Source organism: Cydia strobilella, chromosome 8 (assembly GCF_947568885.1).
Source record: "Cydia strobilella chromosome 8, ilCydStro3.1, whole genome shotgun sequence".
Classification (NCBI taxonomy): Eukaryota; Metazoa; Arthropoda; class Insecta; order Lepidoptera; family Tortricidae; genus Cydia; species Cydia strobilella.
Window position 1 is genome coordinate 13,131,610 of NC_086048.1, and position 70,567 is coordinate 13,202,176.

The 70,567-nt window shown below is 37.2% G+C and overlaps 2 protein-coding genes and 1 non-coding gene across 4 annotated transcripts; 2 read left to right on the forward strand and 1 right to left on the reverse strand.

Moving 5' to 3' along the window:
• Positions 1 to 1,990: 1,990 nt before the first annotated feature.
• On the forward strand, positions 1,991 to 52,528 carry LOC134743727 (uncharacterized). 2 transcript variants are annotated; one of them, XM_063677340.1, is made up of 22 exons: positions 1,991 to 2,217; positions 4,383 to 4,519; positions 4,632 to 4,899; positions 5,131 to 5,187; positions 6,224 to 6,363; positions 6,741 to 7,008; positions 7,356 to 7,388; positions 7,769 to 7,905; positions 8,327 to 8,591; positions 9,384 to 9,413; positions 9,547 to 9,686; positions 11,561 to 11,831; positions 13,302 to 13,328; positions 13,528 to 13,664; positions 15,655 to 15,952; positions 16,458 to 16,639; positions 16,905 to 17,041; positions 17,311 to 17,477; positions 18,361 to 18,485; positions 50,538 to 50,655; positions 50,909 to 51,039; positions 52,274 to 52,528. In XM_063677340.1, the coding sequence occupies exons 1-22, from the start codon at positions 2,154 to 2,156 to the stop codon at positions 52,469 to 52,471; spliced, it is 3,330 nt and encodes a 1,109-aa protein (XP_063533410.1). In that variant the 5' UTR covers positions 1,991 to 2,153; the 3' UTR covers positions 52,472 to 52,528. The 2 variants fall into 2 exon arrangements, with proteins under 2 accessions (XP_063533410.1, XP_063533409.1); XM_063677339.1 differs by lacking the exons at positions 50,538 to 50,655; positions 50,909 to 51,039; positions 52,274 to 52,528 and adding exons at positions 18,940 to 19,057; positions 19,301 to 19,431; positions 20,298 to 20,618 and having other exon boundaries at positions 1,998 to 2,217.
• Positions 33,344 to 33,416, forward strand: Trnak-cuu (transfer RNA lysine (anticodon CUU)). The gene has a single exon. It is a non-coding gene; the product is annotated as a tRNA-Lys (tRNA).
• Positions 39,949 to 40,834, reverse strand: LOC134743781 (uncharacterized). The gene has a single exon (XM_063677436.1). It carries the CDS (start codon positions 40,680 to 40,682, stop codon positions 39,969 to 39,971), a length of 714 nt encoding a protein of 237 aa, XP_063533506.1. The 5' UTR covers positions 40,683 to 40,834; the 3' UTR covers positions 39,949 to 39,968.
• Positions 52,529 to 70,567: the final 18,039 nt, after the last annotated feature.

The window sequence follows — 70,567 nt, forward strand, 5'->3', positions numbered from 1 at the left end:
TGGTTTTCATCTTATTTTCATACAACCTTGAATCATGTTATCAGGCTTATCAGGCATCTTAGGCCCTCAGCACACGGAGCGTATCGTAAAAACGTTACGAGTACGAGACGCGTAGTTCTAGGCACCCAGCGTCGCGTAAGCGTAATCGTTTCATAAACTCTAATCATGATACCATAAAACTGAAATCATGGCGTCACTAGCGTCAGATGTCTTCGGCGGATGTATCGACGATCTTACTTTCTCATCAGATGAAGAAGATTTTTTATTGTTTGATTATGTCATTATGTATTACGCTACGCCTGTCGTAATGACGACAGCAATCTCATACATTACGCTACGACATCGCTTCGTGTGCGGACTTGTTTGAACTTCTTCGTGCTCGTAGCGCTCTAGTTCTACGCGCGTAATAACGTGCCACGAACCACGATACGCTCATGCGTCTCTTACGCTAACGCTCCGTGTGTTGAGGGCCTTACGCGCACCCACACGATTAAGTGCGAGCGACTTGCCTTATGCGATGACTTCTGGTTACATTTTGGTGGTGAAGACCAATCAGCGTGAGCCGCTATATGCTGATTAGCACTCACGGCCAAGGTCGTATCAAAATAACAACAAAACCATACAAAAATTAAAACATCGGCCTCCTGTATAACAAATGTCAGCTTAATTGAAGCGTTATAAAGTTGAATTTCAATTACAGTTTTGAATGATTAATGGATGTTTAACGAGACAACAACACACAACACACCTTTGACACCCACCCGCTATCTTCAGTTACCCATGAACAAGATGCATGTAAATGCGTGATTCCACCAGTGTGCGGCACTGCAGTGTGTGTTATGTTCTCGCAGTCCTGATTATGATGACAATTGAAATTTACTAGACATATTGACCGGGTACTTTTGTATTGTTTTTGAGCTCCCGATATTTCGACGCAGTTAAGGCGGAATTCCACCAGTGCGTGTGCGGCACTGTGCGGCACAAGCAAATTCAGTACAAAAATGCTTGTGCCGCACAGTGCCGCACACTGGTGGAATCCCGCCTTAACTGCGTGGAAATATCAGGAGCTCGAAAACAATACAAAAGTACCCGGTCAATATAAGTCTAGTGAATTTCAATTGTCATCATAATCAGGACTGCGAGAACATAACAGGAAAAATATTAATTAAATGTCTTCTACTCGTGTACATAAATATTTGTGTGATGACTGATGGATGAGTATGAATATGCTAGCTGTTGCCCGCGACTTCGTACGCGTGGATTTGTATGTTTGTGATGATGGTGATTATATTATATTCTACATGTGCATAGCTGCATAGAACGTTATGCAGCAGAAAATAGCATTGTTAATAATTACACATCGCATGAGATTTGTGTGTAACCTACGAAGTGTCAAGCTCCTAACTGAAAAAAATGTTCTCAATATAATTACAAGATTTTGAAGTCCACTATTTAAAAAATAATTCGCTTCCGATGCAAACTTTCAAGTTTCAACCCTTTTTACCAACTTAGGTGATTAATACAAACTTTCAATATAATAAATTTCTAAAAACGCTGAAATCACTTTTCTTGTTTTCAATTATTGTGTGTTCCTCGATTTTTATTTATTGCCAGCAATTTTTTTGTATGCTGTCCAAATGATTTAATAGCTTTTTGTTTGCATTGTTTTAATTACTTCCCAAACGATTTTGCCTACAATTAGATAAAGTGCGTTTAACCGAAAGGAGGAAAAAAACCTTTTAGACCGAGCGGGCGTATTGAACGAAAGTTTAGAAAGGAGTCCAGGGCAATCAATTGCCAATGGTGATATTAACTACTTATATGTATAAGTTGTGTCCGCGATTTCACGACGTTTTTGTAATGGAATTAGATGATGTTTTTTGCAAGTGCTTAAATAATCCTTATACATCGGTATAACGTCATCTGAGACCCCCTCCCCGCAGCCGCTCGCAAAAATGTCTTATTAATGGTTTAAACGCTAAGGCACGATGACCACAACGTTGAATCTGCCTCTTTCCTCGTTTACTTGAGTATATTTTGATTTAACGTTTAACTAATCGTTTAACTTGGTTTAGTCTTACGCTTTAGTGGTCACTCTACTTGTCAATGTTGTCGAGTTCAGATCAGAGTTGCTTAAAGTGATAGAAGTGAAGATGCGTGCGGTGGAGTGTGTCGTATTACTTGTTGTTGTTTTAAACTTTGTTTGTGGACAAGAAGGTAACTAATTGGTTGTTTTTAATTTTAAGTAGTATTACGGTTTTTGAGAATGAAGATAGTTGAGAATTTATCAAAAGAAATCTCACTAAAACATTTTTAATAGGTATCTTAGAATACTTTCGGTTCGATCGCCAATTTGATAGTCACCCCTATTAATTCCTTTGTTTTTTGCTCAGTAATATTGTTTAAAGTGTAATATCAAAGAGGATATAATAGAATAGAGCGGTACTGTCATAGTAAAATTTGTAGCCACAGTAAATTCACTGCCATCTATCGACACACGATTAAAACCAAAAGATAAAAATATCCAAAAATGTATTTACCTATATATATGGATAAATGTTTTTTTTTTTATTTGCAATATTTGCATTAATTATTTTATATTATTTAGATCCATGTTCTTTCACTAATATGCGTTAAAATTGTTAAATAACAAACGAAACCGTCAACGCCATACTAGAGTAGGCCAAAGGTAGTGGCACCATCTGATCGAGAATCAAATTTTCTTGATTTTCGAGGCACGTTTTTTCCTTAGACTGTATCCATCTATTACGCAGTTATATCTATCTTTGGTAATATCGATAGCTTATTTATACAGTAAACTAATGGGGTAGTGTGCGGTGAATGGAGAATTAATCTTGAAACGCGTTTAGCCACCATTTTGGAGTCAGCAGCCGGTAGTCCACGTCATCCACGTGCTACTTACTTGTAAAGTCCAGCTATCGCTCTACACGAGCTAATAAAATCGACGTGCACTCTCTAGTACTAACCGTACAATTTTAGTCGTATTTAAATCTCCTAATACTTTGACACTCTCCTAATACTTTGACACTGGTACGTAGTACCTTACACTGGTAAATAGTCCCACTGGACTGAACCTATTCATTTTAAAAGAAAGAATGAATGAATATTATAGCTTAAATTATTGACAGTATTGGAGTTATTTAGGTTAAAAGTGGAATTTTGTTTAATACTTTAACTAAAAGTAAACTGTATTAATTATAATATTGTCTTCGGTTACCGGTTTGGTCAGTTCGGTGTATTAATTATGTTAAATTGCTACAAAACTTGCTTATTTAAGAAATATATAAATATCAAAATACCAGCCCTTTACATATTTGAAGTCAGTCTGTTTGTAAAAAATAACCCAATTATGTTTGAAAGTAGAAATCCAAGACCACGTCTTCAGTCAAAATATGGTTATGATATTGGATATCCTACATCCACTTCGGCATTTTTTTCAAAGAGTGTTATGGTTATGTGTCCAAAAATATATAATAAATTACCAATCCACCTAAAGAAGTTGATGCCTATGGAGTTCAAAAGAAAACTTTTTCAATGGCTTGTGGAGAAATGTTTTTACAGCATCTCCGATTTTTTAACAGAATAATATAAAACGCTATGTTAACCAATTTTGTAATGTGTAGCTTAAGCTAATATATTTACATAAATGATCTCATTTAGAATTAAGTTTCCATATTGTACGCCTCTCTGAGGCAGGACATGAAGACCATTGTACATTAGAATAACATCCCTGTAACTCATGACCAACAATAAATATTTTGATTGATTGATTGATTGAATAAAAAGTTACCTAATAATAATGTTGCTTAACAACTTTAGGCAAAACGGATGCCCATCAGACCACCGAACATAGTATTAATAATAACTATGTGCGGTAGACCAGCTTGCACTGTGCAACTGAGTTGCACACGATCGAAATTGCACCGCATCGCACCAAGGCCGCGCCTCGGTCCGGTGAGGTCATCTGTAAACACTTTTAGGCGGTCTTCATATTGGATGCGAGACTGCGAATACGCATGCCGTTCCGGTCCGGTAAATACGTGCATAGCACTGCACTATCTCGCTCAGTCAAGTGTAAAAATATGGGTGGAGACAACTTACTCAAAAATATGTCCCATAGTTCTTTTAATTTGCTTTGCTTTTAATTTCTTTGTTTTGCTATGGTCCTTATTTTTGAGTATGATTATTTTATTTTATTTTATAGATATAACATGACTATGAGTATGTCGAAAATTTAAAGGCCCATATTTATTATACATATAGTATATTAGGTACTGTAAAACGGTCGTGTTTTAATCGTCACTCGTTACCAATTTCCTATTATTCGCACTTGTATCGTAATATACTATTATGAATTTCAGATGTAGAAACAGGAGACAACCTTCAGTACCAGTTCTACCCGGTGGTGGGGAGCTCGTTGCAGTTCAAAGTGCGCGCGCACAATGATGCCCACATCGCGCTTTCCTTGCACCCAACGGAGACGGATCCTCTGTATGAGGTACACAAAGATAAAACTAAATAATAATTTGGTATTTACTTAGTAGAAGCGACGTTTGTACTTTATTGATCATGATATTCATGACTATATAAGTATACGACTCAATTTTCAGATTGTCATCGGAGGCTGGGCCAACTCAAAAAGCGTGATCAGAAAGAGGGCTTGCTCATTTCACAGAAAAGATGAAAAGCCGACACCTCAATACCTCAGCGAGGATGTGTTTCGCGGTTTCTGGGTGCATTGGGACAATGGGATAGTGTCAGCTGGGCGCGAGGGCGAGACAAACGCGTTCCTTTCATGGCGTGATAATGAGCCGTTCTCTATTGCCGCTGCAGGAGTGCACACTGGATTTGGGTCAAAGGGTGCCTGGAAGTTACAAAGTATGTGTTTGTTTATACCAATAAAATATGGTTTTTGCTTTGAAATAATAAGAACTAGTATTTAATAGGTACTTTAGGTTAAAGTTATCCTTCAAGTACCTACTGAAATTGCGTTAAAATCAGTGTGTACATTAGCTAACTTTTGTGCCCTTTTCTATTTTGTTAATAAAGTAGCTATGTTTATGTTTGATTGTGTGCATTATCTATAATAATTATTTTCTAAACTCGCAGATGCGACTTTTGAAGACATTGACGTAAGAAATAAAGACGAGCATGAATATTTAGAAGGTACGTATTATAATTTTCTACGAATACGAGAAATTTCGACCAGTACCGCCGACATCTTGTGGCCTAGTGGTTATGGCGTCTGGTTTGATCCCAGTCATGGGCACTGGAGGCCTTGGTCACTTTTTCTTTTGTAGGTATATGACATCTATTTCAATTTAAAGAAGTAAGATATCCATAATATTGGCACATGTAAAACTAACTACCTACGACGGGATCACTCGGTACATTGAAAATAAAGTTTATGGGAGCAAGACACCCATGACATTGGCACATTAGGCTCAAGTAAAACTTATTACGACGCGACGGGAGCACTCAGTACCTACAATACCTACATTTAATAAAGTATCCTTCGGAAACTGGAGGGATTATTGTACATTTGCAGTTTAATAATAAGTAATATTTATTTACATACAAGATATATAAACGAAAGTAATAACTAGCTTAAATCAAAAATAGGTCCTTGAGACATTGTACCAAGGATGCTGGCGGTATTTCCTCGCTGTATCGCAATGCTGATACGTTGTGCGAGGAAGCCGCCAGCCCTTCGGTCACCGACGCTTCGCAATTTCTGCAAACAACAGCTATGGACCTAGAGTTTAATGTTTTAGTTTTTTACCTCCTTATCACGCAGTTGAAATCAGAAAGGCTACTTCATTTGATTACCTTATTACTTAGCGTATATGCTTATTTCATATTATTATTATTTGACGACCGGTCTGGCCTAGTGGGTAGTGAGTGACCCTGCATATCCACAACACAAGCCTTATTGAGCTTACTGTGGGGCTTAGTCAATTTGTGTAATAATGCCCTATAATATTTATTTATTTATTCATATTAGGAGCACAAGCAAGCAAGTAATAATACTGTTTTAATCCTAAATAATTAGTATTTTCACAAAATCTTCAAGATATAAACTGAAATAGATGTCATATACGAAGGAAGGAATATTTTCATAGAAAATAATTTAATTGGTTCTTAGAATCTTCAAGATATGAAAGAAATGCTGCAAAGTAATTAGGATGTAATTGGATTCCAGTGAAAACGGACGAAAATAATAATCATAAGTACCAGTTCTTCCCCGTGTCGGGCAATATGCTGCGCTTCAATGTGCGCGCGGCCAACGATGCTCATGTTGCGCTCTCCAGCCACCCGTGGGAGTCTGGCCCAATGTATGAGGTAAGTTTTATAAACCAATAAGTACTAGAGGACACAGATTAAATTACTTTCATGAAAATATTTTATCGTTGATATATGAAGCGTTTCGTCAGTAAAGTGCGGGTGCCAGATTTTGACCATCGATATTGCTTTAAGAACAATAGGTCACATACAGACATTTGATCCTAAAAAAACCAGCCAAGTGCGAGTCGGACTCGTGCACCGAGGGTTCCGTACTTTTTAGTATTTGTTGTTATAGCGGCAACAGAAATACATCATCTGTGAAAATTTAAACTGTCAAGCTATCACGGTTTATGAGGTACAGCCTGGTGACAGCGGACAGCGGAGTCTTACGGAACCCTAAAAACAAACCTGATCGACTAACATATAATTTTCAGATCGTTATTGGCGGTTGGGCAAACTCTAAAAGCGCAATCCGACGAAGATATTGCAAGCAGCAAGAGAAGATCGGTCTTACGACGCCTCAGTTCTTGAGCAAAGATGAATACCGTGGGTTCTGGATGAAATGGGACACTGGCATCGTTCAGGTCGGGAAAACAGAGGAAGCCAGTCCATTCTTATTGTGGCACGACCCTGATCCTTTCAAGGTCGCTTTCGTGGGAGTTCACACTGGTTTCGGGTCAACTGGCACATGGAAGATCGATAGTAAATATAGTTTTGGTCTAATAGTTTTTATTATTTCTAGTATTTCTTTCTTTGCATGGGCAATATGCCTTTGGCATAAGATTAACCGGCAGCTAGAGGTATAGTTACCTACTGTTAGAAAAACCGATCTCGAGTTCCTTCACCATTACCTGTTGCTACGGTTTAAATAAATTAATTTAAACAGTTAAACTTTTTGTTATGTTTTTGTAATAATTCTAATCATATGGTTCTCTTCACTCTAAGAACAAATTAAATTATTTTCTATGAAAATATTTTAATTTGTAATATTTATTTCAGCATATGGTTCTCTTCTTATAAAACTACATATTTCTAAAATTATTTTTCAGATGTCCCTTCTGACCCCAAGAATATCGATAATGGTAAGTCTGGTATCCCGAGGCCGCGAGTTCGAGTCACGCCAGAAGCAGTTGATTTTCCTATTTTTACTTTATTTCTAATATTGCTTTGATTTTAGATACACAGAAAGAGTTGGAAATTGTACAATTTTCTGTAACAAACACGCATGCATGTCTTAGGTCTTAATTCCTGAAGCTAAAGTAGTTAGTATAAACTTGAATTATGAAATCAAAAACAATCATTTTATGTCCAAATCTCAGCTGAAACGTCGGAATTTAAGGTAAAAACAATGAAATTAAATCGCGGTAGACCCTTTCGTATAATTAAGTATGTGTTCAAAACGCGAAAGCTTAAAGTGTTAAATCTCTTTAGCTCATACCTAGGTACATGAATTTGATTTCAGATGTGTTTACGGGAGATAACGTGCAATACCAATTCTTTCCTGTGTACGGCACCTCGACAAAGTTCAGAGTGCACGCGCGGAACGACGCCCACATCGCTCTCGCCTCCATACCTCGGGAATCTGGACCCATGTATGAGGTAGGTAAGGTACCTATGCTAGCATTAGGTATTACATGTGTTAATTGTCGCCTTAGGGCATCTAATACTCCAAACAAGTTGAATCCGTCGATTTAATACGAAACGTTACTTAGTTATTATTATTATGCACGTCATTAGAACATAACTAACAGATACGAGTATACATATTGCACAATTTTGGAAAAATCTATAAAACAGGTTTCTTATACTTAAAAACGGCGCTATATTTCTTAGGCAATGTGAATTACCTACTTACCAATTATACCTACTACATAATATTGTACGAGATTGTCTGACACTGCGACGTCGGTTTGATTGACGCAGTCTTCATGGCTGAAGGCATTCAAATTGCATTTAGCGATCCTTTGCAAGAAGAGGTTTATTAATTAAGTTTGTCAACTATTACTTATTCTATTTTTAGATCGTTATCGGAGGATGGTCGAACACAAAAAGCGCAATAAGAAGGAGAACCTGCTTCCCATGGGAGAGAGAAGAAGTCCAAACCCCAAATATTTTAGGCGGCAGCGAATACCGCGGCTTCTGGGTCAGGTGGGAGAGTTCCACGATCCTGGTGGGACGCCAAGGCGAAGCCAAGCCCTTTATGACTTGGCTTGATCTGGAGCCTATACCGGTATCCTATTTTGGCGTGCATACAGGCTTTGGAGCTACTGGCTTGTGGGAGATTGGTAAGCTTCCAATATCTGTCATAAGTAATTTCAAAATTTTACCAGGTCGTTTTGACATAGTTTCCAAGTTAAGTTAGTAAGTTCTAATGCCTCTTGGTTTATCAATCAGTTTAGTAATTAAATCCATTTGATAACACGGCTCAAGAAATGATAATACTAATAGAGCTAATGCATTTCGATTAGCAATTATTAGACTATTTATAAATAAGAATGACATATCTCTATATTTCTTGCAATTTAAAGCTAAATCAAGACTGTATGTAGGTATATGATTATATATAAAAGTTCTAGTTCTAATGCCTCTTGGTTTTTAGGGTTCCGTACCCAAAGGGTAAAATAAAAACGGGACCCTATTACTAAGACTTCGCTGTCCGTCTGTCTGTCTGTCACCAGGCTGTATCTCATGAACCGTGATAGCTATAGGCAGTTGAAATTTTCACAGATAATATATTTCTGTTGCCGCTATAACAACAAATACTAAAAAGTACGGAACCCTCGGTGCGCGAGTCCGACTCGCACTTGGCCGGTTTTTTATTAAAAAATAGCAGTTTAGTAATAAAATTCATTTCATAACACAGCTCAGGAAGCGATAATCTTGCGATGTGGTTGTCAAATATAGTCAACTTTACTTTTGTAATACTAAACTATGACTAATGCATTTTGATTAGTAACATTTATAAATAAGAATGACATATGATCTCTATAATTCTTGCAATATAAAACGGAATCAAGAATATGTATATATAATGATTTTTATATATTTATGGTTGATAGTATGTTTTTATTTTACAGATAATGTACAAAGCGGCGAAGGAAACAAATGTGAGTTCTGAAGCCCTGTACTTATTAGGGTTGTAAACGAAATCGTTAGTTGCTTTCGAAAATCGTACTTACGTCCTATCTAAACATAAATACATGTTTTATCATATAATGCGTTAATGTTATGTCATTTCAGCTGTGTTACCTACGGGAGACAACACAGAGTATCAGTTTTTCCAAATATCGGGTCGCACAGTGACCTTCAAGGTGCGGGCAAATAACGATGCCCATGTCGGTCTTTTCTCGGAATCCCGCGAAACAGACCCCATGTATGAGGTAGGTACGGAAGTTTATGGAACGTGTGTCAAAATCAAGCGTCTAGTCAGGCGTATTTGCGATATGAACCTTGCTTAACTTTACCTCACATTTAGGTATATGTTGTGTAATTTCACCTTACTTCAGTTTAGAAACAACTTTCGGTGGCATGATACTTTAGTGTCAGACTTATAAAGTTCCCTGGAGCTCTAAGATTAGTTTTGAGTTTAGATATAGTACCTATACAAAATTATTTATTTATTTAGTACCAAGTTTACACGTAAAAGGGAAAGAAGAAAAAATACAATGTAAATATCCTAAGAACTAAGAAATTAACTATACGTAAATAAAACTACACCTAAATAAACCTGTAAAATAGATAAAATATAACCTAAGTTAGGTATTTAGGGATAAGTTCGGCTTTGTACATTCTAATAGTTGTTTGTTATTTTTAATGTCTTTTTGTACAATAAATAGTTTACTACTATTACTACTAATTGAAGTGTGGCAAAAACTGTAAACCCAGCTGCAAAATTGTATGGGCACTTTATAATGTGTCCAGGCAATTCTGTAGCTCACTGCACATTGGTGATTGTAACACGGAGCGGAATGTAAAATAGTACATTATGATACAAGTGTGCTAAGTTGGTCATTATACACGAGGCGATATTGTGCGCGCGAGCTGTAAGCGAGCGCGCAATAAGGAAGCCGATGTGTGTAATGATCAATGCACACGCGTTTCATACGACGTTTTTCAACACACTTGCGAGAAAAAAAAGAAACTCATAATAATCAAATTTTAATAGTTAAAACAGTTAGTATTGTGTGTTGCATCTGTCATACTGCCGGCCGCCCCTCGCCCCGGCCGCGGGCGGCGCGGCGGGCGGGCCGGCCGGGCTGCGCACCGCGCAGGCGGTCGGGCGCGCCGGTGCCCGCCAGTCTGACCAATTAAAGAAGGCTCCCTTTCCATGCATATTATTAGCAATCAGTTACCTTCTTAACTCAGTCGGATAATATAATGAAAAAGCACGAGTGGAATAATACACTGAAAGAGCACGCGTGTTTAATATCTAGGATTATGAGCCAAAAATCGGTGGAATAAAAACGTCGTTTTAAGCAAGTGTGTTGAAAATATATTTACATAAATATATAATAAATATAAATATAATTACATGCAAACTCAAATCAATATAGATAAAATGTATTTTTCAACACACTTGCTCAAAACGACGTTTTTATTCCACCGATTTTTGGCTCATAATCCTAGATATTAAACACGAGTGCTCTTTCAGTGTATTATTCCACTCGTGCTTTTTCATTATATTATCCGACTGAGTTAAGAAGGTAACTGATTGCTAATAATATGCATGGAAAGGGAGCCTTCTTTAATTGGTCAGACTGGCGGGCACCGGCGCGCCCGATCGCCTGCGCGGTGCGCGGCCCGGCCGGCCCGCCCGCCGCGCCGGCCGCGGCCGGGGCGAGGGGCGGCCGGCAGTATAACAGATGCAACACACAATACTAACTGTTTTAACTATTAAAATTTGATTAATATGAGTTTCTTTTTTTTCTCGCAAGTGTGTTGAAAAACGTCGTATGAAACGCGTGTGCATTGGTCATTACACACATCGGCTTTCTTATTGCGCGCTCGCTTACAGCTCGCGCGCACAATATCGCCTCGTGTGTAGTAACCAACTTAGCACACTTGTATCAAAATGTATTACAGTACATATGGTGGTACTTTACCGCACTAGTGCGATAATTAGCACATTACGTAACTATGTCGACAATTTATAGGGCCATATGTACTGTTCGCAACTCGTGTCGATTTAAAACACTCCTTTCACTCGTTTCGAATTTCCTATTTTTCGCACTTGTATCGTAATGTACTATTACAGATTGTTATTGGAGGTTGGGGAAACACAAAGAGCGCAATCAGAAAAAAATATTGCCACCAAAAAGTTGATAAAGTCGAAGTTTCAACACCAAATTACTTGAATGAGAATCAGTACCGCGGTTTCTGGGTGCGCTGGAAGAATGGTAAAATCTCTGTCGGACAGGAAGGTTTGAATAGACCGTTTATGTCATGGGACGATTTCAAGCCCGTACCTGTGACCCATATGGGTTTACACACTGGATTTGGGTCTACTGGCACTTGGAAGATCACAAGTAAGTTTCCACTTGCAAGTATATTGCTGGACACTTAAGGGTCTCCGGCAAGCTCGGTTCTCCATACAAACGTAGTTCCGCTCTCATTTTAAAATGAGTAGCTAATGTGCTATGAAACTTTGTACTTACAATAGGATAAGGTATATCTATGTCTGTAATTAGTTTATGTAGCTTCAGATACCACTGTAAAAAAAAATACAGCGAATTAAATTTTTGATACAAAACTTAGTTTTGCTCTATTTCGTTTGTTTTATAAACTGGAGCTATATAAACTTATTACAGACCTAGATATACCCTCAAGTCATTGTATGTGCGAAGTTTCATTACAATCCAACACGTAGTGAAGAAAAATGAGAGCGGAACTACGTTTGTATGAGAAGGTGCAATTCGACCGAGCTTGCCGGGGACTCTTAACTTTAGATCGATAAAAACAACGGAGATATAGTCTATAAACTGAAATAGATGATAACATACTGAGATGGTATTGGGGTTGATTGATTATACCATCCACCACTTTCATATAAAAGACGCCTGGACTACTTTGGGGTGTCTGTAATAAAGAAAATGCGCATGGCGATTTAAGTTAGACCGGGCCGGGTCCGGGCCGGAGCTTCCGGCGCTTCGTTTTTTATGGAAAGCACCACGTGATCACCTGGCATGTCACAGAAAAGTAAGCGCCGGAAGCTCCGGCCCGGACACGGCCCGGTCTAACGTGAGTCATTCCTTATATAATTTATGTTTATTATCGCAAAGTTGTTTAGTATGGTGCGTTTCTAAGAACAATCTATAAGGCATTAGTTAATTATTTGAGTTTATATAATCTCGAATATAATCTCGATTAGAAATCTTTACACTGCGGAAATACAAATATGAAATGCAAATTACCCCTTTTTATTGCTTGAAACATAATCAGTATTTGATGAAGTCTTTATAGAATACCAACTAACGCACATACACTTCTGGAAAAAAACACTATTTCTAATCTACCTACTCGTCGAACCAAGGAAAACCCTTGATTCGACCCTTAATAATCTAAATGGTCACTTTGAAATATCGGTGCATCGGTGCTTACGCGTATCAGTTTGTCTCTTTTATACCACGTCGGTGGCAATCAAGCATACGGCCCGCCTGACAATAAAACAATTTAATCGTAATTTTACTAACTGAAATTTCCAAGACAGTAAATACACAACATATTTAAGAATGACAGTTTAACATGCACATGTTAAAATTAAATAGTCTGTATTCTGTAATATATACCTATAGTAGTGTGACTACTTAAAAAACACTAAACAAAAATTCTTTCATAAAATAATTTGATTTGGAGCAAGGTTGAAATTAATAATTTAAATGTTTTTCGGATCACTCGGAAAGTCTTATTTTTAGGAACATATTTGTTAAACAATTAAACATTAGAGTATTTCAAAAACTCTAAATCCAAGGAGATAATTTTTTTTAATTATTTTTCAGATGAATCTCGTAACAATGCTGAGGAACGTAAGTACTGAATACTCATTCGATTATTACGAGTATAATCATCTACTCGTAATGGTTATTTCTGGTGTAGTATTTCCCCTTTTGACATTATAATAATATAACTGATTCATAAAAGTACCTATAGAACAACCTGTTGATTAAGCACACAAATTGAGCCCTAATAGTCACATATTACTAGGCGTTTAATGACAAATTCCAGGTATTGTAACTGGTGACAACGTCCAGTACCAGTACTTCCCGATTTCAAGTACATCGCTGCATTTCAAAGTGCGGGCCCGCAACGACGCCCATGTTGGTCTTACATCAGGGCCCCAGGACACTGACCCTATGTATGAGGTAAGTAAATATCTCACCAAAAACTTTCATGTAGTGTTGCCAAGACTAGGCGCATAAAGCTTTTACACTAAAAAGTTATCGGATTCCGTAGTAGGTACCAAGACTTTTACTCTGTAAGTGCTAATTTTATAAGCTTTAACTGTATAAAGCCAACATCTTAGTCAAACAATACGACTTGGCCCGTTTCGTTGCTGTCATATGGATAATACTAAAAATTTCAGCTCTCTAGTTCTCTCAGCTCCAAGCCGAAACTACGAGAAAAGATGGTGTGCACTGCCTTTTGCCACAGATTAATAAATAGTTACTACGTAACAGATACATCATTCCCATACAAAAGCGAAAATACCTACTCTATAATAGCCTACAAAATCTTAATAATAATACCTGCTGCTCAGGACGAGAAGAAATGTACCATAAGTATGCGCACAAAGAGTCGAGACTGCCTTGCTCGCCGTGCGAGCCACGTGCCAACGCGTCATCGTAAGAATGCGCTAGGGTTGTACTGTTACTTATGTTATTATTGTAATAAAACGAATGTTGCGAATCAACCATATTTTATATTAGTCAATCAAATATTTAAAAACAACACTCATAATACCTGACTCAAAAAACTCCTTAATTTACGATTTATCTACTTATGTTCAAAGAAATAAATAGTGACAAAATTCATAAAGATAGATTTAAAATACTACTCACCTTTCTTCGTCTCTCGGAAATGAAAAAACCGGCCAAGTGCGAGTCGGACTCGCCCACCGAGGGTTCCGTACTTTTTAGTATTTGTTGTTATAGCGGCAACAGAAATACATCATCTGTGAAAATTTCAACTGTCTAGCTATCACGGTTCATGAGATACAGCCTGGTGACAGACGGACAGCGGCAGCGGAGTCTTAGTAATAGCATAGAGTAACTTATACTAGAGCGGTACTGTCATAGTAAATTTTGTAACCCCAGTAAATTCACTGCCATCTGTCGACACACTTTAAAACTAAAAATGAAGATTTATAAAAATACGATAGAATGTATTTAAATATAGATAAATGATCTTTTTTATTTGCATTAATTATTTTTATTATTTTGACCCATGTTCTTTCACTGATATGCGTTAAAATTGTTAAATAACAACAAACGAAACCGTCAACGCCATCTATACGACTGTAGGCCAAAACTAGTAGCGCCCTCTGAACGAGAATCAAATTTTCTTGATTTTCGAGGCACGTTTTTTCCTTAGACTGTATCCATCTATTACGGAGTTATATCTATCTTTGGTAATAGGGTGCCGTTTTTACCCTTTGGGTAAGGAACCCTAAAAAAACGACAAATTTTCTTTTGTTTTTTGACTTTTACACCCATCTACTGCACAATAATTACGTGGTTTCGGCATTTCGAAGCGTAAGCGCGGGAAACGTGTGGTGCGAGCGCTCAGGCGGGCGTTCGGCGGCCCTCTGTCGATTATATCGTCGACGATACGCCGAGCGGTAGGCATATAGCGCGTGGCTTTGAGCGAGTGAAGGAGGCCTGCTTTTGCCCTTTGTCTCGTCTTGGCCATTTTAAAAAATCTGACTAGCTGCAAAAAAATTTGCTACGTTACTAAGAATTGTCACCGAGAAATATTTAAAGGTTAAAGGTTGACTGGAAGAGATCCCTTACAGGGATAAGTCGCCTTTGTACATTGTATACTTTCTGTTTAATTGTATATCTTAACCTGTCTTATGTGCAATAAAGTGTTTACATACATACATACATATTTTGCAACAGCTAAAAGTGATTCACGTATAATATAATAGAATAGAGAGCGTTTATTCGAGGCAAAAAAAAAGAAGGAAGCAAGACGTAATAAAACATAATAATATTCAATGATGTAATGTCTTGATCGAAATCAAAGTTCATAGACAATGTAGGTTGAAGATACGACACCGAAAAGACAGTCGTGCATTGCACTTTGCGTGCGTTTCATCAGTTCAGTTAGGTAATTTTGTTAGTGACATTGCAGATCGTCATTGGTGGTTGGGCGAACTCAAAGAGCGCGATTAGAAAAAGATGCTGCCTTCCACCTGAGAGAGATGAAGTTCAGACACCAGAAATCTTAGACAACGCCGGTTTCCGTACTTTCTGGATGAGTTGGGACAAGGGAAACGTTATGGCTGGGCGGGAGGGAGAAACGAGCCCCTTTTTGAAGTGGCAAGACCCTGATCCTTTCCCTGTTAGCTACTTGGGCGTGCACACCGGTTTCGGGTCTAGCGGGACTTGGAAACTCGGATCTTCTACTATTGATGATCGAGTTAGCCACAGTAAGTCTTAATACAACTAAAATGTACAGAATCAATAGCTTAAATCACATTTTAATATTCAGGTTTTACATCAAAATAATAGACAGAAAATGTATTGCTTCAGACATTGAACCTGCGAATGCTCCATTCTGCTACTACTCTTCTTCTTCTTCTTCTTTTTCTAGGGGCTATGTAAGGCTCCAGAGCCTATGTATCACTGCGACCATCTCTGATCTATTGTGATCGCCACCTACTACAACTCTCGATCCAAACCTGCAACTTCAAACAGCTGCAGGATCTTTTTGGTTTCGAGAGACTTTAACTCCTCCGGGCGCAATATATGTCCACCCAGGATCAAGTCACGAGTGCGCGCTACTACTCTTACCAACCGACGTAGCTATTTTCGATTAACCGCCCTCCAGTTTGGAATGCCTTAGATTGGCTAACACCAGGAGCTTGCCTTCTCAAAACAGACCGAATGCAAAGCTGATATGTCTAATAAAATTTGCCTAAATTTATCTTCTAGAGCCGGTAGTAATCCCGCTTGTGCTGACAGCGGAAACTCCGGCGCTGGCAGTGTGCGCGCCGACGCTGACCCGCCTATTCACGGGCACCGCCTGTGCAGGGAAGGTCGTCTTCGAGGAGAACTTCGACGCTCTGCGTGAAGATGTGTGGCAGGTCCAGCAGTACGTACCAATTGACCACCCTGTGAGTACTAACTGACATCTTCGAGAGCCCTAATACACTTTGTTCATAACATAGAGTATTAGGACTCCTGACTTCCATCGTTCTATTATATTATATGGTAGCTACCGTAACGTTCTGGATATCCTGATCAAAATTTATCTCCTTATGCATTAAAATGACTGGCAAAAAAAATTGTTTCCTTTGACAAATCAGGCAGGAAAACCCCAAAAACTTTTCTTGTCCATGGTATTCGGGTCCACCGTGTATACAAACCTTTTGTTTTTAGGAACTTCCATTCGTGTCCTACCAACGCTTCACCGTTTCCGTGAAAAATGGGTACCTCCGCATTACACCTGCATTGCAGCAGGTCCAGCCTGGTTTCACTTACTATAGTTTATATGACTCCTTGGACCTATATAATGGGTAAGAATTTTAACATCTATGAGTTTAAAACGAGTTAAAAAACGAGTAATCACTTGAACGTTTGTTTCAAATCACATTCTTGTACGCATTGTTGTAAAAGCAACAGTGAAGGAAAACTTTAAATGACTGTGGTTCCGGCTAAACTAACTGGAAATGCCATCTAAATTTAAAGGAAGTTGGCCAAATATGTGACCTCAAAATGGTTGAACGCTTATACCCAACGTGTTTTTGCCTTAAACTCTTTACTTTAACAACACTTATGTTTTAAGATGTACATCGGGACAGTCTTCTTCGTGCCATATAGAAGCTAGCGATGGCGCGTCCATCATACCACCGGTGGTGGGAGGTCGTGTCACTAGCAAATCTAGTTTTGCTTTTACGTATGGTATCATCAGTGTTCGAGCCAAATTACCTCAAGGCGATTGGATTTACCCAGGTAGGCTAGCATTACTATAAATAAAGGTAGCATATTTTTTATGTAATAGGAAGCAAAAGAGCAGAAAAGCCGCCTGATGGGAAACAGTCATCGCCGCCCATGAACATAAGCAACATCAGAGGAGCCACTTATATTTACCTAATATGAAATATAATAATTTTAAATAATGAATAAAATAATAGTAAGTTAGAAATAATAACTTATACAAAAAAAAAACAGTTTTAAAAGTCATCAGTACATACTCGTACATATTCAAAGTAGGTGTTTTGTAATAGTCTAGCGGAAAAAATTGCCTTCGAAAGTACATCACAATAACTATTAAATTCATAATTTTAAAATACTACGCTAGTTTTATATTCCAAACAATCAGTTTTATGCCAAAAATGACTTACATCATTTTGGAACAAAACTGATACTCTTCAAACAGCTGCATCTATTTCTATCAAAAATATCTAAGAACCACCACATGGAACCTCGTTTTCAATGTAAAAAAAAACCGCAACGTAATTCATCCGTTGGATAACTACGATGCCACAGACAAACAGGACTGGATGTCATTTGATATATCCCTGACAGGAGGTATGAGAGGCCGTGTCCGCCTGCTGGCTGGCTGTTGCGGGTCGCTCCCCACCGATGTGGGGAGGTCAGTCGTCTGTTTGAGGACGAACTGGCTGCTGCTGTAGCCCAGCTCTTCGCTACCGATCGTTACAGACAACCAGACAGACATTGGCGTCAAACATATAACACCCCCCTTTTTGCGACGGGGGTTAAAAACTTAAAGACAGTAATTAATTTGTCTACCAATGCTTCAGTGACAGCGTCACTGGCACAAACGGTAGTACGGGAATATTGAGACATCGTTTTGAATGTTTCCTTTTTCCAGAGATTCTGCTAGAGCCGCTAATAAATAAATATGTCTATGGAACTAAGAACTCGGGGATGCTGAAGATAGCGTGTGCACGTGGAAACTTAGATCTCACAAAAGGCTCTACTCAGTTTGGAAATAAGGTATGCAATAGGAAAGTAGGGCAAGAATCATTACCTCTATTTATAAGTTTTTAATAAACCTGACACAAGCTGAAATAATAGTTATAAAATAATATTAGGAGGGCCATTTAAACTTAAATTTGGGCATCAAAATTATATCAAAATGATTATTTTGTTTTCATTCGCCCGTGCGCCTCCCTTGCGCCAAAATAATACACGCACGGGCAAGTACGAGATAGATAACAATGACATCAAGGTCAAAGATAAATAATGTAACAATGGTATTAATAATCGTAATCGCTTATATTATGAATATAGTATATTGTGTGTTCTGTGTCTAAGTCTGGTCGTCCCACAGATCTAGAATGTACAAATGTACAACATACGTAAGCGTCATCTGTGGGTCGTTAATAGTAGAACTAGGTATATTTGTTTTGACTAGTGGACAGATATAAATAATTTTATTTTATTTCAGGTACTATATAGTGGCCCCGTAGTAGATACAACGTGTCACAACGCATTATTTGTCACTAAAGCATCTAATAAATATTGGGGCGACGATTTCCACGTTTACTCCGTCAAATGGACCCCGGGTGAGGGAGGAAATATATTATTTTTACCCAAAATTAATTGTCGAGACGAATTACGACAGTTGTGACTCATTTTAAAACACAACAAAGACGAGGATGAGGATACCTTGTCATTTCATTAGCTTCCATACATACCTACAGTAAAAGCAAACATACTTCTACAGCGGAATATGTACTTATTTTAAAGAAACAGGCCATGCTTTTCTTGATTCATTCAGTGATCGTTGATATATCTTATGTTTGCAGAGAGTTTGATCATGTCGGTGGATGGTGAGGAGTACGGTCGCATCGAGCCAGGGGGAGATGGTCTGCGCGCGAGTCTGCCAAAGACCTGCGCTGGTCCGCAACAATCGGGCATGGCGCCATTTGACGACCACGTAAGTCAATAATCCCGATTAGGGCAAAATGAAGGCTTTTGAAATAGTCTCTTTGTCCTTGGGAAGCAACTTTACCTTACAACAAATTGACAATAACATTATATACCGTCGAATCTACTTAGATCCGGTTCGTCCGAATTTTATATAATGTGATAATTGAAGCAAATATAAACGAATACTGTCAAAAGAAATTAGGTCGTCAAGGGATACATGAGCACTCAGAGGGATTAGTCTTGACCTCTTGCTTCTTTATGTGAAATTAATGGTTCAAAACATGATGAATCAGTTTGATCAATCTTCAATTTGTACTTCTATGTTCTGAAGTTTATTTCAGTCACTTTCGTACACAACTGTATTACTTAGATAGTTTAATAAATGTATTCATTAATTGCACGTGTATAACTTGTACAAGGCACAAACAATAGATAAAAGACCCGAACTTTTGTTTTTGATTTTATTGCTGAGTTCCAGGAGTTCCAAGTAAGACATTATAAATTTTGCTAATTAGGTACGACTTACGGAGTTTGTTGTTTGAAATTTGAGTTATAGAGTACACATTTGTACTATCATTACCTCGCAGGGATATAACATTTTGTTCGAGTTACGCAGTCAAAATAATTCGAGATATCGCGTATTTAGGGGTTTAGCGGAAGGGAATTGCATTTATTTCGACTTACTGAGGATTACAACTTAACGAGGTTCGAGTTATCGAGATTCCACTAGTAGATATTGGGGTTGTACTGTACGTTATTGCTATCGTCCAATGATTTGAAGCCGAAATGGAAATCTTAAATGGCAAATTTTCTTGCCTAGAAAACAACTGTTGCGAACAAATATAACACAACAATATTCTCGTTTGGTTTCAGTTTTATATAACCCTAGGGTTGGCAGTCGGAGGCCACACGGAGTTCCCTGACGCTTGCTTGTCAAAGGACCACAAGAAACCGTGGAAGGACCGCGCGTCCAAGGCAACCCTGAACTTCTGGAACGATATTGACACCTGGCACGATACGTGGGAACTGCCAAAGCTATTGGTTGACTACGTGAAAGTTGTCGCGTTGTGATTCTTTAGAACTTTAGAACAGGTTGATCTACTGCAGTAGTACACTTTGAAGAGATGTTAAATTATAAATTCGTAATAAAATGTTTATCAACTTTGCTATGTTCGACATGACAATAATTACGCTGCGTAAGTTTCATACAGTTATTGCCAGCCATGTTACTAGTAGTGCACAACGTAGTGAATTTATGCCTTAGGCCTCGTATTAAAATAATAGAAAATAGAATTGCCCCACTGCTGGACAAACACCAGCCACCCGAACAAGCCGGATATCGACCTAGCTTCTCCACCACTGACCATCTCCACACTCTTAATCAAATAATAGAAAAATCCAACGAGTTCAGTGTCCCTCTGTACCTTGCTTTTGTTGATTATAGCAAAGCATTCGACAGCGTCAAACATTCCGCTATATTTTCCGCCATGCAGAATCAAGGTATAGATCCGGCATATGTTGAGCTCGTTGGAACTATTTACAATAATAGCACAGCTAGCATTAAATTGCACGCACCCGGTCCCGTATTCAGCATAGCGAAAGGCGTCAAACAGGGCGACCCGCTATCTCCAAAATTGTTCACCAGTTGTCTCCAAGAGATATTTCAAAAGCTGGCGGTCTCATGGGAGACGATGGGCATTGTAGTTGGCGGCAAGAGGTTAACAAACCTGCGCTTTGCTGACGACATAGTCCTCTTCTCCCACACGTCATCACATCTGCAACAAATGCTGCAAGACCTCAGCACGGCGAGCCTTGAGGTTGGACTTACAATGAATAGAGCGAAAACTCAGTTGATGACCAATCAAGCTAAACATAGCATAGTAGTAGATGGGCAGGATGTACAATATGTCGACGAGTACGTTTACTTGGGCCAGATAGCATCCTTCGAGAACAGGCGGTCTATCGAAATCGATAGACGTATCGAGAACGCCTGGAAGAGCTTCTGGTCCATGAAAGCGCTAATGAAGGGTGACCTTCCCTTGTGTCTTAAGCGCAAACTCCTTGACATGTGCATCCTGCCCATCCTAACTTACGGTGCACAAACTTGGTCATTAACTGAGGCCCTAAAATCGAAACTCAAGGTTTGCCAGCGAGCTATGGAGCGTAGTATATTAGGTGTTCGTAGAACTGATCGAATCAGAAACACGGAACTACGCTCCAGAACTAGAGTTGCAGATGTAGGCGTCAAGACCGCTAAGCTTAAGTGGGACTGGGCGGGACATGTCTGTCGCATGCACCCGGAAAGATGGGCCAAAATGGTTACTGAGTGGGACCCACGGAGCACCATAGACGGTGCAGGCCGGGGTTCAGGCAGACCAAAAAGGAGATGGCGGGACGACTTGGACGCATTCTACCCCAAATGGTGGGAAAATGGCGATGACAGGGTCGAGTGGAGAAAACGAGGGGAGGCCTTTGCCCAGCAGTGGGACACCAAAATTGGCTAATAAAAAAAAAAAAAAAAAGAAAAAAAAAAAAAAAAAAGGCCTCGTATTTATTAAGTTATTTTGAAAATATATGGACCTGTAAAATTAATTAAGTGTATTTTATTGTATATTAAGTTAACCTCAATTAATTTAAAATCGTGTAATCTAAATATTATAGCGGTAATCCAGCAAGTTGAACAAACAAGATTCCACGTTGCATGAAGGGATCGCATTATTAGCCAATTATTATTTGTATCATATAAATATCCTAATCAAAATATTTAGATATTAAATAAGTAATATGATTCAAATATCATTCAAATTGGCAGTGTACGTTCGAATTGGCCTGTCAAACTATTAAGTATTAAGTTTTGGTAGTCTGTATTTTTTAATGCATTTGTATCATTTGTACAGTCACCTACATGTTATAATATGTTACTATTCGAAGGCCGCAAAAGTACATGACACGCTCTTATGGCTCTACAAATAAGATAGTGTCAGATATTTTTGCGATCTTCGTTGTGTGTTATTGCAGGTACTGTACAGCAGTTATCACGCGAATTTGTACATAATATACGCCGGTGATCTGAGACACCCTCCCCTCAGCCGCTCGCAAACAGGTCTTATTAATGGTTTAAGCGCTAAGGCACGAAGACCACTAAGTTGAATCTTCCTCTTTCCTCATTTACTTGAGTATATTTTGATTGAACGTTAAACCAATAGTTTAACTTGGTTTAGTCTTAAACTTTAGTGGTCACTCTGGTTGTCAATGTTGCCGAGTTCAGAGTCGCCAAAAGTGATAAGTGAAGATGCGTGCGGTGGAGTGTGTCGTGCTTGTTGTTGTTGTTTTTAACTTTGTTTGTGGACAAGCAGGTAACTAGTTTGTTGTTTTATTTTATTTTATTTATAACTAGCTGTTGCCCGCGACTTCGTACGCGTGGATTTGTATGTTGGTGGTTATATATTCTACATGAATTATCTACTTATTAAATTGGGTAGCTTGTTATACAATTTGGGTGCCCGCACTTAAACTATCGTGAGACATATTTCAAAATATTTATCAGTACGGTTTTTACTCACTATTATTTTTAGTTGCTTTTGGCGACATGTTTCGGATTCTTTGGGAATCCATCCTCAGGCACGAGTGTCCGCGGCGGTTGTACGTCGCGGGCGGCGCGGGCAGTGCACGACGTACAACCGCCGCGGACACTCGTGCCTGAGGATGGATTTCCAAAGAATCCGAAACATGTCGCCAAAAGCGACTAAAAATAATAGTGAGTAAAAACCGTACTGATAAATATTTTGAATTTGGGTGCCATTGACTGCCATGCCATAAACACTTTTTGCACGCAAGGCTGTTTTTGATTGCTGATATGAGATTTTCTGTCCCTGTCGCGCACTATTATAAGCAGGAAATAGATTAATATTTAATTTGACATACATAGCAATTTCATAAATATATAAACATGGCACAGTTAAAATTTTCAAATTAATAAAAAGGGGTATCTTTAGTCCACAAGCAGAACGCAGACACTTCTTTTGAGCCATAAACACCAATTCTCGATCAGTTACTCCAGAACATGATACTATAACGCAATGTAGCTGTTACATACGCGTGATAGGCAGTAAGTACCTCAGTCCGACTTGCAACTTTATTTAAATTATACAATGCATATGAAAAACTATTTAACTTCTTACATATAGTGTCATCTGGGTTTTCCACGTCAGTTTATTATCTAAATTTAATCCTAAAAATTTCGTATTATCAGTATCCTCAATTATATAATTATTATATGTCACAGTTATATTATAATCATGTTGTTCGTTCTTTGGCAAAAATTCATAATTTTTGTTTTTTCTAAATTTATATGTAGATTATTGCAATTTAACCAGTTTATTATAAAAACTGTAATAGATGTCATATATTAAAGAAAAAGTGACGAAGCCCTCCAGTGGTGAAGGCCGGATTCGAACCGGCGTCTTTAGCTATCGCGGCTAACGCCATGAACCCCTAGGCCAACCCGCCACAAACACAAATCAAAATATTTAATAAAATAATTTGATTTGTTCCCAAACTTGTTCAGTTCATTATAAATTCCAAAGTATTATTTATATTGACTTCTACTGTCTGTGGATCTTCTCCAGTCAATATAACCGTGCTGTCGTCAGCAAAGATAACCATTGGGTAGTCAACAGCCTGTGGGAGATCATTTATATAAATGAGGAATAATAATGGGCCCAATACGCTGCCCTGCGGAACGCCACGACTAATTTCTCTGTATTTTGATGAAAGAGTAACTTCGCATCTCGTTTTTAAACTCAAGTAGTCTAATTGTACTACTTGTTGCTACCAGATAAGTACGACATTAGCAAATCATGGATGTTGCCGCGTATTCCATAGCTATAATATATAACTTATGCATTAAAATATTGTGGTCAATTAAGTCGAAGGCCTTGGTTAAATCCATGTATAGAGCGCAAACTGGTTGTCTTTTATCCATATTTGTCACTATTACTTGTAATAAATCAAAAATAGCCATATTTATTGACTTCTACTGTCTGTGGATCTTCTCCAGTCAATATAACCGTGCTGTCGTCAGCAAAGATAACCATTGGGTAGTCAACAGCCTGTGGGAGATCATTTATATAAATGAGGAATAATAATGGGCCCAATACGCTGCCCTGCGGAACGCCACGACTAATTTCTCTGTATTTTGATGAAAGAGTAACTTCGCATCTCGTTTTTAAACTCAAGTAGTCTAATTGTACTACTTGTTGCTACCAGATAAGTACGACATTAGCAAATCATGGATGTTGCCGCGTATTCCATAGCTATAATATATAACTTATGCATTAAAATATTGTGGTCAATTAAGTCGAAGGCCTTGGTTAAATCCATGTATAGAGCGCAAACTGGTTGTCTTTTATCCATATTTGTCACTATTACTTGTAATAAATCAAAAATAGCCATATTTATTGACTTATTTTTGCGGAATCCCTTCTGTTCTTGCGCAAATAGGTTATTAAATTCAAAATATAAGCTAATTCGATTGCAAATTACTTTTTCAATAATTTTAGAAAAAATTGGTGGAAGTGCAATTGGCCTGTAGTTGTCCATATTTTCTTTATCCCCTTTTTTAAAGTGCGGTCGCACAATTGCGACTTTCAACTTTTCAGGAAAGATATCCTGTTCTATACACAAATTTATAATAAAACTAATAGGGGATGCTATTATATGTGCAACTCATTTTATGATTTTGGTGCATATTCCATCATAGCCAGTACTGTTACTATTTTTTAAGGAATATATTATATTTAAAACTTCTTGCGGACTTGTTGATTGCATAAATAAGGAACGAGATGAATTAAATGTCAATGTACTGTGATGTAGATTTGTCTATTTTTACTTTATTTCTAATATTGCTTTGATTTTAGGTACATCTTTTAGCTCATACATTAATTTGATTTCAGATGTGTTTACGGGAGATGACGTGCAATACCAATTCTTTCCTGTGTACGGCACCTCGACAAAGTTCAGAGTCCACACGCGGAACGACGCCCACATTGCTCTCGCCTCCATACCTCGGGAATCTGGACCCATGTATGAGGTACCTAAGCTATCATGACGTATTATTACAAGTGTTAATAGTCCCTTTAGGACACACTCACTGGGTCATATCACTATTCGTTAGCATCTAATACTCCAAACAAGTCGTTCGTCCGTCTCCGTCGATTTAATACGAAACATTAGGTACATAGTTATTACGCACGTGCCTACTTAATTGCACAATTTAGGCAGATCTAGAAAACCGATTTCTTATAATTAAAACCGACGCTATATTTCTTAAGCAATACAAATTACTATAACAGCTATGTACATAAGAAGTCGTTTTGAACTTGCGTGTGCTGTTTGGAAGCCATTTCATGCTGTCCATATTGACAGAATCGAAAGGCTACAAAAGAAGTTTGTGAAAACGTTAGATTTTAGAACTGGACAAAACCACGTTGATTATCCCTCATTGTAATACCATAATTTACTTTATAAAATCTTACTCTAAATCGGAGATTCCCTCACTACTTCAAACAATAAATATAAGTTCCTCGTGCGCATCAACTTAAACATCGCTAAAAGGAATTATCTGCTGTCCCGTTTAGCAGAACTTGTTATGCGCGAAATACGTTTACCTACAAGGCGCGCCTGTACACTTTATATTGAATATGTAAATCCTTCTAATATTGATGTTTTTCATTGTGATGTAGTCTCCTTAAAAGAAGCATTTGTTTATGAAAAAAATCGCTCGTAAAATAAATGAATTTCACAAATTCTGATCCGTCGGTAATTAGATCGTATGCCTATGAGTGTAAGATCATTATATGTCATCAGTGAAACACTTACGTCGTTATGAGCCCGTTATCAGTTTTAGTCGCAAAAATGTAAAATTTATAGCCTTAGTCGCAGAAATTGTACACTTTTTGATACGTTATAGAAATAACAAGTACTGGTTTCTATTAGCACGTCATCTTGCCGTTTTAAAGATAATTTTTTTGCAAACAGACTCACTAAATTAGTAATGATTTTTTTTCTGGTAGACGTTTAGCTAAACGCGGAAAGCTCTAATTTTGTCGCTCTTTTTCGTAAATTTCGTAAAGTTTGGACGGCTAAAAATGGTAATTTTGTATTACAAATATCCTGTACTCCACCTTTTACAGACTACATTTTTATTATTATGACTTTAAAGTAGTGTAAATGAAAATTAGACGAAATCAATTCTCTCCAGAAATTACTTCAAAACAAGTGACAATTTCTCTGAAAATCGACTTAATTTCAACTTAATTTTTATACTTATACAATCTGCAACATTTGCTGAAACTGTTCTTATACATAAATTTGTATAATTTACCACCATAATTTTTTGATGAATTTTTAAAAACTGCCCCTTCTCTTCATATATTACCGGTGACGCACGCTCGCGACCCCATTAATAAAAGGCAAGATAAGAAGACGTGCTAATAAAAACCAATACTTGTTATTAAGATATTACGTAACTAAAGTTGCATAATGTGTGTGTGTTTAACGATTTTTTTTAATAATTTCAACGACTAAATCTATCAATTTTAAATTTTTGCTCCAAAATCTGATCCGTCGTCCGTCTTATCGTGCGTGCGTTTATATTTTATTTTATTTTTTATCTACTGTGGCAGCATTATTCACCTTGAGCCGCATCGACTTCAAGCAAAAAGCGAATCTCGTGCCCGTGAACATGGCCGATAATCCTAAATGCAACACGGAAAAATTCAGTGCAGGTAATCTGGCATGTAGCACAGGCTCGCAGCCGGATTTAGACAAATTAAAGGATACCTACCTCAGCGATCCTCAAATCACCTCTTTTATATAATACTAGCTGTTGCCCGCGACTTCGCACGCGTGGATTTGTATGTTGGTGGTTATATAAGTCTTATACATGAGCATAGAACATTATGCAGCAAAAGATATCAGTAGGGACGGTTAATCATTGGTTAATAATTATACAATGCATGAAATTTGTCTTTCACAAACTACGAAGTTTCAAGCCCCTAACTAAAAAAAATGTTCAAGATACCCACTCAACCCACTTAGAAGATTTTCAAGTCCACTACTTATTAAAAAAAAATGTTCGCTCCCGATGCAAACTTTATTACTTAATACAAACTTCAAAAACGGTGAAATCAGCTTTCGTCTATTTTAATGTAATGCCCTTTTACCAAGTTTCAAGCTCCTACCTTAAAAGAAAACTTGTACCACATATAAACTTACATCCCCTTTTTAACCCCCTTAGGGGTTGAATTTCTAAGAACGTTGAAATAACTTTTTTTGTTATCTTATACAATGCTTTTCTAAGAAGTTTCAAAGCATTTGTAATAGATTTAAACTTTCAACCCCTTTATATTTAAAAACGCTTATATTACTTTTCTTGTATTCTAATAATATGCCTTTATACAAAGATTGAAGTGCCGCACTAAAACAAAGGTTTGATTTCCATACAAATTTTCAACCCATTTTTTACCACCTTGGGGGATGAATTTTCAAAAATGCTGAAATTAGTTATCTTCTCTTTTCATTAAATATCTTTCTACGAAGTTTCAAGTATCTAGCTTTAAATAAAATTAGGACCCCCAAACTTTCAACCCCTTTTTAACCACTTTAGGGGATGAATTTTTAAAAACGCTGAAATTACTTTTCTTGTATTCTAATAAATATTCAAGTCCCGGTACTAAAAAAAAAGTCTGACCTTCATATAAATTTTTAACCCCTTTGCACCACCTTAAGGGATTATATTTACACCACCGACCACACTAATGCATACCCCTGGTACCCATTGGCCATTACACGGGCATCTGTTTATATTCATACATTCATTTCATTTATTCATAAACAATACAATTGTGTCTGAATATTACTAAGTTTCCTTATCGCTCATTTTTTAATTTATTCCACATTGTTAATTCGAGTCAACCCATTATCACATTATTCGTTAAATATAATTTTAAATTCATTATGATTACGACTTAATATTTTAAGCCGAGACTTGGTTGCAGAGTGATATTTTGGACTCGGAACTTACAGTAATAACATAATTATACTAATCTATGCTCAGAACTTTGTGATTTCCGATACGATGTATTCCGGTGTGACAGGAATCTTCACATAAACAAGTGTACGGGCGGCGGAGTTATGGTGTGTGCCCGTCGCGTCGCAACGCATTATTTGTGCCGCGGTCTACCGTGAGTGGACATGCGCCCAACCGATTTAATTGCTGCATTAGCATATTTACCACCTGTTGAGGAAAATTTGCCTTTAAACTTAGATGACATAAAGATAATATGACGCGTGTGATCGAAATATTTCCCTCTTGTAACTATCTATTATTAGGAGACTTTAATTTACCTTATATGTCATGGAGTAATAAAGTAGGTTTATCTTTGTTAAATCAGGGCAGGTTAGATTATCAAAGCGCGGCGTTATGAGACATGCAATATTTTATCAACTCAGTACAATTTTATTACGAACTCATGTGGCTTGACCTTAGATCTGTGTTTTAGTAATCTGCCTATGCTCATGTCCCAATGTCAACCAATTTCTAAGTTAGATGTTTATCACCCACCACTCTAAATTGATATCTTAGATCTGTTTATAATACCTTTAAAACATAACACGACACCTCGCTTTAACTTTTTCAAACGTGATTATGTTAAAATATATGCACACTTAAGTAGTACAGACTGGAATACAATTTTAAACACAAGCGACGTAAACGAAGCTAACATTTTTTATAACACGCTAAAGTCGCTAAACGATTGTTTTCTTAAATTCGTACCTGTATCATACCCAAAAAACGACGCATAACCCTATTTGGTACAGCTTCTCGCTCATAAAGATAAGTAATTAAAGAAAAAACTAAAGTCCATCGAAGGTGGAGAAAGTTTTTAAACACGTGATTACGACAAATTTTCTATGCTTAGAGCTAGGCAGAAACGTGTACAGTGAATGCTTTATAGCGTTTTAAGAACAACTGCAGTTCTTGGCTTTCAGGTCAGATTACATCGATATTCCCTCCGGCGTGCCCCAAGGCTCCCATCTCGGTCCTCTCTTTTATAATGCTTATATAGGGTATGAATACGTGTTTTGTCACCGCACGCCAATAGTATTTTATACAACCGTGATATAATAGAGAGCTTTTCAGTCGAGTACCGTGTTTAAGCAACGAAGCTTGCTGAGTTGCTTAACTAAGGTACGAGATTGAAAAGCTTGATTATATCACTATTGTATACGATACTTTTTCTAAGAGACAAAAAATTGTAATTCTAGATTCTAAAATGACAATGAGAAATCACGTTGACTCCATTGATAACAGATCATATCGCAGTTTAGGCTTCGTCATGAGGACCTGTAAACCTTTCCAAAGTTTGTCATGTCTAAAAGTCGTATATTACGCATATGTGAGATCCATCCTTGAATATGATCACCTATCTGGTCAGTTTGTTACGCTGTTCGTAAAGACCGCATCGAAAAAATAAAAAAATAAAATTGTAGCCCATTTAAATTTTAAATTTAAGAAAACATCTGTTGGGTACATAGGTAATTGCCGGGAATAAACCTCATTACACTTGAGGATAGGCGCAAATTGGCTGATATGAGTCTACTTTTCGATATAATTAGAAATCGTTTAGACTGTCCTTATCCTTAGCTATTATCTGGCCTATCGTTTCGGGTTCCAAGCACACAACTCTGTTTCATGTTCCCTTCCACTCCACTAACTATGGTTCTAACGCCGTGTTATCACGGATACCTCACTTGTATAACACTGAATTCTGCACTGCTGATCCTTTTGTAGGGTGTAAATATAAATATAATATATATATTCCGTTTTGATGAGAGAAAACGAAATTTAATACTAAATCAGTTTCTGTCTTAATTATTCTCGTCATTCGTTAAATAGGTACCTAAATATACTTGTACATCTTATTACAATTTATCTAAGTATTTATATCATAACTTTTTTAAGCCATGTGTTCCTGCCAGGGAAATGTAATTAGTTGAACGTTATAAGAAGATACCTTTCTAAATTCGAATTCCTACTTATTCTACTAATTATAAAACTTCAGTTCGAATACTAGGTCCAGGTGTTTATTTTGTGGATTTTGGGCTGGTGTCTGATTTGCATCTAATGCAATATGTTATGGTTTTGTATCAGGAGTAAATTAAATTAAATTAAAATAGTTTTGAAGTAAATTAAACTAGATTACTTAAACATTTTACAACCAGTATCCGGTATGTAGTGTACTTCTAGCGTATAGAGCATTTGTGTGTATTGTTTATTCTCGTTGTTTTCTTATTTTTGTTATTTTTAATTTTTTAATCGTTACGTAATGTAATTGAATGGATGACTGTTATTGGCCTTATTTTATGTAAGCATTAACTCCACGGGTTAAGGAAACTATCTAACTTTAAAATGCAATGTTTTATTGTCATGGTACATTATAAATGACCGTTTGTTTCTTGTTTCTTAATAAATAAATATTTATTTACATATTAAATATTGTACGAGATTGTCTGACACTATACGACGTCAGTTTGCAGCAGCCTGTATCATGCTATCTTCGTGGCTTTGAAGTCATTCAAACTGCATATCGCGATCCTCAGCAATGACGGAAGAACAAAGAAAAAAAGGTGTAGGTACTAATTAAGTTTGTCAACTATTAGTTATTCTGTTTTTAGATTGTTATCGGAGGATGGTCGAACACAAAAAGCGTAATAAGAAGGAGAATCTGCTTCCCATGGGAGAGAGAAGAAGTCCAAACTCCGAATATATTGGGCGGGAGCGAATACCGCGGCTTCTGGGTCAGGTGGGAGAGTTCCACGATCCTGGTGGGGCGCCAGGGCGAGGCCAAGCCTTTTTTGACTTGGCTTGATCTCGAGCCTATGCCGGTATCATATTTCGGTGTGCATACAGGCTTTGGAGCTACTGGCTTGTGGGAGATTGGTAAGCTTCCAATATATCACAAGAAACTTCAAAATGTAACCAGCTCGTTCTGACATATTAGTGTCCAAGCTAGATTAGATAGTTCTAATGCAACTTGGAAATTTAGTATGAAAAAAAAACAGCCACAACCGAATACAGAACCTGTCTTCTGGGAAAGAAGTTGGTTAAAAATAGCAGTTTACTCGTAGTATTAGGTATAAAATTCATTTCATAACACAGCTCAAGAAGCGATAATCTTGTGATGTGGTTGTTAAATAGAGTCAACTTCACTTTATACTATAACGAATGCGTTTTAATTAGTAACATTAGACTATTGATAGAAAATAATGACATATCTCTATAATTCTTGCAATATAAAGCGGAATCAAGACTGTATGTATTTGATTTACTTAAAATTGATAGTATGTTTTTAATTTACAGATAATTTACAAAACGGTGAAGGAAATAAATGTGAGTTCTGAACACCTATACTTATTGGAGTTATAACCGAAATCGTTAGTTGCTTTCGAGAATCGTGCTTACGTCCTATCTACGATACACATAAATACACGTTTTATCATAAATGTGTTAATGTTATCTCATTTCAGCTGTGTTACCTACGGGAGACAATACAGAGTATCAGTTTTTCCAAATATCGGGTCGCTCAGTGAACTTCAAGGTGCGAGCAAATAACGATGTCCATGTCGGTCTTTTCTCAGAACCCCGCGAAACAGACCCCATGTATGAGGTAGGTACGCAGCGTGCGTCAAAATCAGGCGTGTTTGCGATATGAATCTTACTCTACACCTCACTTGTAAATATATGTACTCCAATGTTATAATATTAATGGAGTCTGCGCTTTTGATCTGCATAGGTCTTCCTGCGTTCCTGTTGTTGGAGATTATGTTCTTGAGCTTTGGCGAGATTATCGCTGAGTCTCAACAGGTAGGGTACGTGTTATCTGGGGTATAAAGTTATCTGCTTGGATAACTGCCCGCAAGTCATGTCTATTCTCTACCGGTGATCGCATCTCTCTCCCGAAAGAGAGGTAAGTAGGCGACTTCGCGGTGCTTTGGGTGAAAGCGCTGTTCATGGCGAAGCGTATAGCAGGAAGGGCGCTTGGCCAGTTAGTGTGGTTCTCTTCAACTATGATGGCGAGTTGGCTCTTGAGGTCTCTATTTTTTCTCTCTACTGGGTTTGATTCTGGATGATAAATAAGTCTTAGATTCTGTTATACTCCTAGGGTGTGCATGACTTTCTGCATGACTTGGGACACGAATGAATGAATGAAATGTATTTATTTGTCAGAATAAACCACACCATTGTCAGATATTACTCTTCTAGGAAATCCGTATCTGAGGAAAACTTCTTCAACTAGGGTTTATGGCGCAAGCTTCTGCTGTTGCTGTAGCTAATGAGAATAATTTGGCGCACTTAGTGGCAGTATCCTCTAAAATAAAAATCCATCGTTCGTCTTTCTTTATAGTAGGTAAAGGTCCAAATAGATCTATTGCTATAACAGTACCTCAAATCTCTGAGCTGCATGGTATTGAGGTCTGCAGTAAACCTCCAGGTTTCAAGTTGGATGGTTTGTAACGCTGGCACTCATTACAATCTCGTATGTATACTGTTATATATCTCTTCATACCAAGGAAATTATACCTTTGGCTCACTCGTTGGTATGTTCTTTCAACTCGGTTATGTCCAGCTTTAGGAGCATCATGTATCATGTAGTTTCTTTAAAATCTCCTTTCTCATGGACTGTGGTACGACAAGCTGAGGGTCGTTGCTCTCGACGTCAGGATTGTACGTGAGAGAGATTAGAGAGAGATAGATATAGATTTTGAGATTATGTTCTGGAGCTTTGGCGATTTTATCGCTAAATCTCAACAGGTAGGGTGTTATCTGGGGTATAAAGTTATCTACTTGGATAACTGCCCAGCTAGCTCAGTCGGTAGATCATGGGACTCTTAATCTCAGGGTCGTGGGTTCCAGCTCCACGTTGGGCGCCACGTATAACTGGGGATGGTCAAAAGGGTCCTTTGACTTGCACAAAATAACTATAAGAAGGGAACAATCGCGGAATATCATAAGGTCACGTACAATGCATCTCGAAAGGCAAACAGAATCGGACTGCTGGCAGTATGATTTTTGCCGTACTGGTATGGCGCACGCGAGGTGATTGAGTGATTGGTTTAGAGTGAATGTGATGTATGGTAAGTGTATGGAGATTAGCGGATTCACAGACGTGTGTATTTGGGTGTGGAACTAAGGGCTGTGCTACAATGTTATATAAATAATTTTACAGTACATATGGTGCTACTTTCTCGCACTAGTGCGTAATAGAGCACTTTTCGTGCATATGTCGAATGTTTAAAGGGCCATATGTACTGTAAAACGTTGTACGATACACGTGCGAATAGGTAATTCGCAACTTGTGTCGATTTAAAACACTCCCTGCGGTCGTGTTTTAATTTATCGCCACTTGTTTCGAATTTCCTCTTTTCCGCACTTGTATCGTAAATAACTATAACCTTAGTTCAATTTAGAACCAACTTCTGGGGGCTTTTACTTTAGTTTCATACTTATAAAGTTCGCTCGAGCCGTAAGCTTACATTTGATTTTAGATACAATAATTATAACCTGTAATATAAGAATCTGATATTAGTTAAATTCAAATATTCAAGTTAATTTTGTTTCTAAGTATAATTGAAGTGTGGCAAAGCACAAAAACTGTACACACAGCTGAAAAATCGCATGGGCACTTTATAAGCGAATTAATTTATAATGTGTCCACTCAATATTGTAGCTCAATGCACATCGAGAGGTGATTGTAAAAAATATTTTCAGATTGTTATTGGAGGTTGGGGAAATACAAAGAGCGTAATCAGAAAGAAATATTGCCATCAAAAAGTCGAAAAAGTCGAAGTTTCGACACCAAATTACTTGAATGAGTATCATTTACCGAGGTTTCTGGGTGCGCTGGAAGAATGGTAAAATCTCTGTGGGACAGGAAGGATCTAATAGGTCGTTTATGTCATGGGACGATTTCAACCCCATACGTGTGACCCATATGGGTTTACACACTGGATTTGGGTCTACTGGCACTTGGAAGATCACAAGTAAGTTTCCCCTTGCCAGTACATTTTAGATTCATAAAAACAACAGGGAGATAACCAAATTTGTTGAAAATAATTATATTTAAATGCTTTTCGGATCACGCTCCTCTTCAGCTATTTGAAAGTCTTATTTTTACGAAACGTATTTGTTAAACAATGGAATTCCTTGGATTATTTTTCAGATGAATCTCGTAACAACGCTGAAGACCGTAAGTATTGAATACTCATTCGATTATTAAGAGTATAATCATCTATAGTTTGACAAAGGACTGTCTCATTTCAAACATAGACAGAGATAATCATACCATCTTTGTCTTGCACAAGTACTAGCAACCAAAAGAAAAGGATGAGTATAGTTTTTTGTTCTTATTTACTGACAATTTGGTTCGACCAACTATACGCTTATTTCTAGTGTAGTAGGTAAGGTAAACGTACTAGTAGTGCTCGAAATGTTGATGCGCAATGGATAACACCCTGCGACATGTACTGGGACCGTGACGAGCACTAGTACGTTTGCCTTATGTATTTCTTATTTTGACTTTAAATATACCCGATTACTAAAAGTACATACGTATAGAGAAATCTATTATAATAAAAAGTTCCAGATATTGTGACTGGTGACAACATCCAGTACCAGTACTTACCGATTTCAAGTACATCGCTGCATTTCAAAGTGCGGGCTCGTAACGACGCCCATGTTGGTCTTACATCAGGACCCCAGGACACTGACCCTATGTATGAGGTAAGTTCTTATTCAGATTCAGTAGGTAATGGGTTCGGGTTATTTAGGTGACAAGTAATTTTCAACAATCTGGCTAACTGCAAAAAATTAGCTACAGTCCGTTAACTCTCAGAATGACATTCGTTTTTCGGGTAAAATCGGACGTAATCGCGTAATAGAAAATGACAGTGTCTTACTGATTTAGTTTCAAATGTTGCAATCCAACACCCAAAGAGTGCAGTCGCCTTTTCAGCCTTAAACTATATAGAGTAGTTAATACCACCATAACTAGTAGATAAATATGTAATTTCATATTTTTGGCAATTAATTTAAAGGGGACTCATCTCAAAAAGGGTATTTCTGTAAATGGTCAATCACGAAAAATCATATATAAAGTATAATAAATATTTTTGAAAAGAAGCGGAAACTTTTAAGTAAAGTGATAATTGTAAATATTTTAATAAAATTCAAGACTGGGATAGAAGTAACAGGAATTTCAAAAAATACATTAAGAAAAATATTAAGCGAAGCCGACCGAAAGCCTCCATCCATTCCCATTGCCCCATTGAAACGCCAAAGAAAAAGAGACCGAAAAAGGACTTTGTGTTAAATCTGGAAAGTTTTGATTACGATGTAATCTGGAATTTGAAAAATTGTATAATTTTACCATATGAATTAAAATATAACAAATACAAAACTGCCGTCTCAAGGAAAAAAACCATAACTGACAAAAAGTAAGTTTCGAGAAAAAGCCAAAAAACTTTGCGCTCCTGTTCAAATAGGTTAAATTCTAAGTACAAAGTTGAAACTTTTGTTAATGAACAAAGTAATAGTGTAGATTTTTTATGGATTATAAATTATTCGATTATCTATTTATTTAAATAAGTTATTTAGAAAAAATAGTTACTACCTCGTAAAACAAATAGAATAAAAATATCTTTACTAAGATTAAATGACATAAGTGCGTACTTATGTTTTTTGTGTTAGTTTTGCACTACGATGTCTAAGAAATAAAAGCACAAGTACACAGTTGTGCTTATGTTACTAATCGATCTAGAAGCTGAAAAAGCACAATTGGGTATGATAGATACGGAAAGGAGCGAGTAAAACCACAGACGGCCGTTAGCGCACTGACATATATTTCAACGAGTAACAGCGTGTGGACGCAGCCTCACGCACACATATGCAACACTTCCTCCCCCTAGTTACATAACTAACCTAAAACAATTCTTAAAAATATTTCTTAAAACTAATATTGGAACGCTTCCGTAATATTCTTTTGGGGACTATTGGCGCATTGCTCGCCATGTCTGGCTTCTGGCCTCCTGCTTCCGCCTCATGGAATTCATCCTCATCATCTGAGCTTGTCACCTCTTTCCTTACTTCGCTCTTTGCCTTACTTTCCCCCTCTGCGGGGTCGTCCGATGATGGGGCTAAAGTCCCCGTGAGTGAGGGACCCGGCGGTAGTTCATGGGTTGACATCGGCAATGGTGACGGCAGTGGAGTTGGTGGCGATGGCGTTTGCGGCAGCGGCGGTGGTGGCGGCGGTGTTTGCGGCGGCGACGGTGGCGGCGGCGGCGTTTGCGGCGGCGGCGGCGTTTGCAGTGCAGAGGGTAAGGATGTCTCAGGTAAGTCACAATCCAGTGCGTCACAATAGTCCCAGTTACTTTCAGTACCTTTGTACTTAAGTATATGATTTTTATGTTTTTTAATCAACGCTGAAGTAGTAATGTATTTTATTAAGTATAAAACTTTGCCTAGTCTTCTGTTAACCACGCCTTTAGACCAAGTGAACTTATTTTTATTAGTAAATTTTTTGTATAGTACGCGCTCGTCGGTTGTAAAAGTTTCATTGTTCTTCCTATTTAACTTGTTATTCTGCGAACACTGTTTATTTTTGATAACATTAGCAAGGGTGACCGATGAGGATGAAGGCGTTGGCGTAACCGGGTGCAGTAAATCTAAACGCGATCTTAGTTTGCGTCCATACACTAGTTCAGTTGGCGAAGAGCCCGTGGTAGAATGAACGGAGTTCCTGTAATTGAACAAGTACTGTAATAGTTTAACCTTACTATCCCGTACATTAAGCCCTGTTATTAAACTAGATTTGATCCCTTTTTTGATCACTTTGACCATACTTTCCGCCTGGCCATTACTAGCCGGATGGTATGGTGGTGACGTCACGTGTTGTATCCCGTTTAAGTTACAAAAAGTGGTAAACTCGTGCGAACAAAAGGATGCACCGTTATCACTTACGATTACCGTAGGTAACCCGAACCTTGAAAAAAAATCACATAATTTATCTATGACCGCCATTGATGATGTCGAGTTTCCCATATCATAGACCTCCACCCATTTGGAATATGCATCCACAGCGATTAAATATGTGTGGTTATTTATAGGACCCAGGAAATCAATGTGGAGCCTAAAAAAAACCGTGGGGGGTAGGTCCCAATGTGCCAATGGAACCCGCGCCGGAGATGGGCGTAATTGAATGCAAACGTCGCACGAACCTATCATTTTTTCTATCGCCTCGTCTATACCGGGAAACCATAACCTTGAACGTGCCTCCGCTTTAGTTTTAACGATACCTAAGTGTGAGGTATGTAATTCAGACAACACTTTCCCCTGCAATCTTTTCGGTATCACGGCTTTATGGCCCCGCATAATACACCCGTTTTCAATTGATAGTTGTGTACGACATAAAAAGAATGGTTTTATTTTTATATCGTTAACTTTATGAGGCCAGCCATTCACGGTATACTTAATTACCTGTTGGAGAACAATGTCTTTACTAGTTTCATTACGAAGCTCATTAACAGAAATTGGCAAATTACCATCCGTGACAAAACAAATGTATGCAGCTCGATCCCAATCATCGCGCGGGTCGACCCGAGTTTTATCCTCCCCGCCCCCTCGCGGCGGCAGACAAGCCCGCGACAAGTAGTCCGCGCTGTTATCAGCGCTGCGTACGTATTCTATGACGTAATTATACCCACTTAGAAACATTGCGTATCTCTGTAATCTATTCGCAGATACTTCGGGAATGCCACGCTCGGGATGGAAAATGCTGGTTAAGGGCTTATGATCTGTACGTAAAACGAAGGGTACCGACCTTCCGTACAGGTACTGGTGAAATCGACGTATACCAAACACGATACTAGTGGCTTCCTTCTGTAACTGCGAGTAACGTTTTTCGGCCGCGTTAAGACTGCGCGAGGCAAAGGAAACCGGTCTTTCGGTGCCATCTGATTCGATCTGTGATAAAATGGCAGATAGCCCGGTGGGGGATGCATCAACTGTCAAGATGACCTTCGCGTTAGGATTGAAATGCGCAAGTACCTGATCCGACGCTAAGACACTTTTAATCTTTTCAAACGCAGTGTCATGCTCGCTAGACCAATGCCACTTTATTTATTTTTTTTAATAGGTCATACAATGGGCTCAAGATTGTTGATGCTTCCGGTACAAAACTCCGGTAATAGTTTATGAGTCCCAAAAAAGACTGTAATTCGTTAACATTTTTAGGTTTTGGTGCATTTACCATCGCTACTATTTTATCCGATGATTTTTTTAAACCGTTTTTACTTATGACGTACCCTAAATATGAAACTTCGTCCTGGAAAAACACGCACTTTTCCTTTTGTAGGGTTAACCCCGCTGATTGTAATCGCTTAAGGACTGCGTGCAACCGGTCTATGTGCTGTTTTTCCTCACTGCCCGTGATGAGCACGTCGTCCAACAAACACAACACGCCATCCATGCCCGCTAGTAGCCCCTCCATAGCACGCTGAAAAATCCCTGGTGCCGAGGATAACCCGAACACTAACCTTGTATATTTACAAAGGCCTCGGTGTGTATTAATACACGTTATATTTTGTGAGGCCTCGTCGAGCATAAACTGATTATATGCCATCGATAAATCGAGTTTTGAAAATTGTTTGCCACCACATAGTTTAGAAAATAACTCATTTGCAGTAGGTAGCGGGTATTGCTCAACGACTAGTTGTTTATTAATACTCACCGAGTAATCTGCGCATAGTCTAACGGTTCCGTTTCGTTTTAATACGGGGACAATTGGGGAGGCATATTCAGAGTGTTCGACCGGAACGAGAACGCCTAGATTGACTAGCCTATCTATCTCCTTATCGATTTTATCTCGCAATGCGAACGCGATCGGCCGGGCTTTAATAAAAACCGGTTTAGAGTGTTCTTTTAAAGTTAATTTAATTTTAGTTTTATTGTAACACCCGAGTTCATCCGAGAAAAGCTGAGGGTATCCCTTTTGTAACCGTTTAACTATAGTTTCATCACTACAATAATGCACAGGGGTTAATTGTAAATTAAATGTAGAAGTGAAATCTCTTCCTAGTAGTGCGGGGCCCTCATCACAGACTACATATGCGTTTATCGAATGCGTGCTCCCCGCATATGAAATGGGTAGTGGAATCATTCCTATACACTGAATACGTTCCCCAGAATACCCGTGCAACCTTTTGCTCGTGGATCGTAAGGGAATGTCACTAAAACTCTTATTGTATGTATTTTGCGGTACAACCGTGACGGCACTGCCCGTATCAATTTCAAATTTAAATTGTTTTTTACGAATAGTGACGGTTTCGACCATAGGCTCTCCGCGAAATGAACGAATAAAATAAATCTTACCGTCGTCATCGCCCTCATCCTCTGGTCCCAAATTAACGTATTTCACTTTACACATTCTACGCAAATGTCCCTTTACATGACACTTTTTGCACACGAAATTTGTAAATCGACACTGCAGTCTTATGATTTGTGTAACCGCAAACCGTACACGGAACCTTCGCGCCGACACCTGTTTTCTTCGGAATCTTTGATATCTTCAACAGCTGATCAGTGCCGGGTTCGGAACCCGACGCCGTAGCTCCCGCGCTGGCGCACCGAATAGTTTCTGCCAACTCGACAGCTTTAGCCAGCGTCAAATCCTTCAACTCCCGAGCATAAAGTTTCTCCTTCTCCCGGCCTGGCAACATGCCTATCAGGAACCGGTCACGCAGTGCCTCTTCTACATTAGCAAATTCACAGTGTGCAGTCAGACCACGGAGCCTCGCCGCCCATTGCGTGTGAGACTCGCCTACCTGCTGTGACGCGGAGTAGAACTTATGACGCTCCCCGAAGCCCACCCGTGTCGGTGTAAAATGTCCGTCCAAAAGCGTCAAAATGTCCTCGAATGGCACGCTTTCCAATTGCTTTGGCAACGCTAAATCCTCAACTAATTTATACGTGCCTTCGCTGAGTGCGCTTAAAAGAATGGCTTTCCTCTTCTTCCCCGTAGCATCTGTCGTCCCGTCCACATCATTAGCCAAAAAAAATTGTAGAATCCTGCCTTTGTAACTCTTCCAACTTTGGCCATCGTGATCAAAAATAGTTAAAATCCCGAGATTAGCACTTGCCATGATTTTTTTTTTTGCGGAACGGGTAGATTACGCACGCGAGTCGCCACTGATAGATACGGAAAGGAGCGAGTAAAACCACAGACGGCCGTTAGCGCACTGACATATATTTCAACGAGTAACAGCGTGTGGACGCAGCCTCACGCACACATATGCAACAGGGTACTTTGTGGTTTTTTTGCTTAGTTAAAGTTATCAAATTATGATTTATCTCGTTAAAGGAATTCATAAAAATACGATGAGGAATCAAAATTATTTATTAAAAGAAAACAAATAAGATACTTTTAGAGATCTTTGAGTAATAATGTAACACAAAACTAAAATTAACCACAATTTGATTGCACTAAGTAATTACTAATTCTTTGAGATACCCTTAATAATCGCAACTCATAAAACAATTACGATCATCGCCAGGCTCAAATCCGAGTATCGTCGACTTACGAAAATTGCTTCCAGAATAAGAAAAAACCAAAAACATTAAGATGTCACACCAGTCATGCTCCCTATTACGAGTTAAGAAAATTTTTGTGGTGGAAATTGGAAGAGTTACGAGGAACAACTGAATTGTTATAATTACAAGTTATTACATGACATTTCGGAAGAAAAAAAGGTCTCTCTCTTGATAACAAAATTAAATAGTAAGGTTTCATATTTCATATTTCATATATCTTTATTGCGTCCATGTTCATTTTACATAGGATGGTATTGAAACATTATAAAGTCGGTACATGGTACCCTGTTAGGGCATGGCAATATAATCTTAATACTAATGGTGACTATTTACAAATAATACTAGACTTGATGTAACATAATTTCAGAATACATTGCAAAATTTCATTGTAATAAATTATATAAATCCTGTATAAATCTTAATTTAATGGGATAGGGATTTATGCGGCATTACTTATTTTATAATTGTACAATTCATCATTATAAAATAATTACAAATTAAATGAAAAAATTAAAATTACATGTATAATAAAAAATAACAATAATAATATATAATTTAAATGTTTGCGAAGGATTATGTCCTATTGATACCAATTTGGCAAAGCGTCATCATTTAAATATTCTTGAATAGTATAATAACATTTCTCTTGAAGTAGTTTAATTAAATTACCTTTAAATGCTTTGTCGTTTGTTTCATGTAAAAGTTGTTGGGGCAGCTTGTTTGCTATTGTAACGCATCTATAATAGGGGCCGTTTCTGTACATAGCTAATTTTGAAATCGGTAATTGGTACTGAATTTTGTTTCGTCTATTTGAGGTGATTTTTTGTAAGGGGAATAAGTTTGTGTTATTTCTGACAAACATCGCCGCTTCCATAATATATATACATGCTAACGTTAGAATTTTATGCCTTATAAAGTGAGGACGGCAGCTATTAGGTATTCGCGTGTTGGTAAGGATGCGTATACAATTTTTCTGTAAGATAAAAAGTTGGTGTACCTCTGTGCTGTCACCCCACAGTATTATACCGTATTTAAGCCAGGAATTCGCATACGCGTAATATGCTGACAAAGCAGTTTTAAAGTTTGTGTTTATTTTAAGCACACTAAGAGCGTATATAAATCGGGACAGCTTTGTGTTAATTTTTCCGATATGGGATTTCCAATTTAGATTTGAGTCTATATTTATTCCTAATAAGTTAAATTCCATTACTTCCTCTATAGGCGTATCTTCAATTTTAAGCGTTATTTGTAGTGATTGCTTCTGTACCGGTTTGAACTGGATAATTTTAGTTTTCTTCAAATTTATTTCAAGATTATGGTCATCGAGCCATTTTTGAGTTTTTGTAAATATGTCTTGTAATTGATTATTGCAATATTCACTACTCGTACAACTAAATAATAAAGAAACGTCATCCGCAAACATTATACATGTTGTGTCTAATATTTCAGGCAAGTCGTTCACATATGCTAAAAATAATATACATCCGGCCACGCTTCCTTGGGGTATTGAGCACGAAGTGTATCGCGTTTCTGATACTATGTCCTTTATTTCCCTAGAATCTTTGCAAAAGTGGTTAATTTGTACGTACTGACTGCGGTTTTCAAGATACGACTTAAACCATAGATAGGCGTTTCCGCGAATACCCATGCCGTTTAACTTTGACATCAGGATTTTATGGGAAACTCGATCGTAAGCCTTTGTCATATCGAGCAGTAAACCTACGCCATACTGCTTTTGATCTATAGTACCGAGGATTTCTTGGACGTAATTGTAGACTGCAAGTGTAGTAGAGTGGCGTTTTCTGAAGCCAAATTGATTTTTGTTCAGTACGTTAAATTTTTCAAAGAAACTATATACTCTATTTATCATTGCTTTTTCAAAAAATTTTGAGACGGCCGGTAAAAGAGCGATAGGTCTATAATGGTTTGGGTCTTTGCTGTTGCCTCCTGGTTTTAAAAGGGGCTTAATTTTGGCGATTTTTAACCGGTCCGGAAATACGCCTTCATTTAGCGATTGGTTGATAAGTATGTGCAAGGGTGTGACTAATTCCGCTGCACACATTTTTATTAGTATTATGACACATTGCCATTAGGTGCTCTAAATATACCCAACCCAAATTTTTAATTCTAGACAAGCTAAGGGGCTTGAATAAATGTGCCAATTTTCATATGTGCAGGTTATATAAAGGTTTCAAGTTATGAAGGGGTCAAAAGTAGCTCGAAATGGTTCGTGTAATATTACACACGGTTGCTGCTTTTTCTTTTAACTTGGCTGGACACGCTGCGTATGCTCGTAGGCGTATCTAGAGAAAAAAAAAAGAGCTCTTGTATTTGAACCAGGCTGGGGTAGTTTTAAAAAGGCAAATATAACCCTGAAACTGAAACCAAATGCCAAGCCAAAATTTTTCCTGCAAAAATGTCCTTTTGTATTAAAATCTAAGGTTGAAGTAGAATGCGGTACACCAATATACGTTAACACCTCATGTTTTTCAAAATAGGCAGGAGTTAATACGTGCGTACTGCGTTGTACTCGCAACCTCTTCCAAAGGAAAAAACCGATCAAGCCGCACGCGCCAAGTGAACCGCCCGAAATCTGTCTTTGAGGAGACCGGAGGGGGACTACCTACTAGCCTGATAAAGCATAACTGACAACAATGTTTAAGAAATAAACCACAAGTTCACTGTTTTTGAAACCGACACTAAGCAGAAAAAGCATAAGGAAGAGTCATACGAGACAGAAAAAACATAACGTGCAACTTATGTGTTTTTAGGTTCCAAGAGTTATGACTAATAATATTTTTTTACTAACAAAAATGAACATTTTTGTCAACTTAAGGGTTTTTTACATAGAAATTTTATGTAATACTAAACTATGGTTTTTCTTCTTATGAAATAGATGTTGGGCTTAAATTCAACACAAAAGGGAAAAAAAACACAAGTTGTCACTTTAGTACTTTTCTGTCTATGAATATATACTTATGCTTTTTCTTTCTCAAAAAGGAACTAACTTTACCAAAATGGCGTGTAGTTATGCTTGTCTAAATCTTGACCTGTTAGAGATAAAGAAATAACTGCTAGATAGAAAAATCACATTTTTCTTCCTGATTTCGAGGGTGTCAATAACTCAATTTCGCAAAAATTGACACTTATGGTTTTTCTCCTTAAGGCGGCAGAAAATACAAATAGTTTATTTCCAGAAACATTAGAGCATTTACAATTTATACTGACCCCCACACTAGGCAAAGCCTGTCATATCTATCATACGATTTACTTAAAGATATACATAAGCGGCTATAGCAGCCATGTAGAAAAGAAAAATTAAAAGTAGAATAAGGTAATTCAAATTAGTAAAGCTTAGTAATAAATAATACAACTATATGTAACATAAAAGATAAACATATACTTAAAGCCTAATTCTGATTGAGTGTCAATGCGTTGTGTGTGTGTGTGTGTGTGTGTGTGTGTGTGTGTGTGTGTGTGTGTGTGTGTGTGTGTGTGTGTGTGTGTGTGTGTGTGTGTGTGTGTGTGTGTGTGTGTGTGTGTGTGTGTGTGTGTGTGTGTGTGTGTGTGTGTGTGTGTGTGTGTGTGTGTGTGTGTGTGTGTGTGTGTGTGTGTGTGTGTGTGTGTGTGTGTGTGTGTGTGTGTGTGTGTGTGTGTGTGTGTGTGTGTGTGTGTGTGTGTGTGTGTGTGTGTGTGTGTGTGTGTGTGTGTGTGTGTGTGTGTGTGTGTGTGTGTGTGTGTGTGTGTGTGTGTGTGTGTGTGTGTGTGTGTGTGTGTGTGTGTGTGTGTGTGTGTGTGTGTGTGTGTGTGTGTGTGTGTGTGTGTGTGTGTGTGTGTGTGTGTGTGTGTGTGTGTGTGTGTGTGTGTGTGTGTGTGTGTGTGTGTGTGTGTGTGTGTGTGTGTGTGTGTGTGTGTGTGTGTGTGTGTGTGTGTGTGTGTGTGTGTGTGTGTGTGTGTGTGTGTGTGTGTGTGTGTGTGTGTGTGTGTGTGTGTGTGTGTGTGTGTGTGTGTGTGTTATGTTTGGATATTATCCTATATTCATAAACCGAATATTAAGCATAATGTCATTAAATTAGAGCTTATTTTACATTGAGACAAGAGGTATCCTTAACTTTTTGCGGTTACTTTAACTTTTTGTGAGTTAATAAGAAAGCAGAACAGAGCAGTATCACCTTCGCGTGTTACCGCCGATACCCGATGTCTTTCTAAAATCCCAAGGTCATTCTCAGAGTTAACGGACCTGAACCTGTCACCGAGAAAAATTATTTCATGTACAATAATATTCAATGATGTAGTCATGGTCGAAATCAAAGTTCATAGTCAATGGCGTAGGTAGGTTGAAGATACGATACCGAAAAGACAGTTCGTGCGTTGCACTTTGCGTGCGTTTCATCAGTTCAGTTAGGTGATTTTTTTCATCGGTCACATTGCAGATCGTCATTGGTGGTTGGGCGAACTCAAAGAGCACAATTAGAAAAAGATGCTGCCTTCCACCTGAGAGAGATGAAGTTCAGACACCAGAAATCTTAGACAACGCCGGTTTCCGTACTTTCTGGATGAGTTGGGACAAGGGAAATGTTATGGCTGGGCGGGAGGGAGAAATGAGCCCCTTTTTGAAGTGGCAAGACCCTGATCCTTTCCCTGTGAGCTATTTTGGCGTGCACACCGGTTTCGGGTCTAGCGGGACTTGGAAAATTGGATCTTCTACTATTGATGATCGAGTTAGCCACAGTAAGTCTTAATACCCAATAAATCCAGACCCAATAAAGCTATTGGTTTTTAATTATTTATTTAAATTTAAATTAAAATGATATTGGAAGACATGAGTGGATGAATATGTTATGTAAAATTGTTCATAATTTGTTTTTATGCAATAAATGTGGATTTGAAAATTTCACATTTAATACTTTGGGCCATAAAAGCCCTAAAGTAATTGATGAACGTAGTATTATGTATACAAAAAAGTTAATTTCTCCGTGGATCAAGGCGGTAAGTGCGCATATATAGCATGTCCGTTCAATTTCACTCTGTTGACGACATGGAAGAGAAGAACGTGTCATGTTTGAATCATAGCATCTTCATCCATGTCAGGGGGTATTTATTTTCACATAAAGGAGTAAAATATTCAGATGAGGTTCTTCTCCTCTTAAAATCACTTTTTTTGCTGAACTGGATTTAGATTTAGCAGTATTATTGTAAAATGTTTCGGAGTAATGGATTCCGATTCTGAATTGAAAACAAAAGGATAAAAAAATAAATTAATTTTATTAATGTGTGATTTTTTAACGTGAATGTAGGTGTTATGTGACCTTTATTCATTAAAGTATAATAAATTCAAATTCAAATTCAAAATTGTTTATTGCAATACCATACCACCACCATATCATACCACCATATATTATGTTGAGGCCTAGGCTTCTTTCTAAGTACTGCAGGGATGCCTGTTGGAACTTCAATGAAGACTTGTTATTGTGTAAATTATTTACAAAGATTTATTTTATAACTTAGGACAACTTTATCGCTCAATGTAGTTTCGAAGATTACTTAAATATTTATCTTATTTATTTATCTTTTCGATTTTTAAACATTTTCTACAGCTTATCAGCTTATTATTTATCATCTTTACCTGCGATTTACTCAAAAGTTAAGTTTTTGTAGGTAACATAACATGTTCATCCACTCACGTTTTCAATTAGAAAATTAATTGCTTTTAACAACTAATAAATGGAAGCTTAAATAATAAGTAGTACAATTTTCGACTAACAGCCCTCTAGTTTGGAATGCCTTAGATTGGCTTATAGCAAGTTTTAAAACCAAGAATGTGCCTTATCAAATTCTGCCGAATGCATAGTTAGGAGGTATGTTTAATAAAGTCTGCCTAAATACTTCTTCCAGAGCCGGTAGTAATCCCGCTGGTACTGCCAGCGGAAACTCCGGCGCCGACAGTTTGCGCGCCGACGCAGACGCGCCTATTCATGGGCACAGCCTGTGCAGGGCAGGTCTTTTTCGAGGAGAACTTCGACGCTCTGCGTGAAGATGTGTGGCAGGTCCAGCATTACGTGCCCATTGACCACCCTGTGAGTTATTAATTGACATCTTCGAGAGCCCTAATACAGTATTGGTCATGAATCTCTTGACTTCTATCGTTCCATCATATTATGGTACCTACCTTACCGTTCTGGATATCCTGAACAATCTTTTATGAGCTTAATTTATCTCCTTACGCATTAAAATGACTGGCAAAATTATTTATTTCAATTGACCAATCAAGCAGTAAAAACCCAGAAACTTTTCTTGACTATCTTATTCCGGACCACTGAATAATCTCTTATGAGCTTTTATCTCCTTACGCATTAAAATGACTGTCAAAATTATTTATTTCAATTGACAAATCAGGCAGTAAAAACCAAGAAACTTTTGTTGACTATGTTATTCCGGACCACTGAACAATCTCTTATGAACTTTTATCTCCTTACGCATTAAAATGACTGTCAAAATTATTTATTTCAATTGACAAATCAGACAGTAAAAACCCAGAAACTTTTCTCGACTATGTTATTCCGGACCACCCTGTATACAAACCTTTTGTTTTTAGGAGCTTCCATTCGTGTCATACCAACGCTTCACCGTTTCCGTAAAAAATGGGTACCTCCGCATTACACCTGCATTGCAGCAGGTCCAGCCTGGTTTCACTTACTACAGTTTATATGGCTCTTTGGACCTATATAATGGGTAAGAATTGTAACATCTATGTGTTTAAAACAAGTTAATGTATTTTTATGTGAAACGTGAGTGAAAGGTAAATTGCGGTTTACGATTTATGACGTATTAAAAAAAAACTACTTACTAGATCTCGTTCAAACCAATTTTTGGTGGAAGTTTACATGGTAGTTTTATCGTTCTCTTATTTTAGAAGTTATAGGGGGGGGGGGGGGGGTCACGCACACATTTTACCACTTTGGAAGGACATCTCGCGTAAAATATTGAGTTTAGAAAAAAATTATATTAGAAACCTAATTATCATTAAACCTATCCATAGATACCCCACACGTATGGGTTTAATGAAAAAAAATTTTTTTTGAGTTTTAGTTCTAAGTATGGGGAGCCCTAAAATTTTTTGTTTTTTTCTATTTTTGAGTGAAAATCTTAATGCGGTTCACATAATATATCTACTTACCAAGTTTCAACAGTATAGTTCTTATAGTTTCGGAAAAAAGTGGCTGTGACATACGGACGGACGGACAGACAGACAGACAGACAGACAGAAATGACGAATCCATAAGGGTTAAAATTAAAAAATCATTCATGGGTAACTGTGTAAGATTTTATAATAAACTTCCAAATATCATTACTGAATTATCTGTTAAGAAATTTAAAAAATATGTAAAACGTAAACTATCTCTAAAGCCTATTATAGCACACAAGACTACATGAATGATGAAACACCGTGGGATTGTGATTGAAAATAATTAATTATTTATTATTGTGTTAATAATGATGAAATTGATAATTCAATGAATACCTATATTAGGTAATCCGTATTTTTTGACATTTAGATTTTTATTCTAGAAAGTTTCTAGACTAGTATTTTTTATACAATTTCGGTGTTTGACGATCCTTTTGTGAATTCTTATTATTAAGTTTGACATATCTACCTATATAATAATTTAATGTTTTTAAGAATAATAATAACTGCATCAATAAATTGCTCTGATATTTAGATTAAGGTAATATTTAAAACTTGACAATTTAAAAGTGCTTGTTGCTAGGCCTATTTGAATAAAGATGATATTGACTTTGACTTTGACTTTGGTTCCGTTTTTTGCCATTTGGCTACGGAACCCTAAAAACGAGTAATTAGTTGAACGTTTGTTTCAAATCACATTCTTGAACGCATTGTTGTAAAAGCAACAGTGAAGGAAAAATTTAATGACAGTGGTTCGGGCTAAACTAACTGGAAATGCCATCCAAATTGAAAGGAAGTTGGCCAAATATGTGACCTCAAAATGGAGGTGGCTGAACGCTTGATTAATCAGTTATACCCAACGTGTTTTTGCCTTAAACTCTTTACTTTAACAACACTTATGTTTTAAGATGTACATCGGGACAGTCTTCTTCGTGCCATATAGAAGCTAGCGATGGCGCGTCCATCATACCACCGGTGGTGGGAGGTCGTGTCACTAGCAAATCTAGTTTTGCTTTTACGTATGGTATCATCAGTGTTAGAGCCAAATTACCTCAAGGCGATTGGATTTACCCAGGTAGGCTACAACCATTCCTATAAATAAAGGTAGCATATTTTTTATGTATTTAATACGAAGCAAAAGAGCAGACGAGCCGCCTGTTGCGGGTCGCTCCCCACCGATGTGGAGTGTTTGAGGACGAACTGGCTGTTGGTGTAGGCCAGCTCTTCGCTACCGATCGTTACAGACAAACAGACGGACATTGGCGTCAAACATAATAAATATAACACCCCTCTTTTTGCGACGGGGATTAACAACTAAGATAAAGACAGCAACTTGTCTACCAATGCTTCAGTGACAGCGTCACTGGGACATTTACGGGAATGTTGAGAAATCGTTTTGAATGTTTCCTTTTTCCAGAGATTCTGCTAGAGCCGCTGATAAATAAATATGTCTATGGAACTAAGAACTCGGGGATGCTGAAGATAGCGTGTGCACGTGGAAACTTAGATCTCACAAAAGGCTCGACTCAGTTTGGAAATAAGGTATGCAGTAGGAAAGTAGGACAAGAATCATCACTTCTATTTATAAGTTTTTAATAAACCCAACACAAGCTGAAATAATAGTTACTAAATAAGATAATATTAAGTCCATTCAAACTTAAACTTTGGCAGCAAAATGATTATTTTGTTTTCATTCGCCCGTGCGCCTCGCTCGCGTCAAAATAATACACGCACAGGCGAGTACGAGAGAGATAACAATGACATCATTTGTATATCAAAGTGTACGTTTGAAATAGCCTCTAGTTCAAATATAAAAAAATATAAAAATGGTATTTATTTATTTATACAAGGAATTCCAACAGCTATGAAATATTAGTTCAACTTTTTAAACAACAATACAGAGCCAATTATAGGAACTCGCAAAAAGAAACTGAATATATATGTATGAATATATATATGTTCCACAGTACACGCTACGATACCATTGCACAGTATGTGATACAATATTACTACAGTATGGAATATATCAAAATAATAATCGTAATCGCTTATACATGAATTTAGCTTATTGTTTGTTTTATGTCTAAGTCTGTTCGTCCCACAGATATAGAATGTACAAATGTACAACATACGTAAGCGTCATCTGTGGGTCGTTAGTAGTAGAACTAGGAATATTTTTTTTCATTAGTGGACAGATATAAATAATGTTATTTTATTTCAGGTACTATATAGTGGCCCCGTGATAGATACAACGTGTCACAACGCATTATTTGTCACTAAAGCATCTAATAAATATTGGGGCGACGATTTCCACGTATACTCCGTCAAATGGACCCCGGGTGAGGGAGGAAATATATTATATTTACCCACAATTCATCGTCGAGACTAACTAAAAAAACAGTTGAGACTTATTTGAAAACACAAAGATTGATGGATGGACTTTGTCCCTTAGATAAATAAAAAAATGTTGATTTCTATTATTTCATAAGCTTCCATACATACGGTAAAAGCAAACGTACATATATGACAAGACAGGCCTTGCTATCTAGATTCATTAGTGAATATGAACGTTGATATGTTCTATGTTTGCAGATAGTTTGATCATGTCTGTGGATGGTGAGGAGTACGGTCGCATCGAACCAGGGGGAGATGGTCTGCGCGCGAGTCTGCCAAAGACTTGCGCTGGTCCGCAACAATCGGGCATGGCGCCATTTGACAACTACGTAAGTCAATAAGTCCGATTAGGGCTAAATGAAGGCTTTTGAAATAGTCTCTTTGTCCTTAGGAAGCAACTTTACCTTACAACAAATTGACAATAACATTATATACCGTCGAATCTGCTTAGATCCGGTTCGTCCGAATTTTATTTCATGTGATAATTGAAGCAAATGTAAACGAATACCGTCAAAAGAAATTAGGTCGTCAGGGGATAAATGAGCACGCAGCGACAGGAGTCAGTCTTGACCTCTTGCTTTTTTATTTGAAATTAATGGTTCAAAACATGATGAATCAGTTTGATCAATCTTCAATTTGTACTTCTATGTTCTGAAGTTTATTCCAGTCACTTTCGTACACAACTGTATTACTTAGAAAGTTTAATAAATTTGCATTAATTGCACGTGTATAACTTGTACAAGGCACAAACAATAGATAAAAGACCCGAACTTTTGTTTTGGATTTTATTGCTGAGTTCTAGGAGTTCCAAGTAAGACATTATACATTTTGCTAATTAGGTACGACTTACGGAGTCTGTTGTTTGAAATTTGAGTTATAGAGTACACATTTGTACTATCATTACCTCGCAGGAATATAACATTTTGTTCGAGTTACGCAGTCAAAATAATTCGAGATATCGCGTATTTAGGGGTTTAGCGGAAGGGAATTGCATTTTTTTCGACTTTTTTTTTTATACCACGTCGGTGGCAATCAAGCATACGGCTTGCCTGATGGTAAGCAGTTACCGTAGCCTATGGACGCCTGCAACACCGGAGATATTACACGCGCGTTGCCGACCCTAACACTCCTCTCCCTCGTTGAGCTCTGGCAACCTTATGTCATGTCGATAAAAGCGACTAAAAAAATAATAGTGAGTAAAAAACCGTACTGATAAATATTTTGAAATATGTCTCACGATAGTTTAAGTGCGATTCTGGCAACCTTACTTACCGGCAGGAACACAACACTATGAGTAGGGTCTAGTGTTATTTGGCTGCGGTTTTCTGTAAGGTGGAGGTACTTCCCCAGTTGGGCTCAGTTGGGACATACTGAGGATTACAACTTAACGAGGTTCGAGTTATCGAGATTCCACTAGTAGATATTGGGGGTTGTACTGTACCTTATTGCTATCGTCCAATGATTTGAAGCCGAAATGGAAATCATAAATGGCAATTTTTTTTGCCTAGAAAACTACTCTGTTGCGAATAAATATAACACAACAATATTCTCGTTTGGTTTCAGTTTTATATAACCCTAGGGTTGGCAGTCGGAGGCCACGCGGAGTTCCCTGACGCTTGCTTGTCAAAGGACCACAAGAAACCGTGGAAGGACCGCGCGTCCAAGGCAACCCTGAACTTCTGGAACGATATTGACACCTGGCACGATACGTGGGAACTGCCAAAGCTGCTGGTTGACTACGTGAAAGTTGTCGCGTTGTGATTCATTAGAACTTTAGAACAAGTTTATCTACTGCAGTAGTACACTTTGAAGAGATGTTAAATTATAAATTCGTAATAAAATGTGCTAAATGCTATGTTCGACATGACAATATGCTGCGTAAGATTCATACAGTTATTGCCAGCCATGTTACTAGTAGTGCACAACGCAGTGAATTTACGCCTTAGTCCTCGTATTTATTAAGTTATTTAAAAAATATATGGACCTGTAAAATTAATTATGTTTATTGTATTGTATATTTGACCCACTTCCCGGTTTCCGATGAAGCTGAAAATTTGCATACATATGTAAGTCGGGTGACATATGATACCATCAAGCTGGTCTGATGATGGAGACAGAAGATGGTCATAGGTCTACCTACTATCAGCCATACCATGTCACTTGTAGTGCACAACGTTCGGCGTAACTAGTGGCGTGATGCCTTAATGCTCGTTATTATTATGTTATTTGAAAATATATTGACTTCTCAAACTATAAAATGCTCTTTGTAATGTTGTTTGTTTGTCTTTGCTTATGTAAACACATGATTATAAATGCAATAAATGAATTATAAATTATTATGAATTATGAAAAAAGGAAACATGGAACCCTTATAGGATCACTTTGTTGTCTGTCCGTCTGTGTATCAAGACCTTTTATCTTGGGAACGCGTAAAGGTATCGAGTTGAAATTTAAACCATAATACTCAGGTCTACAGTCCCTTGAAGCTGTGAAAAATATCACACTTCTAAGTTAACGTAAAAAAAAAATGCGGCCGATTTTGCCGCAAAAAACGTTTTTTTCGACACAAGGCATTAAAAATTTATAGGATACTTCCCGTTGGCCTAGAACTATGAAATAATATCGTCTTGCACTACACAAGTAGTAGGTGTAGGGAAAAATCTAAAACCTATAAATTTGTAAAAAAAAAAACAATCTTTGTACAGAGCCCTCAGTGGGCGAGTCCGACTCACACTTGTCCGGTTTTTCTTATCGAGCCAACTTTTACCTATTAGGATTTAGGTTGTAGGTATGTACATACATACCTAATAAAAGGCGGCATCGTCATTTATCGGTCGTCACATCACTACGACAACCGGAATGTCACATCACTAAGAAGCGTCGTCCATCTTGTAGATCGGTTTCTGGGCGTCGTACGCGCCACATACTATCCACAACTAAACTCCCATATTTTGTGATTCTCTAATAAATATTTGTTATAATGGTGCTCTGGTGTTTTTACTCTTACAGCTTCAGAAGTGAGATAATCATCTTCGCCTACTACGATATAATTCGTCGGAAATTGAAATTACGAAATTAACCGCGCGTAGTCATTCATTGTTGTGAACGTTATCGTTATATTAACAGAATTAATCTGATTGTAATGAGTAAATGCACCAACACCACTCATCTGTTAAGGACTGTTGAGTATTGAACATACAAGGTTTAAGGTTGGCGTCAAATGATGCCTACACAGAACCTACAAAACGAACCTGTGTCGGCGTGCTTTGTGTTGTGTGTTTGCTTTCAGATTATGTACCTCAGTGATCAATGATCATGAATGTCTGAATAAATATTGAAGAGTATTAAAGCTGCTGGCGTGTATGTATGACAATATTCACAGCAGAATATCACAGGACACGGGCTGACAGTTGCCAATGTTACCATTTTGCTTTTGATATTGGTATGAATAAAATAAGACAGAACAAGAAACAAATTAGTACAGAGTAAGAAATAAATTAGTTCAGGTAAGAAGTCTTGTTGGCCGGTCCAACACCTAACAACGCACCGGGACCATGGTGGTAAATAGATGTTCACTGCCTCACTTATGTGTTGTGTTTTGTGATCCATGTGCTTTCAGATACATAATATAATGTGATTATGTGTACATAACATATTAACACAATGCTATGATCATTTTCTACAGTTTGTGTTACAGTGAGATTTACATTCAAGTAAAAAGGCTTACAAAACAAGTTTGGTAATGTAAATTCAGCCTAGATTGATGCCTTATGTATGCTGGTATTATGCTTTCATGATTAACAATGAGGGCTACTTAATACTTTATCCTTACAGTCAAATTAAAATAGATTTCAAGTTTTCAAAAAACACTGGAGGACAATATCGGTTACAAGTGTTACAACACCGATATGGAGAAATTAATTGCTGTTCCATATATGTGTGTTATTATACATGCTTATTGCAACTGAACTAATGCTTTGTTAGTATGTTTTTGGGTTGTGTAATTTCCAGAAATTTGACAGCAATGATTCTTGAATTGAATTACCATACCGTTGAAGGCACTAGTGGCTATCGGCTTGGCCCTCTATAATGAACCAAACTGGACATGAATAATATTTTAAAGTTAAATGGTTATGGATACCAGGTATATGTTCAAGTAATTCATTATATGGAGATATTGTTGTGCTCCTGCCGGTGAGTAAGGTTGCCAGAGCTCAAAGAGGGTGCGGAGTGTTATGGTTGGCAAAATGTATGTAGCTCCTTTGGAGTAGCAGGTGTATATAGCCTACGGAGACTGCTTAACATCAGGCGGGCCGTATGCTCGTTTGCCACCAACGTAGTATAATAAAAATATGTTAATAAGTGACTAATCTCTGGTTTCATGGAAAAGGAGGTATTTATTTAGAAAAAAAAATATTTGTTCATGATTTACCTACATGTATACTAAGGGTTAGTATTAGTATGTGTTACATTGACTGCAGGTTGGTAAAATGCGCTTTGTGAATAAGCAAAAAATAATTATTGACATTTACCTATATTTGTAGTTGGGTAGTGTCTGCGACAAATTGTATTCACTACATGTTGCCGGAGCCTTCATGGACTGACTATTTTAAAAAGCAGTCCATATCACATTCTTATGCATATAACCTCATACATCCTTATCTTTGCAATTAATATTAAGTTGGAGACATACAAATTAACATGGATAATTTCTGTCTGTACTTACATACATTTCTTCTATGTATGAAAAATCTCATGAAAAGAATATTTACTTATCCAAATTGCATACCACTTATAGTATACCTATTATGGTTGTTGTTTTGTTCATAGGGATGTGGTTTAAGTTTGCATTGCAAAATATTTTTCACAAAATTTCATCATGTCATGAAATGAACCAAAGACATATACTTCGACAGACTTACCAAACAAATGAAAGTTTTATTTGCATGACGTTGTCAAGTGTCCACTTGAGGCATTGACAATGATAATAATTTGTGTCTTTATCTTACATTATATTTCAGATGCATTTCCTTATAATAAAACTTAATTGCTGGTGAAGTTTTGACCATAAGTTTAAAATACTTGCATCGATTTAGTATGATTACAGGAGTTTCCAAGGTTTAAATCTTGTCAAAGAGATGGAAATATTGTACTAGGCATTTATTAAACTGTGTATCATACTGGTAAAGCAGGTTGTTGCTAATGGTAAGCAAGTTGAATACTTTCAGGAGTCGATATGGACTTTGACTGTCTACATGACATACATGTCTTACATACAAATGCCATTGGAGCACTGGACTCTAAACATATCGGTCAGTTAAGTATTAAATGGATGCATAATAAACAAAGGTAAATAGCTTGGTTAAAGCTTTCCATATATTTTAACCCATTTACTGCTAATGAACATTGACCGAAGCAAGTCATGTCATGAGCTACTTACTGTTTGAAGTTATTGACACTTTTCCTCTGAACTTGCAGTATGTTGTGATACTTTTTGTATTATAAAACTGTACATTTTAATTGCTTCTTGTTTTCATAAATGAGAAGTTAAAAATTATTTTTCACAAATTTTGTGGATTCACTATTGTTTTGCAAGATTTATAAATGGTATTCTATTGTGAACTCATTTACCTTACAATGTGTGCTTGCATGGTATTTAACAAAATGATTTAGTTTTGTGCAGGTATGAGTTAACCTGGATGATGATGTGTTGAGTTACCAACACATAAAATGCACATGTACAGCTGAAGAAAGTCAAGTTGTGTCTTGGGAAGCTTTGTTTGACAAGCTTTATGGTTTAAGCATATGTACCATTGATCTGGCTGATTGATACACAATATACACTTTGATGATGGTTGCAAAACACAATTAGTGAAACCTCGATAAGGCGAACCTGGGTAAGAGAGTAACCTCGATAACATGAACTTCTGTTCTGGTTCTACCGTAGTTCAACGGTAGTATAGTAAGAGTGTTGTCTTTATTTAGGGGCTCGGAAGAGGCAAGCCAAGTTGCACATAATTATTTTATAATTGGTCGCATGTAGCGACTGCTTATTATTTTATATCTTCGATGTTAAAGGCAAATGCTGTTATTCCAACTACTACAGTGTAATTTTCTCCATATATTTTCAGATTAAGAACTGACTGCTATTGCTACACTGTGTTTCGTGTATACACTCTCAGATTAAGATTTGAGTTGTGTTTTGCCTTTATATTCTCGGACTTGGAACTGAGATGTAATTTTATTAGACACTCGGATTGAGAACCGAGTTATTATTTTATTTATATGCTCTCGGATTGGGAACCGAGTTGTGATTTTGTTTTATCCCAGATTTAGAACTGGGTTATTGTTGTCATACTAATGTGTTTTGTTAACAGGTTTGCCGACTATAATAAACACATTGTGCTTGATTATTGTAGTTACCTACCATGGTAATGCTTGCAATATATTGTTTTATGGGGGCCCCACTGTTTGCCATTTTACTTTAAAGGCTGATTCATAATTCTATCGGTTGCTTCAATGTCAGCTAGATATAGAGGTTAAATTATATTCGTATTTAGTCCTGGATAATTTTAACAGTGTAGTAGTCTCGATCGCTGGCCAATCTGACGCGAATTTAGAGTCGCCGAGATGAAAGAAAAAATTACCAACTGTCACGATGACATTCATATCTTTTTCGCGCGCCATATAACGCACATGTCGCTTTATGAACAATTTATGTTTTATTGAGTAATTCTTAGTTTTCCCGTAATAATCAATGCAGTTATACCTAAAAAGACGATATGCGGTGCAAAGTGCACATGGAAAGTGAAAGTTATAAAATATCGGAACGTAAGTACATTATCATCAGGAGATAATTGAAGCAGTCTTCATTTTCCAAATTCTTGCTACTATAAGGTGCTAAAAGTGTTCCCGTGGGGAAACTTGGAGGTGTGATACAATAGTTTATGTACTTATCCTCACTTTATTATAAAATACCTATACAATTTTGTATCTAGTTCTTATACATTCTCGTGTGACGAGTTTGTCTATGTCCTTGTTGGACATTGTTTAAGGGTTGACTTGAAAATACCCATATGTCGCGTGGCGACATGGTGTTATGTTATCTTTGTCCGTGGGACATTCTGGGAGATGTTGGCTTAAAAATATCCACATGTCGCGTGGCGACATTGTGCCTCGTTCGTGGAACGAGGGTCAGATCTTTTTAAAATGACTTCAATTACTATGCTCATTGCATAGCAAGAAGCCCTTCGTCCGTGGGACAAGTAAGAGAACCGAATATTCAATAATAAAATGGAATTAAATATATGACCAGAAACACGTCATCCGTGGGATGATAATACACGAAATGTCTTTTAATAGCTAATTAATTTCTTATAATGACATTAGCAGCTGAGATTGACCTAACAAGAAACCCAAATATCTGGATCAAATTTAGCGCATCTTGTCACAGTCATGAACGGGGTCCTGTGTCATGTACATGAATATCAACTAGCTTATTCTAGTATTGTATGCTAATTAAGTGCTGACTTATTGTTTACAAATAATAACATTATTCTGGAAGCTGCTGGAATAAAATATTTGGATTAAGGTCTGTACCAAACACTTATAATATATGCTGAACCCTTTTGAGGCATGTCATTTTTATTATTCCTTTGCTAATCAAAAATTCTGTAGCCTTATCCAGAAGAGAGGCAGTCAGTAAATAAATAAGTGACTCAGTAGTGCACTTCATAGTCTTCATACCTACTCATATTATACTAATATGCAAAAGAATGCTATCAGCCTTTATAAGGACAAGATCCAGACAGCTGCCTTATTATGAAGATCAAATCTGGGGGTTCATGGCATATACTATTTTCATTAACACTTCTTACAAGCTTCCTATAGCTTAAGCTTGTTTCATAAATTTCATAATATCATATTGTTAGAACGGATTTTTTTTCCTTTTGCAGGCAGTTTGGTAAATTGCCATACATGTTGACTAATACATTCCTTCTAATATCATAAGGAAAAATAACCCTTTAAGGGTTACTCAATTCAATTCAATTATAAATATAAATACTAATTTATTTTAGCCACTCTCACAAGAAATATAAATATCACAACAAATTATGATAATATTTCTTATTCTTATTCTTGATATGTTCCCGGATAGCCCAGTCAGTTGTGCATTAAAATTTTTAGGTTCTCAAAGCCCAATTGCCTTTGATCAAAATAATCAAACATGACATAATTTCCATTTCCTTCAGAAATATGAATTATATATTGAATTAAATCAAGAGTTTATTCCTCCTTCAAATTACAGATAATGAACAGTAAGTTGTATAAAATACAAAACTGTAGGTGAACAAGGGTACTTACAATACCAAAGACTATACATAGAAAACTTTAATCAGTCAGCCATTGGGTGGATGTCTAATATCAATAAATTATAAATTCTGAGCAAGTCCAAAGCTCCAAACTCTCATTTATTTAAATTATTTACCAAACTTTTGGGCCTTTTATAAAGGCAAGGCAAATTGTGTCAACATTTTTCCTACAATTGCTTGGAACCCTTTCACAAAATGGTAGGGTTCAATTTAGCACGAGCTCAGATTTCGATACATTTGTGATAAGGAAATAGAAATTTAATGGATATGTAAGTAATATTAAATAGGTAGGTAGGTTATATAAGTAGGTAGGTAGGTAGATAATAATGTAGGTTTATAGGTATTATGCAATAGTCATATCACATTTCCCAACATTTAAACATTAGTGTCCCCGTTACCTGGTATTGTTTGGTTTTGAAGGGTCTACTAACTTTAAGCCTAAGACATTAAATAAAACAACATTATTAGTTAGGTATGTACTAGAAAGATTCTTATCCAAAGTTTTCGAATGTTTGATACCTCTTGGTACTGTAAAATTACTTTAAACGGTTGGGGGATGATGATGATGATGGACCTGATGAAGACAATTATCGATAATAGAGCTGAGATGGAAAAAAGAATTGGATTCCAAAAAGAAAAATATGCTTTATGCCATAATGAGCAATTCCTATTTATTTTTATTTTATTTGTAATGATATAATTAATCAATTATATTTATATAATCAGTAGTGAATTGAAATAATTTCACAAATACAATAAAATTCACAACAGATCATATTGTTGCATTTCATTTATATCGTTTTTTATATAATTTCTGTATGAATATGTTCAGTATAGATCAAACAGAAGTTGGAAAGACCTTTTAGCAGTAAGACTGTCCAAACTGATCTATGAAGTTATTTGTGGCATTTAACAGAGCATTTGAGACAAACTTTCTGTTCATAATAACTCATAATTATGATATGTAATGAGAATAGTCATTTTCTGTTTTTCATTGTATTTCGGATTCTCAAGGCTAATGCTTATGTTGTAATTGATTCATGGCTTTTATTATGGAATTATGCAGGAAACGCCACAGACCGATCCACATACATATGTGGTGGTAATTTCACACATTTTCAATATAATAAGAATTTATATTATCTGAACCAAAATTATAGGTTGTTTCGGTTCAAATTGCTTACTTACTAACTCATTTAGAATCTTTTGTCAGATTCAGTAGGTAGTGGTTGAGAAATACTAGAACAAATAATTGAAAGATATGATTCTTTATCTCTAACAGCATCACCTTTTTATATTCCTAGATGTATATAGACATTAAATAAAATATATTAAAAGACAATGTGAAACTTGTTTTAGATAGGGAAGCAATTTAGAATATTTTAAGTGTAGGATGTATTATTTATATTACCCCTTATAGCATAGTAAGTGACTATTACTTACTTAGCTTAGTTAAGTGGTTACTTAACAACTTTTTAAATAAGGGTGCTTAAATCCCTTCCAACATAAGCTATCTAATGTTTAATCACCATGTACATTTATTAGTACTATTGTTGAAAGTTGTTTAAACAACTCCGAGCATGTCCTAATCTCCCAAGATACACCAGGTCTGGGAAAAGAAGAGTGGTATTCAGACTTTAAAATATGGACATGATACAATCTATTACGCTTAATTGCGTGAATGTGAAGCAATGAGTGTCTTCTTAAGGGTGTATGTTACAAATAATAAATCAACTTGAGATTTTGAAAGTAAAATTACAGTCTTAGATATTTCATGTTTCAACAAATAATACAGTTCCTTTTATTTTTATGTTTATTTAAAACAGCAATACTCTTTAAAATCTTTAGAGAAGAAAAATTAATAATAAAGACTGCCACGCCACGTTTTTCCTTTACTGGGTGATGCCCCGAAAATATGACTGTCTAGACTCAATTTATTATTGTTTATGAATAAATAAATGAAATGAAATATGTATTTATTGGAATAAACAAATATAATATAAGAGAAAACTATAGCATCATAATGTCTTAAAACCTTGTCTGATGTGTCTTAGACAAGCAACAAGAAAATAAAGGGTAGATAAATAGTAACGAATAAATATCTTTTATCTTTATCTTTGACAGTTCTCATGTCTTCTTTCTTTTATGGAGGCTTTATATTTATATACCGCAATATAGGTACATTATTACATATTTTCTTTACATTTTCTAATTATGATGTCTCACATTGGTCAAGATAAAGATCATAGTATATGGGTAGGTCTCACCAGTGAACATAATGTTTTAAGCATAAAGGGATGCTCCAGATAACTACTCTGTTACTGTCTGCTGCTCTTGTTAGATATGAATTATCTTTACATCAAAACTCAAAACTCTTATCTTTACATGTTCAAAACTTTGAACGCAGTAAATAAATCTCTGATTCTCAGAGTATTTACCCATTAAAGTAGTATAAGTTCAAAACCTAATTTTATTATTGGTAATTCTCATGTAATTGGTCGGAGAATTTTTTAAAATTTCTCTGCTTTTTGCCAGGAAACTCAAAAGCCGATTTTGATATTTTGAGATTTCTCATAGCGACTTGTTTATTTAGCCTTAATTTTAATTTTTTTATGGAATATAGAGATAGGTATAGGTTTCCATGATAGATAATATATAGATATACATATTCTTGCCAAAAATACAAGTGCTTGTTTTTGGGTAGATTTTTGAGACATTTATTTTTACAAATTATTTAATTATCTTCTCTAAACATCTACACTGTTAAAATTATCCAGGACTAAATACGAATATAATGATAGGATTAAACGAACTTACCTGAAGTGAAGTTCAATCCTGATTATATGAAGTATTTAGTCCTGGATAAGGGGTATCCCCACCCTCCTCGAGTAACCATGAATCCATGGTTACTTCCCATTTAGTGCATGAATACTCTAAACTATATGAATGTCATCGTGACAGTTGGTAATTTTTTCTTTCATCTCGGCGACTCTAAATTCGCGTCAGATTGGCCAGCGATCGAGACTACTACACTGTTAAAATTATCCAGGACTAAATACTTCATATAATCAGGATTGAACTTCACTTCAGGTAAGTTCGTTTAATCCTATCATTATTGTGTGTTCTTTTATGAGCTGTTACTCGAACACTCGGCAAGGGATGCTATCCTTAAGAGGCTAGTTCCTGGCGCCGGTAATCGCAACATAGGCTTTAAGAGGCGGTCTGTTGCTTGTCACTATCCTTAAGAGGGTAGTTTGTTACTGGTATCTGCAGTGCAGGCTTTAAGAGGCGGACCATTGCATCTGATATAAGACTTTCGGCAAGGGATGCTATCCTTAAGAGGCTAGTTCCTGGCGCCGGTAATCGCAACATAGGCTTTAAGAGGCGGCCTGTTGCTTGTCACTAACCTTCAGAGGCTAGTTGTTATTACTATCTGCAGTGCAGGCCTTAAGAGGCGGACCATTGCATGTGATATTAGACTATCCTTCAGAGGCTAGTTATTGCTATCTACAGTGCAGGCCTTAAGAGGCGTACCATTGTATGTGATATTAGACTATCCTTCAGAGGCTAGTTATTGCTATCTACAGTGCAGGCCTTAAGAGGCGTACCATTGTATGTGATATTAGATAACTGTCTATCTTTATCTTATTATTTGTTGTTGACCTTGAGAGGTTGGCTTGAGACCTTGTTTCACAAAAGTATGTTTTAAGACTGCAGATCTTAAGATTACCTTGAAAGGGTTGCTTGCACTTATACCTTCTAGAGATCGCTGGCGAAGTTCCGGATCCAGTAGAGTTGGAGGGAGTGCCTGTTCGGAATGCCCAGTTGAAACGAGTGCATGCAACGCGCTCCGTGACAATCTTATCGTGAAGGGCCGACTTCTACGGTCGTTGCGCCTACAAGGGCAGTGGTATCCTAGCCTGCATATGGTATTTTAACACGGTAATGTTTTTGTCTAATAATTAAATCTGTGGATAACTGCCATTAGTCACGATGCTAGAAAGCGGTGACATGAAGTACTTGATTATGTCACGACTAAAGGTGATTATGTAATTTATAACAATGTTGCTAAAGAGCGCCCATGAGTTCTGTCCAAACATAATTGCATCTGTCTCATGTTTTTACAGAAGTAGACAAATTTTGACTGTCATTGTTATTTACGGTATGATTTTATGGCTATCAAGCCGGACCTGTGATCGAAAGGGTCTAACTGTGCCAATTGTGCATTTATGGATCATCGTAACCTTATCACAGTTATTTGAACAACATTGGTATTATACTAATGCTAAAAGCCTGTCGCTGGCTATAGTTCCAAGGGTAAATTATCACGCCTTGTTATGTTAAGGAACCTAGTCTTTTCACACGTATGTTACAGAGGTTCGTAAACAAGAGTTTATGCTGTTTTCATGTGCTGCATCGGAGGGCAGCTATGCACACGCATGAGACGTGTCCCATGTTAGCCTCTCACGAGTTGTACGCATTTTGTGCGTGCGTGCGAAGGGGTCTTATATCCTATGAACGGACGACCCAACTGTGAGTTTGTTCCAAGTCTTTGCTTTTAAAACAACGCAAAACATCTTTGTTACGTTTAGCGGTCAGTATGAAACGCACCGCTCATGGAAGGTTTGGGTTACCTGCATGGGTACATTATACAAGAAGTTTATAAATAAATATCAAATAAATCCTTCCAAGTTATGACGTTATTCACAAGAAAATAATTTATGTTAGATTGCGTTGCAAAAGTGGTTTATCTACCCGCCGCTAGATGTCAATATTTTATTACTTGCATAAACAATTAATTGGTATTTCTATCCTCTTGGTGTCATATGCACATGAAAGGTTTAGTATACCTTTGTGTATTTCGAGCAAGTACCGAGCAGTCTTGCAAATGCTAACACCTCTTGTAGGTACCACGGAACATTTGGTTCCTAGCCTGGTCATGCAATCTTACATTTAGTTCAGTCAGCTGACCTTAGCCTTACCCCAATTCGATTAAAATAGAACTAAATGTCTTGGTGTAAGTTGACGATAACGAAATAGACCGTTTCAACGGAACTTGAGTCAATTACTTAAAAGGACCAAGCCTTGTGTATCGGCTGAGCATAAAAGATGCTTGTTCAATTCGCAGAATAACGAACAGATGGAGGCTACCGCCACCTGGTGGAGGCCCAGCTTGTTGCGATTGCGTTGGCTGCGGCTGTCTCCAGTGGCGGCACGGCTAGCAGTGACCTTCGGGGCGTAGGTCGGGTCAGGAGATGGCCGAGCTAAAAGGCGGCATCGTCATTTATCGGTCGTCACATCACTACGACAACCGGAATGTCACATCACTAAGAAGCGTCGTCCATCTTGTAGATCGGTTTCTGGGCGTCGTACGCGCCACATACTATCCACAACTAAACTCCCATATTTTGTGATTCTCTAATAAATATTTGTTATAATGGTGCTCTGGTGTTTTTACTCTTACACTAAGTAGCTAAGCGGGCAAGGTGTAAAAAAAATATCTAACCATATTATATATTTAAACATGTTTTAGTTCTCTGGGAAGAACTTTTAATAAAATTTGTCGGTTATTTTGTAAAAATGAAATATGAAACTAAAATTACATACAATTTAATAAAAATACAATTTTAAAATACACATTTTCAAATTTAAATGACATTGAAAATAAAAAAACCTTGGGCAAGTATTTAAGGATGTATGATGTTAGAGCGAGCGTCTACGGCCAAATAGGCTGTTTCAGTCCTCGTTGCCTGAGGATGGGGACATTGGGGACCCGTTGGGTGGTCGCGTTGCGTTGTCAGGAGTTTGCATTTTGTAGCTAACACATGTGTAAATAAAAGCGTTTGCAGATTATTCTGAACACTTCCTCCGTTTTGTTGCTTTTATTGCTGACTGTATTTACGACTATATTTACGCGTATAAAAATAGCACCAGCAGCGCACCCACTACAAAACAAAATTATTATTTTTTAGGTGTTTTTCCTGTTATGTCGTCTCGCAAGTAAAATCCAATAAATGTATAATTACAGCGCGCGGCGCATAAATGGTAATAAAATTCGATCATCTAGCTCCCACTTAAGCATAACTGGATGTGCCAGAGTGACAGAATGTACTAGTTTTGTTGATCGAATATAACCAACGGCCCGATTCAAACAATACTTATAAGAAGTCACAGCGGTACGATGCCATTCTATCAGTGTCAAAAGTGACATTTCTCAACCAGAAAACGTCACTTTTGACACTGAGATATCGGTATCGTACCGCTGTGATTTCTTATAAGCATTGTTCGAATCGGGCCGCAAGCCCTCTTCCCGTCGAAACAGGTATAGCTTGTTATTAAGCCAAATTGAACTCGAGTGGCATTCAAACTTTATAAATTTGTAACTGATTTGTTATTAGGGCTGAGAGCATCTCTCGCACCTATATATAAGAACGAGCGAGGAACTGTAAATCTAAGTGATGTCAAAGTGAGATCAAATTGCCGTCAAATTGTATGTCCGGATTGGCCTCCTCAAAGTTGAAGAGTTTTATTCTGTAAGTAGTCGTTTACATCCATTGAGTTTATGCGGACGTTGTCTTTAATTACTTCATGGTTACAATTTTTTCGGGAAATCTATTAAAGTAACCTTTGAGATCTTGAATAATACGACTTGTTTTAAGTTGTTTGGTTCAGTTTAGTTTTAACTGCACAGATCTACAACGAAAATGTTTATAAAAAGTGCCGTGGTTATTGCGACATTACACTTCGTAAGCGCTCAAAAAGGTGAAGTACTGATTTTCAATAAATCATTCAATTTTTGAGTTTTTTTTAAATAGGTGTGCTCTTTAATTGTTGAAAATTTATTAAACCAGCGGGTTATAATGAGATTCAGTACCATATTATGACCCGGCGGGTCATAATGAGATTTAGTACAACCCGGCGAAATTATAACTTTTAAAAATCGAACTGGCCACTACAAGCCATATACGCCAAACAAAGAAAATAAAACAAAAGCCGCGAGTGTTGCAAAACGCTGCAGTATTATTAGCAGGAGGTTGAAGTTGAAAGATTATAATTTGTACGTTTTTTTTTTAAATAAGGTACTTTAAGTTTTAATAAAACGTTGTTTCTAGTAAGTAGCCTTGCTTTTTATTGTCTCGCAAAAGGTGAGAAGAAAAGTAGAGTATTCTCCTTTGGGATAAAGCTGTTCGTCTTGGGCGAGCTTGAATCCCTCGTTGCACTCAGGGCTCCGTTTTAATTCCCTCGCTTCGCTCAGGAATTAACTCCTACCACCCTCGCTACGCTCGTGAGTTAAATCTGGAGTCCCTCATTTGCTCAGGAACTCAGGATTCAATATCGCGCCCGTGACATAAAACAGTGCTTTATCCCCTCAGTGTAAAATCTACTATTATGCATGACCTTGCAACACAGTAAAGTTCAGAAATGCAAGCTTGTGCATCTTAGGGGCAATGTCCTGTCGAGTCGAGTTGTGGAACTTGTGGACGATCGTTACATACAAAGTACTAAACGTGATATGACAATATTACGCATTCAAACTTGCACATCTTTAGGCCATAAAAAAGGAATTAAATCACATTTCAAGTCGATTTTATAAACGACTGTTTCGTTAGTTTTTGTAAATCTTGTCGAAACGGTTGAGCTAGGTTATCAATAGAATAGATACAAATTATATGGGGCATACATAACAAATTATATCTATCTATATATAAATGCGTGTGTCCTGACTGACTCACCTGATTCATCAACGCAGAGCCGAAACTACAAAAGCTAAAAAGTTGAAATTTGCACACGAGATTGCATTTATAAAGTGTATAAGAAATAAGAAGCGATATTGAAACCCTTGAGGGGGTTAAAAAGGGGTTCAACGTTTGTATGGCGTTCAAGTTTTATTTTAAGCTAGGAACTTGAAAATTTCAGCGTTTTTGGAAATTCATCCCCTACGGGGGTTAAAAAGGGGATGAACGTTTGTATGGCGAACAAGTTTTTTTAAGGAACTTAAGCCTTGAAACTTCGTGAAGGGGTATATTGTTTTATTTTTGTAATTTTTTTTAGTGCAAATCTTTTTGGCCCAACCTGTATTAGTAATTAATGGGAAACCTGGCTGAGTATTACGAATATTAACTTAAAAAACAATTTCGACATTATTGGCAAATAACTTTTTTCGACCTCGCAATTAAATACAATACTTAAATAGCTCTAAATAATGTTTCTTCATCATCAATTACACTTTTAATTGAAATCCTATTGTATACTCAATAGGATATAGGACTCATACATTCATATCAAGTTCCAATATTAAAATGCATGAATTACTGAAATTAAAACAGCTATTCGGTAGACTGCCAAAGGCACAATGCCTAGATGTCAATAATGCGGACGTCAATGGATGTTTATTTGTGAAGATATATTAACATATCCACCATCTGTATATACATGAAACACAGTCAGTATTAAATTGTAAAACGGGACTTAAACGCGTATTTAAGTTTTAAGATTTACATCCGACATTTCGATTCGTTGTCCCAGTGGTCCCGGAAAAGACTGGCTAAAATTGACATCAACATCAAGGCCTATTCACTTCCTTGGAAAGATGTAACCCCTTAAAAAGAGTTGCCAGTAATAAAAAAAAAATATTTTTGTACAGCAACATTGCTCCCAACTGATAAAAAATTTCACGAATTTTATACATTATTAATTATAAAACGGGACTTAAAACACTTAAAACTTAATTACACGCGATTTAGGGTCGGATGCACCAAACCGTCTGTCACCGTTAAAGCGTTCACTAAATTTTATCGTATGAGAAGTTTCATAGTTGACTGCTGAGTGACGTTGATCAGTCCGCTAAATGTGGTTGGTGCAACTGGCCCTAAGTCGAATCCTGTTTTATAATAGCCTGTCCTTGAGGTACTTATTTGTATCTTTCATATATTATAGTGTTATGTAGATAACAAATATGTTTATCAACAAAATTACCAATACCCGCCAGGCTAAACCGGTTGTCAATTTTAGTTCCATTGGTATACAACGAGGCAGGGCGCTAGTATAGGTACTTAGGTATAAACAAAGATAGATATAACTCCGTAATAGATGGATACAGTCTAAGGAAAAAACGTGCCTCGAAAATCAAGAAAATTTGATTCTCGTTCAGAAGGCGCTACTAGCTTTGGCCTACTGTCGTATAGATGGCGTTGACGGTTTCGTTTGTTATTTAACAATTTTAACGCATATCAGTGAAAGAACATCAAAATCATAAAAATAATTAATGCTAATAAAAAAAATCATTTATCCATATTTAAATAGATTTTATCGTATTTTTATAAATATTTATTTTTAACAAGTTTGGGAACAAATCAAATTATTTTATTAAATATTTTGATTTGTGTTTTTTAAAGTAGTCACACTACTATATATAAATTAAAAACTGTAATAGATGTCATATATTAAAGAAAAAGTGACGAAGCCCTCCAGTGGTGAAGGCCGGATTCGAACCGGCGTCTTTAGCTATCGCGGCTAACGCCATGAACCCCTAGGCCACCCCGCCACGGCGGTGCCCGTCCGAATTTCTCGACTATATGCCATATTTATTTTTAGTTTTAAAGTGTGTCGACAGATGGCAGTGAATTTACTGGGGTTACAAAATTTACTATGACAGTACCGCTCTAGGATAAGTTACTCTATGGTATAAACGAACTTTTGAAGGGGACATTTTTTTGTATGGAGTTACTCGTATCGTTCTTCTCCTAGTGAGTATTATATTCTTTGATCAACATCTTCTAGCCGCGCGAATTTTTCGAACTATCCGCACTTGGTCTTGTTTATCAACTTGAACGTTTTATACCTACATGAAACATGAAACGTTGATACATGAAACAGTTCCATTAATAAAATTAGATACGGACTGACAACCCAAAGCAAAGCTTACAATTTTGAAGGTAGTATCTTGAAATTAGGAGCATTAGGAACACATATTTTCCAAACAGCGTAGAGCTCCGACCACTCCACTAAGCGCGAAATGTTGAATGTTTTTATTTTATTTTATTTATTTTCCTTATTGGGGAAAAAACAGACATAGACAGATAATACAAAAAGAGGATATTGGATGCGCTATATGCGCTGGTGGCCTAGCGGTAAGGGCGTGCGACTTTCAATCCGTAGGTCGCGGGTTCAAACCCCGGCTATTACCAATGAGTTTTTCGGAACTTATGTACGAAATATCATTTGATATGTACCAATCGCTTTTCTGTAAAGAAAAAGATCGTGAGGAAACCGGACTACTCCCATAAGCCCTAGTTTACACTCTGGGTTTGGAAGGTCAGACGGCAGTCGCTTTTGTAAAACCTAGTACCTACACCAAGACTGGCGAGAAACGGCACAGGACCGGGATCAGTGGCGAACTGTCGTGTTGGAGGCCAAGACACACTTTGGGTCGCTGCGCCAGAGGAGTAAGTAAGTAAGTACCTACACCAATTCTTGGGATTGTCAAGCAGACCCCAGGCTCCCATGAGCCGTGACAAAATGCTGGACCAACGCGAGGAAGATGATGAGGTGCAACCTACATCCTGAGACAATACCCACTAAGATTTATAAACCAAGAATGTTTAAGTGGCATTGACATCGGATTGAGGTATAACAACTAATATTGGTACACTGACGATAATAATAGTAATTAAAGTGCTGACAAGATTCAATCACATAACATTCAAGAAATACACATATATTGGGCCAAAAATACTTAGTTAAGATGAAACAAAGTTTAAAGAAGTAAATATATAATGCTTCATAACAGTAAGTTTACTTTGCGTTTGAAATTTGCACGATTATTATTGTTAAAAATGTCAACCGAGACCGGTTGTTATTGTACATTTGACATATTCTGCGAAGCGGAGCACGGACTCCAGCGTTCCTCGACGCAGTAGGCAACGCGAACAGGAATGTAGTTCGTGTTCTATAGGTTGGAGCACGGAAACCAATACGTTCTAGCAGTTCTGGACAGTTATAATGACCCCTACATACTTGTATGTTGAACAAAGCAATAGCGTCTTGGGCGTTACTTTTTTTATGTAATAGGAAGCAAACGAGCAGACGAGCCGCCTGATGGGCAGCAGTCATCGCCGTCCATGGACATAAGCAACATCAGAGGAGATACGGCATCAGTCTCCTAGTCAGAGTTTTAAGTTTGTACCGTTCAAGGAGCTTGTCGTAATATGACAATTGAGCATGAGCCTTTCTACAATGAAGAGCCCTCAGGAATCGTTTTTAAACAGCTTCAATCGCGTTTTTGTAGATTGTGTAATGTAGATTTTGCGTTTTTGTAGATTTTACCGACTTTTGTGTGGAAATTGTGGCGGGCGATAGCTAGTCTTCTTTATATCCATACTAATATATTAATAAATGCGATAGTCTGTCTGTCTGTCTGTCTGTGTGTTACCGATTTAGTTGAATTTTGGCATAGAGATAGTTTGAGTCGCAGAGAAGAATAGTT

Coding starts and splice junctions, on each gene's coding strand:
- LOC134743727 (XM_063677340.1), top strand. CDS start 2,154: ATGCGTGCGGTGGAGTGTGTCGTATTACTTGTTGTTGTTTTAAACTTT. Junction 4,900..5,130: donor GGGTGCCTGGAAGTTACAAA/GTATGTGTTTGT, acceptor CTAAACTCGCAG/ATGCGACTTTTGAAGACATT. Junction 9,414..9,546: donor AAGCGGCGAAGGAAACAAAT/GTGAGTTCTGAA, acceptor ATGTCATTTCAG/CTGTGTTACCTACGGGAGAC.
- LOC134743781 (XM_063677436.1), bottom strand. CDS start 40,682: ATGGCAAGTGCTAATCTCGGGATTTTAACTATTTTTGATCACGATGGC.